This window comes from Mustela nivalis (assembly GCF_964662115.1).
Source record: "Mustela nivalis genome assembly, chromosome: 5".
Classification (NCBI taxonomy): domain Eukaryota; kingdom Metazoa; phylum Chordata; class Mammalia; order Carnivora; family Mustelidae; genus Mustela; species Mustela nivalis.
This window is the reverse complement of record NC_139024.1, coordinates 141,919,996-141,990,946: the sequence shown is the minus strand read 5'-3', so window position 1 is coordinate 141,990,946 and position 70,951 is coordinate 141,919,996. Positions and strand designations below refer to the sequence as shown.

The 70,951-nt window shown below is 45.6% G+C and overlaps 1 protein-coding gene and 2 long non-coding RNA genes across 9 annotated transcripts; 1 reads left to right on the top strand and 2 right to left on the bottom strand.

Moving 5' to 3' along the window:
• The first annotated feature begins 41,462 nt into the window (after positions 1-41,462).
• TFAP2A (transcription factor AP-2 alpha) lies at positions 41,463-64,466 on the top strand. Of its 7 annotated transcripts, none has more exons than XM_082730171.1 (8): positions 41,463-41,684; positions 50,845-50,902; positions 51,042-51,279; positions 54,388-54,439; positions 56,485-56,716; positions 58,621-58,739; positions 60,651-60,792; positions 62,716-64,466. In XM_082730171.1, exons 1-8 carry the CDS (start codon positions 41,612-41,614, stop codon positions 63,002-63,004), a joined length of 1,203 nt encoding a protein of 400 aa, XP_082586297.1. In that variant the 5' UTR covers positions 41,463-41,611; the 3' UTR covers positions 63,005-64,466. The 7 variants fall into 7 exon arrangements, with proteins under 7 accessions (XP_082586297.1, XP_082586294.1, XP_082586293.1 ...); XM_082730170.1 differs by lacking the exon at positions 41,463-41,684 and adding an exon at positions 47,237-47,386; XM_082730166.1 differs by lacking the exon at positions 41,463-41,684 and adding an exon at positions 47,813-48,587.
• Positions 45,145-46,149, bottom strand: LOC309864544. Its single transcript, XR_014311599.1, has 2 exons — positions 46,059-46,149; positions 45,145-45,825 (listed from the first exon to the last, which is right to left on the bottom strand). It is a non-coding gene; the product is annotated as an uncharacterized lncRNA (long non-coding RNA).
• On the bottom strand, positions 49,079-50,827 carry LOC309864545. Its single transcript, XR_014311600.1, has 2 exons — positions 49,827-50,827; positions 49,079-49,199 (listed from the first exon to the last, which is right to left on the bottom strand). It is a non-coding gene; the product is annotated as an uncharacterized lncRNA (long non-coding RNA).
• Positions 64,467-70,951: the final 6,485 nt, after the last annotated feature.

Genomic DNA, 70,951 nt, shown 5'->3' with positions numbered 1-70,951 from the left:
CTCTCTTTTTTCCCTTTGCTCATGTGTTTTGTTTCTTAAATTCTTCATATGAATGAAATCACATGGTATTTGTCTTTCTCCGACTGACTAATTTCCCTTAGCATTATTCTCTCTGGCTCCATCCATGTCATTGCAAACGGAAATAGCCCATTCTTTTTTTATGGCTGAGTAATATTCCATTGAATATAGATACAGTTCTTCTTTATCTGTTCATTTATCGATGGACACTTGGGCTATTTCCATATCTTGGCTATTGTAGATAATGCTGCTGTAACACTGGGGTGCATGTATTCCTTGAATCAGCATTTTTGTATTGTTTGTACTAAATACCTAGTAGTCCAATTGCTGGGCCACAGGGTAGTTCTATCTGTAGCTTTCTGAGGAACCGCCATACTGTTTCCCAGAGTGGCTGCACCAGCCTGCATTCCCACCAGCAGTGCTAGAGGGTTCTCAGGGTTGAACTTGGATTCTGTCTCTTGGTTAGCAATGTAATCTGGGGCAAGTTACTCCACTTCACTCTCAGCTCTTGCTTTTGCAAAATAGGGTTAATAATAGCCATCTCTTAGGGTTAATATAAATATTAAATGACACCACAAAGACATATTTTTAAAAACACTTAGTGAAAGGCTTGGCACACAGTAGTCACTCAATACAGGATAGCTTTTAGTACTCATTATTTAATTCAACAGGTATGTATTAAGTGCCTACTACATGCAATATGGCTATCTTCAAGGAGCTTACATTCTTTTTTTTTAAATTTTTTATTTTTTATAAACACATATTTTTATCCCCAGGGGTACAGGTCTGTGAATCACCAGGTTTACACATTTCACAGCACTCACCAAAGCACATACCCTCCCCAATGTCCATAATCCCACCCCCTTCTCCCAAACCCCCTCCCCCCAGCAACCCTCAGTTTGTTTTGTGAGATTAAGAGTCACTTATGGTTTGTCTCCCTCCCGATCCCATCTTGTTTCATTTATTCTTCTCCTACCCACTTAAGGCCCCATGTTGCATCACCACTTCCTCATATCAGGGAGATCATATGATAGTTGTCTTTCTCTGCTTGACTTATTTCGCTAAGCATGATACGCTCTAGTTCCATCAATGTTGTCGCAAATGGCAAGATTTCATTTCTTTTGATGGCTGCATAATATTACATTGTGTATATATACCACATCTTCTTTATCCATTCATCTGTTGATGGACATCTAGGTTCTTTCCATAGTTTGGCTATTGTGGACATTGCTGCTATAAACATTTGGGTGCACGTGCCCCTTTGGATCACTACGTTTGTATATTTAGGGTAAATGCCCAATAGTGCAATTGCTGGGTCATAGGGCAGTTCTATTTTCAACATTTTGAGGAACCTCCATGCTGTTTTCCAGAGTGGCTGCACCAGCTTGCATTCCCACCAACAGTGTAGGAGGGTTCCCCTTTCTCCGCATCCTCGCCAGCATCTGTCATTTCCTGACTTGTTGATTTTAGCCATTCTGACTGGTGTGAGGTGATATCTCATTGTGGTTTTGATTTGTATTTCCCTGATGCCGAGTGATGTGGAGCACTTTTTCATGTGTCTGTTGGCCATCTGGATGTCTTCTTTGCAGAAATGTCTGTTCATGTCCTCTGCCAATTTCTTGGTTGGATTATTTGTTCTTTGGGTGTTGAGTTTGCTAAGTTCTTTATAGATTCTGGACACTAGTCCTTTATCTGATATGTCATTTGCAAATATCTTCTCCCATTCTGTCAGTTGTCTTTTGATTTTGTTAACTGTTTCCCTTGCTGTGCAAAAGCTTTTGATCTTGATGAAATCCCAATAGTTCATTTTTTCCCTTGCTTCCCTTGCCTTTTGCGTTGTTCCTAGGAAGATGTTGCTGCGGCTGAGGTCGAAGAGGTTGCTGCCTGTGTTCTCCTCAAGGATTTTGATGGATTCCTTTCGCACATTGAGGTCCTTCATTCATTTTGAGTCTATTTTTGTGTGTGGTGTAAGGAAATGGTCCAATTTCATTTTTCTGCATGTGGCTGTCCAATTTTCCCAGCACCATTTATTGAAGAGGCTGTCTTTTGTCCATTGGACATTCTTTCCTGCTTTGTCAAAGATTAGTTGACCATAGAGTTGAGGGTCTATTTCTGGGCTCTCTATTCTGTTCCACTGATCTATGTGTCTGTTTTTGTGCCAGTACCATGCTGTCTTGATGATGACAGCTTTGTAATAGAGCTTGAAGTCCGGAATTGTGATGCCACCAACGTTGGCTTTCTTTTTCAATATCCCTTTGGCTATTCGAGGTCTTTTCTGGTTCCATATAAATTTTAGCATTATTTGTTCCATTTCTTTGAAAAAGATGGATGGTACTTTGATAGGAATTGCATTAAATGTGTAGATTGCTTTAGGTAGCATAGACATTTTCACAATATTTATTCTTCCAATCCAGGAGCATGGAACATTTTTCCATTTCTTTGTGTCTTCCTCTATTTCTTTCATGAGTACTTTATAGTTTTCTGAGTATAGATTCTGTGCCTCTTTGGTTAGGTTTATTCCTAGGTATCTTATGGTTTTGGGTGCAATTGTAAATGGGATTGACTCCTTAATTTCTCTTTCTTCTGTCTTGCTGTTGGTGTAGAGAAATGCAACTGATTTCTGTGCATTGATTTTATATCCTGACACTTTACTGAATTCCTGTATAAGTTCGAGCAGTTTTGGAGTGGAGTCTTTTGGGTTTTCCACATATAGTATCATATCATCTGCAAAGAGTGATAATTTGACTTCTTCTTTGCCGATTTGGATGCCTTTAATTTCCTTTTGTTGTCTGATTGCTGAGGCTAGGACCTCTAGTACTATGTTGAATAGCAGTGGTGATAATGGACATCCCTGCCGTGTTCCTGACCTTAGGGGAAAAGCTTTCAGTTTTTCTCCATTGAGAATGATATTTGCGGTGGGTTTTTCATAGATGGCTTTGATGATATTGAGGTATGTGCCCTCTATCCCTACACTTCGAAGAGTTTTGATCAGGAAGGGATGCTGTACTTTGTCAAATGCTTTTTCAGCATCTATTGAGAGTATCATATGGTTCTTGTTCTTTCTTTTATTGATGTGTTGTATCACATTGACTGATTTGCGGATGTTGAACCAACCTTGCAGCCCTGGAATAAATTCCACTTGGTCGTGGTGAATAATCTTTTTAATGTACTGTTGAATCCTATTGGCTAGTATTTTGTTGAGTATTTTTGCATCTGTGTTCATCAAGGATATTGGTCTATAGCTCTCTTTTTTTGGTGGGATCCTTGTCTGGTTTTGGGATCAAGGTGATGCTGGCCTCATAAAATGAGTTTGGAAGTTTTCCTTCCATTTCTTTTTTTTGGAACAGTTTCAGGAGAATAGGAATTAGTTCTTCTTTAAATGTTTGGTAGAATTCCCCCGGGAAGCCGTCTGGCCCTGGGCTTTTGTTTGTTTGGAGATTTTTAATGACTGTTTCAATCTCCTTACTGGTTATGGTCTGTTCAGGCTTTCTATTTCTTCCTTGTTCAGTTGTGGTAGTTTATAGGTTTCTAGGAATGCATCCATTTCTTCCAGATTGTCAAATTTATTGGCGTAGAGTTGCTCATAGTATGTTCTTATAATAGTTTGTATTTCTTTGGTGTTAGTTGTGATCTCTCCTCTTTCATTCATGATTTTATTTATTTGGGTCCTTTCTCTTTTCTTTTTGATAAGTCAGGCCAGGGGTTTATCAATTTTATTAATTCTTTCAAAGAACCAGCTCCTAGTTTCGTTGATTTGTTCTATTGTTTTTTTGGTTTCTATTTCATTGATTTCTGCTCTGATCTTTATGATTTCTCTTCTCCTGCTGGGCTTAGGGTTTCTTTCTTGTTCTTTCTCCAGCTCCTTTAGGTGTAGGGTTAGGTTGTGTACCTGAGACCTTTCTTGTTTCTTGAGAAAGGCTTGTACCGCTATATATTTTCCTCTCAGGACTGCCTTTGTTGTGTCCCACAGATTTTGAACCGTTGTATTTTCATTATCATTTGTTTCCATGATTTTTTTCAATTCTTCTTTAATTTCCCGGTTGACCCATTCATTCTTTAGAAGGATGCTGCTTAGTCTCCATGTATTTGGGTTCTTTTCAAACTTCCTTTTGTGGTTGAGTTCTAGCTTTAGAGCATTCTGGTCTGAAAATATGCAGGGAATGATCCCAATCTTTTGATACCGGTTGAGTCCTGATTTAGGACCGAGGATCTGATCTATTCTGGAGAATGTTCCATGTGCACTAGAGAAGAATGTGTATTCTGTTGCTTTGGGATGAAATGTTCTGAATATATCTGTGATGTCCATCTGGTCCAGTGTGTCGTTTAAGGCCTTTATTTCCTTGCTGATCTTTTGCTTGGATGATCTGTCCATTTCAGTGAGGGGAGTGTTAAGTCCCCTACTATTATTGTATTATTGTTGATGTGTTTCTTTGATTTTGTTATTAATTGGTTTATATAATTGGCTGCTCCCACGTTGGGGGCATAGATATTTAAAATTGTTAAATCTTCTTGTTGGACAGACCCTTTGAGTATGATATAGTGTCGTTCATCATCTCTTATTATAGACTTTGGCTTAGAATCTAATCGATCTGATATAAGGATTGCCACTCCTGCTTTCTTCTGATGTCCATTAGCATGGTAAATTCTTTTCCACCCCCTCACTTTAAATCTGGAGGTGTCTTCGGGCTTAAAATGAGTTTCTTGGAGGCAACATATAGATGGGTTTTGTTTTTTTATCCATTCTGATACCCTGTGTCTTTTGACATGGGCATTTAGCCCATTAACATTCAGGGTAACTATTGAGAGATATAAATTTAGTGCCATTGTATTGCCTGTAAGGTGACTGTTACTGTATTTGGTCTCTGTTCCTTTCTGATCTACCACTTGTAGGCTCTCTCTTTGCTTAGAGGACCCCTTTCAATATTTCCTGTAAAGCTGGTTTGGTGTTTGCAAATTCTTTCAGTTTTTGTTTGTCCTGGAAGCTTTTAATCTCTCCTTCTATTTTCAATGATAGCCTAGCTGGATATAGTATTCTTGGCTGCATGTTTTTCTCGTTTAGTGCTCTGAAAATATCATGCCAGCTCTTTCTGGCCTGCCAGGTCTCTGTGGATAAGTCAGCTGCCAATCTAATATTTTTACCATTGTATGTTGCAGACTTCTTTTCCCGGGCTGCTTTCAGGATTTTCTCTTTGTCACTGAGACTTATAAATTTTACTATTAGGTGACGGGGTGTGGGCCTATTTTGATTTTGAGGGGCGTTCTCTGAACCTCCTGAATTTTGATGTTCGTTCCCTTTGCCATATTGGGGAAATTCTCCCCAATAATTCTCTCCAGTATACCTTCTGCTCCCCTCTCTCTTTCTTCTTCTTCTGGAATCCCAATTATTCTAATGTTGTTTTGTCTTATGGTGTCACTTATCTCTCGAATTCTCCCCTCGTGGTCCAGTAGCTGTTTGTCCCTCTTTTGCTCAGCTTCTTTATTCTCTGTCATTTGATCTTCTATATCACTAATTCTTTCTTCTGCCTCATTTATCCTAGCAGTGAGAGCCTCCATTTTTTATTGCACCTCATTAATAGCTTTTTTGATTTGACCTTGGTTAGATTTTAGTTCTTTTATTTATCCAGAAAGGGCTTTTATATCTCTTGAGAGGGTTTCTCTAATATCTTCCATGCCTTTTTCGAGCCTGGCTAGAACCTTGAGAATTATCATTCTGAACTCTAAATCTGACATTTTACCAATGTCTGTATTGATTAGGTCCCTAGCCTTCGGTACTGCCTCTTGTTCTTTTTTTTGTGTTGAATTTTTCCGTCTTGTCATTTTGTCCAGATAAGAGTATATGAAGGGGCAAGTAAAATACTATAAGGGTGGCAACAACCCCAGGAAAATATGCTTTAACCAAATTAGAAGAGATCCAAAATCGTGAGGGGGGAGAAAGGGGATAAAAATAGGTTCAAAAAGGAAGAAAGAGAAAGAAAAGAAAAGAAAAGAATTAAAAAAAAAGAAAACACCTAAGAAAAATATAAAAAAGAAAAAATATATATATTAGATAAACTAGTAAAAAATCGTTAAAAAAGAAAAAGGTAACAGTTAAAAAAAAAATTTACCCGAAGGTGATTAAAAAAAACAAAAAATGAAAAAGAAAAAAATTAAATTAACTGCAAGACTAAAAAAAATCACAGGGAAAAAGCCATGAGTTCTCCTCCTCTGGAATTCTGCTGCTCTCCTTGGTATTGAAACCGCACTCCTTGGTAGGTGAACTTGGTCTCGGCTGGATTTCTTGTTGATCTTCTGGGGGAGGGGCCTGTTGTAGTGATTCTCAAGTGTCTTTGCCCCAGGCGGAATTACACCGCCCTTACCCGGGGCCGGGGTGAGTAATCCGCTCGGGTTTGCTTTCAGGGACTTTTGTTCCCTGAGCGCTTTCCGTAGAGTTCCGGAGGACGGAATACAAATGGCAGCCTCCTGGTCTCCGGCCCGGAGGAGCCGAGAGCCCAGGGCTGCACTCCTCAGTGCGCCCTCAGAGAACAGCGCCCAGTTACTCCCGTCTGCCTGACCTCCGGCCGCGCTCCGAGCTCACCGAGCCTGCGACCGGTTCAAGGTCACCCCGAGCTATGAGCTTACTGTCGGCTCTGTCTCTGTAGCCGGCTTTCCCGTTCCAATACCCGCAAGCTCTGCGACACTCAGACACCCCCGATCCGTCTGTGACCCTGCGGGACCGAGGCCACGCTGACCCCGCGTGGGCTTCGCCCGGTTTAGCCTCTGGAGCAATGTCCCTCAGCGGAACAGACTTTTAAAAATCCTGATTTTGTGCGCGGTTGCTCCGCCGCTTGCCGGGAGCCGGCCCCTCCCCCCCGGGGTCTATCTTCCCGTCGCTTTGGATTCACTTCTCCGCCGGTCCTACCTTTCAGAAAGTGGTTGTTTTTCTGTTTCCAGAATTGCTGTTCTTCTTCTCTTCGATCTGCCGATGGATTTTCAGGTGTTTGCAATCTTTAGATAAGCTATCTAGCTGATCTCCGGCTAGCTGAAGTAGTCTCGGCCTGCTACTTCTCCGCCATCTTGACTCCTCCCCCCAAGGAGCTTACATTCTAACAGGGGAAGAAAGACAATGAACTCATAAACAATAAATATATAGCACGCTAGAGAGTAGTAAATGCTATAGAGAAAAAAAACAAGGCAAAGAGAATTAACTGGATCTAATTAAGGCTTGGGACACATTTGCAAAAGACCCCACAGCCTACTTGTGGTAAAACATTATTATGATATTAATAACAGCTGTCATCTATTTATTTTGTTGTGTTCTCACCACAATGCTTAAAGTAAGGGTAAAATTATCCCCATTATGATGAGGAACCAGGCTCAGAAAGTTTAATTAATTTTGTCTCAAACAACTGCCAGGACCAGGAATCAGACTCCAAGATCCAGGCTCCTTTAGCATCTCCATGTGCTGCTGCTAAGATGGCAATCCTCCCCTCCCCCAATCATTGACTTGTTGGTTCTTACACAGAACACAGGGTGTCTGTTATATCCGGTGTGGTTTTTGCATGCTGTGCCAAAACACAGGAACAGCATGTGCCTCGGGCTCCTATCAAACCTCTAACAATGGGGCCATTTTAGTCATGAGGCTGTCTTTCTCTCTAAGGCAGTATATTCTTTGAGTCAACCTTTCTTAAAACATTAATGAAAATTTTATCAGTAAGAGTTCCATGATCAAGTAAATTCTGGAAATACTAGGATAACAACACGAAACAGTTTAGTTATTGTTTTTTGATTGGGGACCTTTCCTTTAATACGATGATATCACCATTAAGTTACAAAAGGGGGTTACAATGGGCAGCATTTCCAAAATCGACACGAGAGCTTTTTCAGGGCCCATCTGTCAGAGCTAGTGATCCGAAGATCACACTTTGAGAAACACGGCTGTCAGGAAATTCCATACCTGCAGATGTAGATACATTTTTTGAACTTAGCTTATGTTTTTTTTTTTTTAAGATTTTATTTATTTATTTATTATCAGAAAGAGCAGGCAGAGGGAGAGGGAGAAGGAAGCTCCCTGTTGAGCAGGGAGCCCAATGCCGGGCTCAATCCCTGGGATCATGACCTGAGCTGAAGGCAGATGCTTAACCGACTTAGCCACCCAGGTGCCCCTGGAACTTAGTTTAATCATGACTCTTCTTTATTCCACAAAGTCAATATATTTAATCAGTGAGGATGCTTTCCATTTTAGGGAATGGAACTTTAACTCAACTTGCTTAAACAGCAGGGGACTTTACTGATCCCTGAAATTCAGAGATCTACAGATAGGGCTACCTTCAAGTAAGGTTTGATCCAGCAGTTTGATCAAGCAATATAATCAAAGACACAACTTTTCCATGTTCCTCATTCTGCCTCTCATAGTGTCAGCTTCATTATCAGGCTACACCCAGGAGCAGGGATGCGCCCCAACCCATGCGCTCCAGGCTTTCCCTTCTTGGTAGCAAAATGGGTGCTGTAGTTCCAAACTTCTCATTTTCACTCTACAATATCCCAAGAAGAAAAAAGATTCTACCCTGGTATGTTATTTCCGGGAGCCTGTCTTTCTTATGGGTCCAGCTTGGGTCACTTGCCGATTCCTATACCAAATACTGTGATAAGAGGAATGAGATTTGCTGTGACACCCCTCCCCCAATTGGAATCCATCCCTGGAACTACAGGTAGGGGTCAATCCTACCCAGATTCCAAGACGGGGAAAGGGAGGGATACGTTCCCCATACCTACATACGAGAATCTCAACCATTTGTTAATCTTTGTCCCAACAGGAGTTCTTAAAAATCTTTTTATTTATTATTTATTTGACAAAGAGAGAGAGAGAGTACAAGCAATGTGAATGGCAGGCAGAGAGAGAGGGAGAAGCAGACTTCCTGCAGAACAGGGAGCCTGACATGGGGCTTGAGCCCAGGACTCTGGGATCATGACCTGAGCCAAAGGCAGATGCTTAACCAACTGAGCCAGCCAGGCGCCCCCATATAGTCTTTTTAACATGAACTTTATTTAGGAAACAGTATTTTACAACAAATAAGCACAAGTGTTTCCCTGAGTGCTTCATAAATACTAATTCTCATAAAATCCTTGTTCTATAGATGAGAAAATGAGCACAGAATGATTAGTTCTCTTGCCCACGGTCACACAGCTGGTAAGAAGCTGAATGTTAGAAAGTGTCAGAATCCAAATTTGGATACAGGTGGCTTGGCTCCAGGGTCCCTGCTTTTAACCTGCCCCTCGATTTCATCTTTGCGATTGCTTTTGCTAATACAGCTTTATTAGAGTGGGATGCTTCTAAGACTACTACCCCAGCAGATTATGAGCTTCTTGGTGGTAAGAAGCACCTCTATCTATAATAACAAAGATTTGGAGCGGAATATAGTGAACTGATTCTTTTTTTAAAATTTGAGCCCCAGTAAAGTTAACACACAGTGTGGCATCCATTTCTGGTGGACAGCATTGCGATTCGACCCTTCCTCACATCACCCAGGGCTCATCGCGACGAGTCTGCCTGAATCCCTTGCAACTTCGTGAACTGCTTATCAATTACCTTAGAACAGAAGACACTTTCCTCAAATATATTGTTTTGTTTATGAACAAATGGATAAGTATTATGAAACAGCGCCCAGGAATGCTCAAGAAATGCCTGTTAGTTGGACAAGTAGCGTTATTGTCCTGAAGACGCATCTTAGGGGACGCTCCGGGTGTCTGCTCTACTCACAGCTTCAGGCATATAGAATGTTCTCGGTCAGGGGACTCCTCCTGCACTTGCGCAAAAGCCACCAATCTACTCCTCAATTGCCTGTGATGCCACCTGGCCTGAAAGTTTAACCAATACCGGTGTTCCATAATGAGTGGCTCGCCAACAAGTCCATCGTTAACCAGCAAAATACTCCCCAGCCCATTCAACCAAACCACCCCACTTTTGGATGGGAAATACTCTGTAATGACAAATATTTCTAGCAGATCACGAGGAACTTATAAAATAGTGTTTGTACTATAACCTAAAATGATGCACAGTAAACTTTAAAAAAATAACTTTATTCTACTCCAAGAGCGTGTTGAAAATTATGAACATGCGTGTGAGGTAACCTATCAGCCATGAAGTGTGTTTGTCTTACAGCAATTTGAAAAAATTGATATATGCCTGTTTCAGCAATTGAGGCATGGGTTGGTTATTTCTACGTAAGCAGTCATGGGTACAACTTCTAGTCTAGCTATTAGGAAGTATAAATCAGAAATACAGAAAGATGTTCTGCCACACATTGTAGGGTGAACCAAAAAGCACACTATAAACTCAACTGACAAAGACTTTTTAAAAAACCAACAATATAGCATAATTAAAAATCAGTACCAAAATAAATGACCTTTCCCAACAATAGCTGGCCTGCTCAGGGTCCTGGAAACCTTGCTTCCAAAATTCCTTAGAGACTTAAGCAATCCCTAACCACCTCCCAATTTGAAAGTATATAATGGGCCACTTCTCATGACCCTCGTGCAGCACTTTCTGCCCATGGGTCCCGTCCCCATGCTTTAATAAAACCACCATTTTCTACCAAAGAAAAAAAAAATCAGTACCAACTTTGACCCACTTTAACTTCAACAATAGCTGTGGACACAAATATATCCAAGGAGGTCATGCACACAGGTGACCAAATGTCCTATTTTAGGCAAGTGAGTTCAATTTCTGGATTATCTCTCCTGTGAAGGCAAACAGAGAGGAGGGGAAGGAGGTGAGATCGGGTTTGTGGGCCTTACTCCGGCTCTGACATCTGGTCATTTACCAGATGAACCATCGCCCAAGGCTTCAACCTTCTCTTCAAGGGAGTAGAGAATCATGGGCCTCTCTCAGGGATCACACCCCCACGTGGTACCCAAGATCCAGCCACGGTTCTCAGGTTAGGTCATACCAAACCAGAGTTAAGAGCTGTCAATCATCTTGAGCGTGCCTAGGGGCTGCCTACAACTTACAGAAAAGGGCCAGAAGAACTTTTTAGACACATTCAGACGCACGGCAACTAAGATTCAGCAGTGGGAAAATCAATTTTTTTTTTAAACAAGTGCAGTTGTATATGAAAGACATTTTTGTAAACTACGATAAACAGACATTTTTGATGTTCCGTTCTTGATGCTGCGAAGGTTGGAGAAAAGGCGGCAAGAAGCAAAGGACAGGACACGAATCATCCGCTCAGAAAATGTAGAAACCACTTGATGGTGGCCTCCGTTACTCCCATAACACTGTCCTACTGCTTCCGGTTCCTACAAAATAATTCCCATTTGTTTCCCAGAATTGTTACCTTTTAATAGAACTCAATGTACCCATTTAAATAATATGAATATGAGTAGATATAATTAATAAAATACACAGTGAATATAAACACTTTCTAACTTTTTAATGGGTTCTAGATTCCAGCCACCTGAAAAATTCTATTTGACCAAATCGTTTGGGAAGTTTTGAGACCCTCATTTAGAGTTGCAAATCAAATTTTATCTTAAGATAAACCTTCGATTGGATGTTGCTAAACAATTTTTCTCAAAGACTTCGCCAATTGGTACTGCTCCCAAAAATGCACCGGTCTTAAAAATTTTTGCTGACCTGGAAAGAGGAAGGTCTCTACTCTTGGTTCAGTTTGCATTCATTTGATTACTACTAGGAACCAACATAGTGCCCTGTGCTTTTAAGGTTTTCTATCTCTTTTTCTTGACCCTAGAGATTTCTAGGAGTCTAATTTAAAATTCTCAACACGTGGCCACAAAAACAGATGTTCAAGAGTGTTCTGGGGGCATTGTTTGCTATAGAAACAAAAGCCAAAACAATTCAAAGGTCCACAAATAGGGAATGAGCTGTACAGATTATGGGGTATCTGTACTCAGGAGAGCTTGAAGTCATTTGAAAGATTGGGTTCATCCAACATACACGGGCGAGTAAAAAGATATTCAAAACAGATATGTGAAAATGTGTGCATAATGTATAACAAATACATATATCGTTTATGGTTTTAAAGTGTGGGGACACGTATTGCATGGAGCACTGGGTGTGGTGCATAAACAGTGAATCTTGGAACACTGAAAAAATAAAATAAAGTTAAAAAAATTTAAAAAATAATATAAAGGAAACTACCCTGCAGATTTCTGAACTATTTGAGTCTTGGAGTACCTGAGGGGTTCAGTGGGTTAAGCGTCTGCCTTTGGCTCAGGTCATGATCCCGGAGTCCTGGGATGGAGTACCACATTGAGCTCTCTGCTCAGTAAGGAGCCTCTCTCTCCCTCTGCCTGCTGTGCTCTCTCTCTCTCTCTGTGTCAAATAAATAAATGAAATCTTAAAATAATAAATAAATAGTTTGATTCTTGACAAAGAAAGGCAGTCATGAATGGAGTGTGCAATAAAAAGACAAAAGAGGTGGGGGTTGTCTTTTCCTGTAAAGCAAGTTGGTTTCGCCAAGCTGTCTTTCCACTAGAAAAAGTACTTGCCTTAGAACCTTGAGTATTACTCAAAAAATAACAGTGTGCATTTAACAGTTTTTATTTTATTTTATTTATTTCATTTCATTTATTTTATTTATTTATTTAGAGGTTTTTTTAAGATTTTATTTATTTATTTGACAGAGAGAGATCACAAGTAGGCAGAGAGGCAGGCAGAGAGAGAGGAGGAAGCAGGCTCCCTGCTGAGCAGAGAGCCCGATGTGGAACTCGATCCCAGGACCCTGAAATCATGACCTGAGCGGAAGGCAGCGCCTTAACCCACGGAGCCACCCAGGTGCCCCATAGAGTTTTTTTATTTTTTGAGAGAGAGAGCATGAGCGGGAGGGGCAGAAGAAGGGAGAATCTCAAGCAGACTCCCGCTGAGTGGGGAACCTGATTTCGGGGTTCAGTGTCAGGACCCTGAGATCACAACCTGAGCCGAATCCAACAGTCTGATGCTTAACTGATGGCAACCCCCCCACCCCCACTCCCTGTGTCCCAAAAGTTTATTTTAAAATAGAGCCTTTCCAATTTTACCCTTCAAACAAGTTCCCTGGAGAGCTTGTTAGGATGCAGATTCCAAATCAATAGGTCTGGGGAGGGCCCGGCTGGAGCTCCAGGGAGCCAGTGCTGCTGCTCTGCGGGACACTTGTGGGGTAACAAGGTTTTAAGAGGGCCGTTGCTCTTGTGGGATGTCCCTCGAGTCCAGGACATCAGTTTCTCTGGCCCTCCCTCAGAACAGAAGCATTCACCCATACAGGGGGCTCTCTCTCCCTAGAGACACAGCGTGCATGTCGTGGAAAATTGGCTGAGTTGCACCAAAATGCATTGGTTTGGCCGCGGACATGTTGCCTGTATCTGTCAGTGCATTTCGGTGCCAATAAACGCGTGCACGCGGGTCTCAGGTAAACATATTGATTTAAATGAACATTCACGGGTTGGGAAACAAACAAAAAAAAGGATTGCAGTGAAAACACATTGCATTAAGTATTTTACATAATCCCCACAAACAGATGCTGGAAAATGGATGTTTTAGTTTTAGTTGACAGCTCATTGAATTCATAGCCCTCTATTTGCTTCACTGAATATGTATGAGTTTGGATGAAAATGCGTTGCTTGGAAGAAATCAGTCAGGCTCTTCCCAGAGTCCAGTTGTAATGTCCTTCTTAATTTTATAGTGCCATACCATCTTTGCTCTTGTTTATGAATACATATTATTTTTGATGTTCCATGTTGCTTACTGTGGCAGTAAATAGAACAACTGTATCTGTTCCCTGAGTTTCTAATGGAGTGGATATAAAAATAGAACATTAAGGAATATAAATGTGACTAAAATCTACGTCAGGGTAACTAAAAGATTTTTTTTTTTTTTTTAAAATCTCAAGCCACTATTTTTTTTCTGAAATTTTCTACAGAAAAATACATTTGACATGTTGGACTAAACCTAGAACCAATTTTGACATCATAATACTGTACTTTAAGGGGAAATATTGGCAGTGCTTGGGGGGGCGCCTGGGTGGCTCAGTCATTAAGCGTCTGCCTTGGGCCCAGGGTGCTGGGATGGAGCCCCCCATCGGGCTCCCTGCTCAGTGGGAAGCCTGCCTCTCCCTCTCCCACTTCCCCTGCTTGTGTTCCCTCGCTCGCTGTGTCTCTCTCTGTCAAATAAATAAAATAAAATCTTAAAAAAGAGAAGAAACCCAACATTAGCAGTATTTGATCAACACATAAGTACAATAAAACTGCTCTGGAGACCAATGTCCTGAACTGAGGACAGAATTATAATTTGTATCAAATGAATGCCTTGAAATGAATGAACCTACATCAAAGGGAGGGCTCATAAACATGTTGCTAATTCCTGCTGCTACCTAAAGATGGACTGCTGGAGAGGGGGAGGGAGCCAGGAAGTTTTATTTATATTGTGACCATGTTCCGATACAGTATTTTTAGACCCTCAAATGGATCAAAGTATAGCACATGGTCAACCAGTTGTCTGGTGTGCAAAATTATTCTTAATTCGATGTGAGAATTAAGGGGGGGGGCGGTTGGGGTAAAAGTTACACGGATGCAGCTAGTTAAGATGTACCTATTTTATTCACCAAATCTAACTTGACAAGGAACTCTTAAGACTCAACAGGCTTCACCCAGAAGGGAGAGCATTAGTGCTTTAGGAAACAGGGGTGCCATTTTGTTGGGTCACTTACAAAATCCAATCCAGGTCTAAATTGCAGGCTCCGTGGCTGTGTGAACTCCAGCCTAACTTCTTACAATTTGACACTCAGAACACAGTCTCCTTCGATGATGCAGTCTACCTAAAAAAGGCATTGTATTTTCTCTTCTCAAGGTCTGTACTTGGCTCAGACTGGTTAAGCGTGAGCCTTTAGCTCAGCTCACGGTCTCCTTGAATAGAGCCCCAAATTGGGCTCCCTGTTCAGCAGGGTGTCTGTGCTTCTCCCTCTCCCTCTGCCCCGCCCCCTGCTCATGCTTTCTCTTTTTCTCAAATAAATAAAATATTTTAAAAAAATAGCCTTGGGGCGCCTGGGTGGCTCAGTGGGTTAAGCCACTGCCTTCAGCTCAGGTCATGATCTCAGGGTCCTGGGATCGAGTCCCACATCGGGCTCTCTGCTCAGCGGGGAGCCTGCTTCCTCCTCTCTCTCTCTGCCTACTTGTGATCTCTCTCTGTCAAATAAATAAATAAAATCTTAAAAAAAAAAAATAAATAAAAAAATAAAAAAATAGCCTTGATGGATTATTTCGAGGGGACGCATTCTAAAGTATATCAGGGTAATGTATCATGGTTTCTACAACGGACCTTCAAATGACTTAGAAAAATTATAAATCTCTCTCACACATGCATATGCATAAACACATACACATATCATCTATTATCTGTGTATCTATCTCACATCATCTGTCTATCTGTCTGAGAAAAAAGCAAAAATGGTAAGGTAATAAGAATTGTTAAATCTAGATGAGGGATATTTGTGTGCTTGTATACCATTTTCCAGCTTTTCTGATGATTTCAGTTTACTTTTTTAAAAAGTTGGGGGGAAAATTGCCTTGTTTGGATATGAGGACAAAAAAGAAAGTGCTAAATCTAGAGTCTGAGAAAAGTTTGAGGGGTGCCTGGGTGGCTCAGTGGGTTAAAGCTTCTGCCTTCGGCTCAGGTCATGATCCCAGGGTCCTGGGGTCCAGCCCCGCGTCGGGCTCTCTCCTCAGCAAGGAGCCTGCTTTCTCCTCTCTCTCTCTGCCTGCCTCTCTGCCTAATTGTGATCTCTATCTGTGTCAAATAAATAAATAAAATCTTAAAAAAAGAAAAAAGTTTGAGGGGTGCCTGGGTGGCTCAGTGGGTTGAAGCTTCTGCCTTTGGCTCAGGCCATGATCCCAGGGTCCCGGGATCGAGCCCCACATCGGGCTTTCTGCTCAGCAGGGAACCTAACCCCCCAATCTCTGCCTGCCTCTCTGCCTACTTGTGATCTGCGTGTCAAATAAATAAATAAAATCTTTAAAAGAAAAAAAAAAAAGAAAAGTTTGAGACTCCTGGGAGGAAAAAATCTTGTCTTGATTTTGATTCACCCCATCTGTTGTCCATGGGCATACATTTTACCCTATTAAAAGGCATCCTCCTTGTCCCCCAAGCTCTCTTGGACAGTAGAATTCCACTCTGGTATTAAAGAAGCAATCTGAAACTATTCAAAACCAAGAAAGAACAAACCTTAATCGCCCCAGACATTGAACAATAGAAGAGCTTTAAGTGCTTGGCGGTCTTCATGCTGTTTATATAGGAACCTATAAAAGATAATATACCTTCAAGTTTTTAAGAAGTAATGCTTTGGGGAAAGAATAATTGGGTGTTTACTTCATCCTCTGGGGATAAACAGAGTTTTTCTTTCTCAGATACATTCCCAAGGCTAATTTCAGAGACTTTGGGGGTGATACAAACATGGTGTAGACGTAAAGACAGACTTCTAAGGATTAAAGGCCCAAGAAGTTGAGTAATTTTAACTCAAAGGCCTATAAGTAAAGTCCAAAATCAGGGGCCATCCTAACCCCAGGGAAGTAGTTTATTTGGAGGACTGACATAAGAAGACCTAGGTGAGTTGAGAGGAAAATACAGAATTAAAAAAAAAAATAGATAGATGAAGCATTGTTATTCTTATTTTCTATTTCCCAAGATGTCAGCCCCACTATTTGATCCATTTGTTGCCAGGATTTTTTATTTTATCTTATATTATGACTATTATTTTAAGTATTAAATTTTTTTAAAGATTTTACTTATTCATTTGAGAGAGAGAGAATGTGTGTGGGGAGGAGCAGAAGGAGAGAATCCCAAGCGGACTCCATGCTGGGCGGGGAGCCCAACACAGGATTCGATTCCAGGTCCTCGAGATCATGACCTGAGCTGAAAGCAAAAGTCAGATGCTTAACCAACTGTGCCTTCCAGATGCCCCTACTTTATTCCTTTTTTTAGTTGAAGTAATCTCTACACCCAACATGAGGCCTGAGCAAGTCAGCCAAACACCCCAACTTCCCTATTTTAGAATGAGCCCCTCCCCCCTTAACTTTGATGATGATAAGCTCTAGTTCAGGCCAGAACATGCTTCAAGGACTCCGGCAGTGCCATCTTTCCATATGTCTTGAGTGTCTTGTCCTGTTGGCTCTCAATCCTGCCTGCACAATCAGGCTTCACCACAGTTCCAATCCCACAGATTCCGACTGCGTTGGTCCAGTGGGGGACTTCACCTTTAATTCTCTTTTTTGTTTCATCAATACTATATAAAACTCTCCTAAAGATTCCCATGTGCACCCCGGGTCTAGAATCCCTGGATTAGGCACTTTTCTTGTGCCCTGACCTCATGGAAAGAAGTACGAACTTTGAGGGAACACAGCCATTCCCTCTCTGGGATTTTCAAATCACATGACCACCAAAGCCTAAAGAGAATTCTAGAATGTCAGTTCTCTTAGGAGAGCCTATGAATGGATCACTCCTCTCTCCCAAACTCTCTGGGTGTTGAGGGGCCCATGAAGCAGAATATGCCAGTTTTTAGCAGAACGGATTATAACCATGCCCCCAAACCTCTGATACAATGTGCTTTCCCAAAAGAAGTAACGTATGTTTTCTCAAGATTTTTTAGTGTGTGCTTCACGATTGAAGAAAGATCTAAATTAAGGAATAAAGCAATAATCTTAGATATCACTTCAAATTCCCCTTTTGGTCCCCTTCCTCCTTCAAGACATTTGATAGAGTGAGTGTTGAGACCTAACAATTTCAGACATTTACTTATTCTTTGGTTTATGTGTGTTTTCCCTCATGGTGTTTTCTGTAAAATTCCTGTTAGGATCATTCTTCCTTTATAGTTTACACAGTCACTGGTTTAGGAATGTCTCCTTTGTTCATTCATTCATTCATTTCGTTCATTCAAAAAGACTTTTTAGGGGTGCCTGGGTGGCTCAGTGGGTTAAAGCCTCTGCCTTCAGCTCAGGTCATGATCTCAGGGTCCTGGGATCGAGTCCCACATCGGGCTCTCTGCTCATCGGGCTCTCCCTCTGCCTCCCTCTCTGCCTACTTGTGATCTCTGTTTGTCAAATAAATAAATAAAACCTTTAATAATAATAATAAAAAGACTTTTTAGGGGTGCTTGTGGCTCAGTCATTAAACCTCTGCTTTCAGCTCATGTCATGATCCCAGGATCCTGGGATTGATCCTCCCTCCCCAGCAGGAGGCCAGCTTCTCCTTCTCCCACTCGCCCTGCTTCTGCTCCCCCTCTCGCTGTGTCTCCTCTGTCAAATAAATAAATAGAATATTTAAAAAAAGAAATACTAAGTATCTCAACACCCTCTACTCTTTGGGTGAATATTTCTGTGCACTTTGTAGTGGATAGAAAAGAGTTCCATTGACTAATGGAAGCTCTAAGCCACTGCCCACTGCTAGAGGACACCTTTATTACTAATTCTACATCTTTTTTTTTTGGACAAATAATTGATATAATATTAGTCTAAACTATACAATATAATACAGCAGTATTTGTATGTATTATAAAATGATCACCACAATAAATCTGGTTAATGTCTATCACCATATGTAGTTACAAATGTTTTCTCACTGGGATGAGAACTTTTAAGATCTAGTCTCTTAGCAACTTTCAAATACACAATACAGTGTTATTAACTATAGTCACCAGGCTGTACATTATATTCCCAGAACTTATTTGTTTTATAACTAGGAATCTGTAAGTTTTGACTACATAGATTTTTTTTAAAGATTTTATTTATTTATGAGAGAGAGAATAGGGGCAGAGGGACAGGGAAGCAGACTCCCCACTGAGCAGGGAGCCCAATGCAGGACTCGATCCCAGGACCCTGGGACCATGACCTGAGCCGAAGGCAGGCACTTAACTGACTGAGCCACCCAGGTGCCCTAACTATATAGATTGTTAAACCTGTTCCCCAGTGACAATGGATATTCCTCTAGGAATGGAATACAGTTCTTTTTTTTTTTTTTTTTAAGCACTGCTAGCTTTCTTCCTCTAAGCTTCTTGGCTCAGTCAGAGAGGTTTCTCTTAAAGGAATGTCTTTCTTTCTCTCTCTTTCTTCTTTCTCTTTCTTTCTTTCTTCTTTTCTAAAGATTTATTTATTTATGAGAGAGAGAGCAAGCACGAGTATGGGGAGGGCAGAGCGAGAGGATCCCAGCAGACTTCCCACACAGGCAGAGCTAGACTGGGGCTCCATCTCACTACTAGTGAGATCATGACCTGAGCCGAAATCATGAGAGGGACACTTAACCCACTGAGCCACCCAGGTGCCCCAAGGGAATGTCTTTCTTTCTATCTCAGGGCCTTAGGCTGATGGTCTTCCCCATGAACCCAGAGATAACCTTGCTCTGTGACACCATGCTGTGTTGCTGGCTCCAACCATACGCCATGCTCTCTTTTAGTGGGGACGGCAGCATGCTAACTGTCCCTTGTCAGCTTCTCTGGGATTCTATGCCTTGTCATTTCAGCTCCGTTTTCATGTGCCCTACCTTCAATCAGATCTTAAGATTTATCTCCAAATTGCGGAATGAGAGGGTTTATCTTGTGTTAAAAGAATTTCAAGCATTGGCAAGCAAAGGGGGTAAAGGGCCAGTCCGGGCAATGAGCTGATGCTTTGGGCAAACCCCTCAAGGTCCTGAAATCTTCCTCTTAGAGCAAGAAAAATGTCAACATTCTAATGCGTTCAACTGATCTGGGCATTCCATGCAGGTTACCTGATTCCAAAATTCGAACGTGTATTTTTCATTTGTAAATGTGATGGCATAGATGTCAGAGCACAGGTATATCATAAAGGAAAAGATGAAAGTGCTAAAGAACAATGATTTTATTTCCCCCCACTGAGTTGGTATTTCTCTCTGTTCTTGCAAACTCTTATCAAACCTCATCTCGGCTGAGATACACGTGTGCTAGCCAGATAGTCATATGGGGGGGGGGGGGAGTCAACTGAAACCAGACTCCAGCTCTTTTCTTCCCAGTGGGCATAATGAAAACACAGTCATATTTCTCCCAGTCTTTTCTTCCATTAAAGGGATTTCATCTCTCCTCTCCACTTTATTCCTTCTGGGAATACTCTAGCTAACAAAGTAGGTTCAATGTAAAAATCTCAAAGTCAAGTGTTTCTTTTTTTCTTTTCTTTTCTTTTTTTTACTGAGCTATAATTGACCTATAACATTGTGTAAGTTTGAGGAGTGCAATGCATTGGTTTGAGACATTTGTCTATTGCAATATCAATCCTACATAGCTTTGATGGACACCTTTTTGCATTCAACTTTTTCTTATAGAAGAAATGAACATCCTAGAAAATTCAAAAGGTACAAAATGGTTAGGTGCAAAAATGATCTCCGTTCTTGGATTTTCTTTCAGTTAGTTCAGGTCTTTGCAAAGACAACATTGTTGCTAGGTACTTTTGTATTTCTAGATAGTCTAACTGTTTCCAAGCAGATACATATACATGTTATTTATGCCCCTTCTTCTTACAACAGTACCCCAAGTTAGTTGGGGCAGCTCATTGCTATCCAGCTGAAAAACTGCATTTAACAGCCTTTCTTTTAGCCAGTAATGTTGACCATGTAACTCAGTTCTAGATACTGGAATGGAAGCCCAGGTGTATGTCAGACTTCTTACAAGATTTCTTTCTGCGGGCTGGATGGTGTCCTTGATGACTAGATCTTGAAGCAACCCACTCAGAATGGCAGATCAATGCAATTAGAGAAAGCTGAGTGGCTCAGGTGTTTAAGAGACCACCTTTGGCTCAGTCCATGATTTCCAGGTCCTGGGATTGAGCCCTGCATCTGGCTCCCAGCTCCCTGGGGAATCTCCTTCTCCCTCTCCTTCTGTTCTCCCACTGCTTGTGCGCTCTCTCTCTCTCTAAGTGAATAAATGAAGTCTTAAAAAAAAAAAAAGCTCATCCTGACGTTCATCAAATCCTGTAAGCTATGACCTGCCTACATCTGGATTTCCTCCTATTGGCAAGAGAAGTCACTTAAACCTTTATTATGAGGTTATTATTTGAAGCAAAATACAATTCTTTTTTTCCTAAAGATTTTATTTATTTATTTGAGAGAGAGAGAGAGCGCGCGCACAAAGGGAGCAGGAGAGGAAGAAGCAGGCTCCCCTCTGAGCAGGGAACCCGATACAGGACTCGATCACAGGACCGTGCGACCCAAGATGGGGACCTGAACCAAAGGCAGATGCTCAACTGACTGAACCACCCAGACGCCCCAAAATACAATTCCTGACAGAGGTGTACTTGACTTTTTCTTTGAACACTATGATCTTGGAGATTCATCCATTTCAGTGCAGAGAAGTGCCTCCGCCTGGTAACATAATAATATTCCTTTATGTAACTATACTATAAGTTACTTAAAGCATCTCACTTACAATTTAGATTGTTTCCAATCTTTGTTATAGGAAAAAAATGATACACCATTATCTACCCATCATGGTACATACTCCAAAAGCTAAGACTTTCCATCTAGGTCTTCCTGATCAGAGCTTACTTTTGTCATGTTCAGAGTGGATCCTGAAAGTAGGAAAGATCAAATCTTTCATGTTAGAATACTTATGTATTTCTTTTAGTGGGATTAAACTAAGAACAAAATCATCCAATTTTACACTCATTAGAAAGAGAAAAATGAGCAAGACACACCATATAAGGTATGAATAAATTAAATCCAACAAATGAGCTTTGAGAAAATTCCAGTAGATGGCAGTATTGGCCAACTTTTTTTCTTAACGTTCGTTTTCAAGAAGCTAATGAAACTTTGGGCAAGTTAGATTCTTTCTTTCTTTCTTTCTTTCTTTCTTTCCTTCTTTCTTTTTAAAATATTTTATTTATTTATTTGACAGAGATCACAAGTAAGCAGAGAGGCAGGCAGAGAGAGGAGGAAGCAGACTCCCTGGGATCAAGACCTGAGCCTAAGGCAGAAGCTTCAACCCACTGCGCCACCCAGACGCTCAAGTTAGATTATTTCTTAAATCTATAAATAAAAATTGAGTTAACTATATGGTGACTAACATAACATAAAATAAGATTTGAATTGAATTAAATAAGAAAGTAGTTAAAAATAAGAAAAACCTTTAAGTCTTAATGACATAAACAAAAATACTAGAGTAAGTGAGATAGGAAATAACTTTTTTTAAGTTTATTTATTTTTAGGTATTCTTTACACTCAACGTGGGTCTTAAACTCATGACCCTATGATCAAGAGTTGCGTTCCCTTTTGACTGAGCCAGCCAGAGGCCCCGGGAAATAACATTTTTGAGTACTAAGAAGTGTTAAGGGCTTTGTAATGGACCGAAATATACTTGCCCATCCCCTAATCCATGTGTTGAAGTTCTTACCCCAATGTGACTGCATTTGGAGATAGGGCCTGTAGGCAGATAATTAAGACTAAGTGAGGCATAAAGATGGGCCCTAATCCACTAGGACTTGTGTCCCTAGAAGAAGGGGAAGAGACACCAGAGGTCTCTCTCTCTGTAGGAGCATAGAGGAAAGGCCACTGGAGGATGTATCAAGAAGGTATCAGTATAAAGGCCAGGTCAGAGCTCTCATCAGAAATCAACCGTGGCGTAGGTGCCTGGGTGGCTCAGTTGGTTAAGTGTCTGTCTTCAGCTCAGATCATGTTCCTGGGGTCCCAGGATTACGTCCCACATCAGGAGTCCCTGCTCAGTGGGGAGTCTGCTTCTTTCTCTGACCCTCCTCCCTCTCCTGCTCTCTCTCTCTCTTAAAAAAGGAAGAAAAAAAGAAAGAAAGAAAGAAAGAGAAATCAACTTTGAAACACCTTGATCTTAGACTTCCATCCTCCAGAATTATGAGAAAATAAATTTTTGTTATTTAAGCCACACAGACTGTAGTGGTTTGTTTTTTGTTTTTGTTTTTGTTTTTTCTGCAGACTGTGTCCTACCCCCTAGTCTCTAGAATTTTTTATGGCGGCAAGAGCATACCAATACATCCTTACTCAGCATCACCTTTTTATTTTTTGTTTTTATTAGTTGTATGCATTTTATTTATTTTTATTTTTTATTCATTTAAATCCAGTTAGTCAACATACAACACATCATTAGTTTTTTTTTTTTTTTTTTTTTAAGGTTTATTTCTATATTTGTCCAAGCAAGCAAGCAAGGAGAGTAGGAGTGGCAGGTAGAGGAAAAAGCAGGCACCCTGCTGAGCAAGGAGCTAGACACGGGACTCGGGATTCATCCCATGACCCAGGGGAAAGGACCCAAGCCAAAGGCAGTTGCTTAACTGAACGAGCCACTCAGGTGTCCCAGTACAACATTGGTTTTTGGTGTAGTGTTCAATGACTCATTAACTGCACATAACACCCAGTGATTATCTTTTTCAGGTTCTTACCACTTTGAGGTAGGAATTATTCTACCTCTTTACCAGTGAGAACACTGAGAGATGAGTAAATAGCTTAGCAATAGCCACGATGTAGTGAATCTGGCTAAAACCAGAGGCCTTTCTGATCGGAATGTCTCTGCGCTTTCTACCGCAGGCAGTGACTTCTCTGTGACTACAGCCAGGGGTCTACCTTCGGCGCAAATTGTCAGCAGCATCTGACAGAGCAGTTCACTCCCTCTTCAGAAAATGTGGTTCCCAGAGTGCACGCGCGATGGCGTTCCTCTTCCTTCTTTGGTGGTTCCTTCTCAGGTGTGCTTTACTGTGCCCCGCACCTCCTTGACACTACACGTTGGAGAACCCCAGAGCTCGGTCTCGGGCCTCTTCCTGTTTATCTGAAAGCACTGCCCAGGTGATCTCAAGCAGGCTCCTGGTAATTGCTCCAGCCTCCGAACTGGTTTTCCTGCTTCCACACTTGTCTCCCTATGGTGACACAGCAGTCAAGGCATCCCCGTTAAAACATGAGTCAGATCGTGTTGTTCTTTGGCACAAACCCCTTCAAAGACTCTTCTCTACCTCAAAAGGAAAAGCTAAGGTCATTAGAGTGTCTCAGAAGGCCCTTTGCCAGGAGCACCTCCAGCTCCTAGGCCTCCAACATTTCGCAATTTCTCTCTGGTCTGATCAGTTACTACTCTTTCCTTTGTCCAGCCTCTCCAACCACATAAGGCAGTCACGTTTCTGCCTCAGGGCCTTTGCACTTGCTGATTTCCCTGGTGATGCAGATGTAACCTTATCCTTGGGGGCATCCCTATCTAAAATGCATATCATGCACTCTCCCAGTACTTCCTAACTCCCTTTCTTCATTTAGATTTCCTTTAGCCCATACCGTTGCCTAGCATACTATATATTTTAGTTATTTATCTGGTTTATTGTCCAGTTTCTCTCTTTAGAAATAAATTCCACAAAGGCAAAGATTTCCGTCCTTTATTTTCACTGTCCTACCCCCACAATCTATAATAGGGCATGGTACACGAAGATACTCAATGAGTATATGCTGAATAATTGAAAGGACCAGACCATGTTGCCCCACCCAGAGGTAATTGCTAAGAACAAGAAAGGTCATAGTACGAAGAATCCCAACAGCTGTCTACATCTCACACAGAGACAACAAGAAAAAATTTGATGTGAGCCACTAACATGAAGGATTATACAGAATTAAAAAAAAAAAAAAAAAAACCCAAACTTCCAGATATTGAAAATCCTTAATATTGCAATAAGCTCTAAAGAAAAACAACCAAGTATCTGAGGACATTGGAAAATAGAATAGTTTCCAAATTTACTGATATTTCCCTTTACTCTGTGTAAAGGCAAGAGGAAGAATTGACTAGCTTCTCTTCCAGGCCCGCGCACCCAGAACTGTGTGGATAGGGATAAATGTAGTCTTTTTTTTTTTTTAAGATTTTATTTATTATTCATGAGAGAGAGAGAGAGGAGTAGGCAGGGGGAGAAGCAGGCTCTCCGCAGAGCAGGGAGCCTGATGCAGGACTCGACCGCAGGACCCCAGGATCACGACCTGAGCCAAAGCCAAACACCTAACCAAGTGAGCTGCCCAGGCTCCCATGAGATAAATGTATTCTTTATCTGATCTTTGTGCATTTAAACATTCAAATGTAGAATTCTTGCACGCATAGAGGATTTGACAGACAACAAATAGCTTCGTAAGCTAAATCTGATTTTATTTTTTTATTCACGATTATTTTTTAAGTTTATTTAAACAATCTTCACACCCAGAATGGGGCTTGAACTCACGACCCTGAGATCAAGAGCCACATGCTCTACCAACTGAGCCAGCCAGGTGTCCTGACTATTTCTGTTTTTATAAAAAACGCAACAGCAGAATTGCCTATAGAGATTATTATACATCATACATTCATAGGCTTTCATAAATCAGTTCCCTTGAGGAAATGTCATAATTTTTATTGTGTCCCTGAGTATTATTGGCATGTGTTTATACAGCTCTCTTCAGTGGAGCTAATAATTGTGGGATGAAGTAGCAGAACTTACCTGGATTTTCTAAGTTAGGATGCAGAGAGAGATATCACAGGCAAAAATGTTTTGCCTAGGGCGCCTGGGTGAATCAGTGGGTTAAGCCACTGCCTTTGGCTCAGGTCCTGGGGTCTCAAGGTCCTGGGATGGAGTCCCACGTCGGGCTCTCTGCTCAGCAGGGGACCTGCTTCCTTTCCTCTCTCTCTGCCTGCCTCTCTGCCTACTTGTGATCTCTCTCTGTCAAATAAATAAATAAAATCTTAAAAAAAAATGTTTTGCCTAGTAACAGATAATCTAAAATGGGACTGAGGGGCGCCTGGGTGACAGTGGGTTAAAGCCTCTGCCTTCAAGCTCAGGTCATGATCTCGGGATCCTGGGATCAAGTCCCACATCAGGTTCTCTGCTCAGCAGGAAGCCGGCTCCCCTCACTCCTCTGCTGCCTCTCTGCCTACTTGTGATCTCTGTCTGTCAAATAAATAAATAAAATCTTGAAAAAAAATACAGGACCACCTCACGGGGCACCTGGGTGACTCAGTAAGTTAAGGATCTGACTCTTGATCTCAGTTCAGTTCTTTTTTTTTTTTTTTAGAAAAATTTTACTTATTTGACAGAGAGAGCACAAGCAGGGGGAGCAGCAGAGGGACAGAGAGAAGCAAGTTGCCTGCTGAGCAGGGAGCCTGATGCAGGACTGGATCCCAGGACCTGAGCCTAAGGCAGACGCGTAACCCGCTGAGTCACCCAGGTACTCCTCAGCTCTGTTCTTGATCTCCGGGTCCTGGGATTGAGCCCTGCATTAGGCTCCACGCTGGGCACAGAGCCTCCTTAAAAAACAAACAAACGAGGGGTGCCTGGGTGGCTCAGTGGGTTAAAGCCTCTGCCTTCGGCTCAGGTCATGATCTCAGGGTCCTGGGATTGAGCCCCGCATCGGGCTCTCTGCTTAGCAGGGAGCCTGCTTCCCCCTCTCTCTCTGCTTGCCTCTCTGCCTACTTGCAATCTCTGTCTGTCAAATAAATAAATAAAATCTTTAAAAGCAAAAAAGCAAACAAATAAATAAAATGAAACAGGACCAACTTTCATGTGTTCTGAACTGCTTAACCTCACTTTCCTCTGAAGGGGACTGAATGCGTTAGATGATGTTTCTCAGTTGTACGTTTCCCTTCCAGAAAAGAGATCTCTAGGCTGCTGTTTGGGAACTCAGCTGACAGACACGTGAATCTGACTCAAGGGGCTTTTAGATCTGGAAGGAGCCTCAGAGATCATCTTACTTTCCAAGTCAGGAGATGTGACCTCAAGACATGGAGCCACTTGCCCAATGACATACAGGTAGCTTGTGACAAGGGTGACATTAGAGTCCCATTCTTTCATCGCCAGTCTGAGTCCCTTTCCCTCATTCCATGCTGCTCAGAAAACCCCCACATTCCTACCCACTGCAAACTGAGCATGGCCCCACCTGTGAGAGTAGCCCTTTTTAGAAGGCTAGGTACTCTATTTTTAAACAGGTCCTACGGCTTTGGGAAACAATGGGCATAGCACAGGAATGGGGCTGGCATTTGAGAAGCATTACAAAAATGACAAAGCCCTCGCAATAATGAGTGGACTGCAATCAGACCCAGCACTTGGCTCCTCCACCAAACTGAACTTGGGCTCTGAAGGTCATTACCTCGCGCCTGTCCCTCTGCCCATTGCTCCAAGGACACATAGTACACCGGTGGCTCTCAGAAGATTCTTCTGGTTAAAATTGCTAATAATGTCTATAAATATCATTGGTTTCTTGGTACAGAGGGAGAAGTGGAATAACACTATTTAGATAAGAACACATGAATATTGGGACGCCTGGGTTGCTCAGTCAGTTAAGCATCTGTCTTCGGCTCAGGTCATGATCCCAGGGTCCTGGGCTCGAGCCCCACATTCAGGTCCCTGCTCAGTGGGGAGCCTGCTTCTCCCTCTGCCTGCTGCCCTCCCCGTTTGTGCTCTCTGTCTGACAACTAAATAAATTAAATCTTTTTAAAAAATGAATATTTCCTACACCCTAAGTCTGTTTTCTATTCAGTTATATATTAAGCCACCTGGTAATGGAGAGAATGTTTGAAAATCTGCCTACGTTTAACCTGAAATGTTACATTTAATGCCTTTGGGGCTTTGGATTTTTTAAATTTCACATTGTAATAGATGGTAATCCGGCTAAAAGTAATACCTCCCTAATATATATGCACTTGTTGAAGTCAGGGTACACGTGCATATAATTCACATAGCAAGACATGTGCTTTACTAATATGCCAGTAATGCTTAGGAAACACAAGAATGGAAGACCAGAATCAAGCTCCTCCAAGCAACCGAGGGTAGAATAATTTACCGCATTGTTTTGTGAGGCATAGTATGCTAGCACATGAATATTCTAGCGCTAATATATGATATTCAAAGGAGGGCTCATAAATCTGAGTATGACTTAGAACCCTGTGCCCTAGGGATGTAGCAACTGCATTAATGTTTCATGTGTGCGAAGAAGAAGACACAAAAAAAGTCAAAGGGCTTCACAGTACATCACATGGTGATGTGTACATTAATGGTGAACATGAAAACCAAAGCCGAAAGTAAAAAAAAAAAAAAAAAAAAGAAGGCCAGATTCTTTAAAAGAAAAACAGATTTGAGTACAGGAGTTTTCAAACACTTTGGTCATTAAAGCTAAGCAATTGGTAAGAAACAATCAGCAAACCTTGGGGCACCTGGGTGGCTCAGTCAGTTGAGCATCTGACTCTTGATTTCAGTTTATGTCATGATCTTGGGGTCCTGAGTGGGCCCTGGTCGGGGTTCAGTGATGCGTGTGCTTAAGATTCTCTCTCTCCCTCTTTCTCTGGCCCTCCCCCTGCTCATGGTTGCTTTCTCTCTTTCTCAAAAATAAATAAATAAATCTTAAAAAAAAATTAAAAAAAGAAAGGAAACAATTGGGAAACCTTGATATCCTGGTATCATTTTAATGATTCACATATTCAAGGTAAGTGGTAATGAAGTTTATACCACTAATAATTACTTGGAAGAGGATAGTAGTTTAAATGGCAATTGTACACATTATGATAGTTTAGGGATTTTGTCTGAATTGAAAGAAAAATTTCCTTATCTTTAGGCTTAATCTTATCCAGGTAAATAAGAAAGTTTCGACTTGTAGGTTCTCTGCCCCAGTCTTGGTTTTATATATGCAAATTAATAGACTGCTTTAGTTTGAAGGCAGAAGTGAAAGGAATAACATTCTGAAATTATATCATCACACATTTTACTATGTTAAGATATACATACCCACTAGAGAATCCTACTTAGAAAACATCCCTATACAATATTAGCAGAATTCCATGAACTCCCAGGATTTCCATGTGCATTGTCCAAGGAATCCCATTTAAAATAAGTGTGCCTGCTTTCTAAAAAAAATAAAAATAAAAAAAAAATCAGGGTATCAGGATGATGACTAAATCAAATGTCTTCTACTCTAAATTAAATGTCTTCTATTCACATACATATTAAGTCCTGAGGTAGGACAGCAATGGGGTTAGTTAATTTAGCAGTTTAACAAGATCATCAAAGACTGGAAGTATTTCAGTCTTTCCACTCAGCTGTTCCTTGCAGGTGGGAGCTTCCTTCATGGTCACAAAGTGGCTGCAGCAGCTCCAGACATCACATTCCTTCTACCCTCAGATGGTAATAACCAAAACCTAGAAGGAAAAATAAAGACATAACCTCATCTTCTGTTCCTTTCTAAGAGTGGGGAAAACTATCCCAGATGCCCCACTGCAATCAGATTTCCTCTTAAAAGGCTGAAAATTGCATCATGTGTTCATTCCAAAACTAACTGCCAGAGAAGTGAACAAAATGATCATCACTGGGTTAGACAGGTGATTCTCAATCCAGGTTGCACACTAGCATCACTTGGAGAGTTTTCAAAAACAGTAAAGCTCTAGACCAAGTAACCAGAATCTCTGGTGGGAGACTGAGAGTCAGTATTTTTATAGCGCTTCTCAGAAAATTCTGATTAACAGTGAGCAGTGATTACATCTGTTAGAATGGTTAATATCAAAAAGACAGGCAATAACAAGTGTTGACAAGGATGTGAAGAAAAGGGAATCTTCGTGCACTATTGATGGGAATGTAACTTGGCAGAACCATCATGGAAAACAGTATAGTGGTGCTTCAAAAAATTAAAAATAGAACTACCATAGGATCCAGCAATACTTCTGAGTATTTAGCCAAAGAAAAATTACCCTAGCTCAAAAAGATATATGAACCCCTATGTTCATTACAGCATTAAAAAAAAAAAAAAGATTTTATTTATTTATTTGACAGACAGAGACCACAAGTAGGCAGAGAGGTAGGCAGAGGGAGAGGGGGACGCAGGCTCCCTGCTGAGCAGAGAGCCTGATGCGGGACTCGATCCCAGGACCCTGAGATCATGACCTGAGCCGCCGAAGGCAGAGGCTTAACCCACTGAGCCACCCAGGTGCCCCTACAGCATTTTCTACAATAGCGAAGATATGGAAACAGCCTCGTGTTCATCAGTTGATGAATGGATTTTTTAAAAACTGTGGTACGTATATATGTATACACCCACACACAGGAATATTATTCAGCTGCAAAGAGGAGGAAATCTTGCCATTTGTGACAACATGGATGGACCTTAAGAACAGGCGCTAAGTGAAATAAATCAAGGAAAGACAAATACCATAGAATCCCACTTACATGTGGAATCTGAAAAAAAATAATAAATAAACTGGGTTCCTAGATACAGAGAACAGATTGGTGGTTGTCAGAGTGAAGCTGAGGGTTAGGAAAATGGGTGAAGGGGTCAAAAGTTACAAAATTCCACTTATAAAAGCAATAAGTCATGGTGATATAATGTACAGCATGGCAACTGGGGTTAGTTAATACTGTATTGCTTCCTTGAAAATTGCTAACAGAGTAGAACTTAAAAGTTGTCATTGCAAGAAAAAAAATTGTAATTATGCATGGTGGTGACATTAGCTAGGCTCATTGTGGTCATCACTTCACAATACATACAAATATCAAACCATTATAATGTACAGCTGAAACTAATCTATGTCATTTGCACCTCCATAACAATAATAATAAAACAAAAACTTCTGAATAATAAAAAAAAAAGAAGGCAGTGAAAGTGAGTAGCCTAATTCTTAGATGAACCAAGATTCATCCCCTTGGGTAAGGGAGGGACGCAGCCTTTCCTGAAACACGTGGTGGCCTGATAACTAAGTAAAATCAGGGTTCTGTTATGAAGGAAATGGGGAGGGAATCGTTTTGTGAAGTCTACCATGGGTTTGCATAGAAGATTTATGAACAGCTAAAGCTGTAGAAGCACCTGTTCCTAATACGTACTATAAACTGTGAAGATGATTTTCAGTTTTCAAATCACAAGCAGTCGGCTTCATAATTGTTGGTCATTAAAGAAAATGAATTCTTCCTTGTCTCCTTAGGCTTGGAGCTACTCAGACATTGAGAAGCAGGTTTGTCAAGATGACAGAGGGCCAAGGTAATGGATTCCAGTGATGAAACAGGAAATTCATTCATGAGTTTTGGGCACATCTCCAAGTTAACTACCTAGCCAGAAATGGAATCACTAGGTTTTCCTACTTCTGTTTTATTATCCTCAATAAGAATGACCAAACATGAGGCTAGACGGGACCTTAAAGAAAATCTGGCTCCCATCGCACCCCGTCCTGCCAACCAGCCACCCATGTGAATTTTTTAAAAAGCAAAGGCATAAAGAAGTTATGCAATTCCTAGAGATTACATCAGAAGTCTGCTGCAAAAGTGAGATCTTTTCTCCACCTTTCTCCAGCCCTGTCTTTGGTGCTTCTTCCTAAAATGATTTCAGCGTTTCTCTGATGGTAGTTCTGTATATCAAAATTGAATGCTGTCTAGGAGATGCTAAATAACCCTTAGTGTTATTTAGCCTTAACACTCAGTTTTCTAAAGGAACACATGGGGGCAGCAAATGTTTAGGAAAAACGTCCAGATCTAACATGTAGGAGATTGTGTGTGTGTGTGTGTGTGTGTATTTGGAAAATGTTTGGAAAAGAGATTTTCAGAGACAGTGGTAGTCACGGTGATTCAATTTTGCTTCCAAATGTGCCACCGCTAAGAGACGATCAAAAGCACTCTTTTTATAAATGGAATGCCTTCTTCAGAATGTTTGTTAATATTAAAGAATTTATTAAAGAAGTTAACAAGATTTTATGTCACATGAACTTATTAGTTGAACTTGCTGGTGAAGATTTCCTTCAGCTGTTATTATAACCCATTTTCATTGTTATGATTACTTATGAATCAACATTGTCTTTTGGTAGATACTTCAATTTTTTACTTTCCTACTCATTTAATGTTTTCTTCTTATTTTTGCTTGTTTCTTGTCACTCTCTAATAATTCTTCCCAAATAGTCTAGAAGGATTATAATAATCTAGAAGGATTAGTCCTGCTTTCCTGCCACCACTTATTACTAGAAGTGGGCTGCTAATACTAGAATTGTGTATTCTAAAATATCAAGCAAGTGTCTAGACAATGATGAGACATTGATGAGACAGGGAACTGCAGGCATAGTTGGACTAGAAGTGTTTTACATTTTCTGGTTTTCTTGTAGCTTTCAGTAGAGGTTGACTGTTTGGTGGGAAACAGTCACCAGTGCAACATCAACATTAAATCCAAGAGCCGTCTCTCTAGCACCACCAGAATCAAAGCCTTGGTCATTTCTATCAACACTGAACATTCTCCATTGCAATTAACAATGGGTACATAGGTCATATTTAATCTCAACTCCTTTAAAGAGGGTTCGATACTTAGGTTTACAAAAATTTAGTTAAAAGGGTATTGGAATCAGGCCTTTAATCCCGAGCACAGTCTAGGACACAGTGTCATGGACTAACTCAATGGGGGAACAGGTGTGGCAAGGGAAAGGCCACCAGCCTGGACACCTAGTCCTGACTCCCTGGGCTACCAACAAGCTGAATGGTGTTGGGCTCAGAACCTGTACCAGTACTAAGCTCAGAACACACTTTGTGGTGAAGGGCATTATAATGATTCTTTCTCCCTTGAAATAAAACTAGGGAAAGCATCTTGAATTCCCACTCTTTGGGAGGTTTGAGCCAGGCTGCTGTTGAAAATCACATCAGATTGTTCCTAGCTAGTGTTGGCATTGAGATACACCAGGGCCAAGGAAATCCTACTGTTTAAAGAATTTTTGCTTTGTTAGTTTCTCTTTCTAGCAGGACATGAAAAATTTTTAAAAAATGCTAAAAATCTTGTCAATATCCTGGGAGGTGGGGTTGTGTGTAAATATTTGAACACAATAAGAATATGTAAACTGGATATGTATTTTTTTTATGTTTTACTTAATCTGAATTTTATATAAAGGTGTTTGTGCGCTCCAACAATGAAAGGAGAGAATATGTATTTAAACAGTTTTTAAGTTTTATCCTTTATTCATACACTTGAGAGTTTCCTCTAGGTGTAGTTTTAAAATTAGAAAAAAAAAATTGGGGTCCCTTGGTGGCTCAGTCAGTTAAGTGTCTGCCTTCAGCTCAGGTCCTGATCCCCTGTCCTGGGTTCCAGCCCTGGATTCTCCTCCCTGCTGGGGGCAGGTGGGGGGACTGCTTCTCCCTCTCCCACTACCCCTGCTTGTGTTCTCTCTTTCTCTCTCCTACAAAAAAAATAATAAAATAAAATAAATATCTTTTTTAAAAAGAAAATTTAAAAAAATTTAAGGTAACTGGAAATTAAAATCAGTCAACTGCTATTGTCTGTTCAAAAAAGTGTCTCAGACGATTTTTCCTTCAAAAGTTCCTGAAGCAAATGAAAATGAGTTTTTCAAAATGAGAAATCAAATATTTAAACTGAAGACCGCAGTTAACTTAGTATCCCATAACTTTGGTATTTGAAATAGTAATTCTCATAGAGATGGGAGGTCAAGTCAGAAAGGGAACTGTGTGTATAAATTGTCAGGTTCTGGTGTTTGTTTGCAATCGCTTCCCAAGAAAAAACTTCCTTTCCATTTTCCTCAGCACTGCACTTCAAAGGACAATTGTATAATTCTTATATCCACAACATAAGGGCTGAAATTATCCAATTAGGAAGGTTGTACCATTTACATTGTAAGATTTAGAAAAAATACACTTTGAGTTTGGAAACAGATGAAGAGATGTGTGCCGTGTCGATTTTCTAAAAACCTCACATGCTTGATCTGGCCTTGTTCAATTATCAACTTAAATTTCCAATGCAACTTGCCATGTAGAAATAAATACAGTAGAACACAATACCATTTGAACAATGCCTCCCTCCAAGTTTCCAGAGCCGTTTTAAGCATCCTTTTATTTGGGGGGAGAAAAAAAAAACCTTCCAAAAATATATTTTTCTTTAGACTCAAGAAGCAAGACACACACATCTTTGATTTTGGAACATGTAATTGGAAATCCAGACATAGCTGGCCTGTTCCTTGGAGATCCCTGATAGTCTTGCACGGCCTCAAAACGCAGGGCAGAGAACCCCCACTGAGGGCAAGTCTTCCCGCAGCGCGTGAAAAGCAGCAAGGCTCCATTATTAGGAAATTGCATGAGATCCCAACATGGAAGTCGGACAGGTTTTCATGGCAACCGAAGTTTGCTCTTTTAAAGTCTGTGGTCGCGTGAAAAAAAGCAGTGGAGAATCTGGCGTGTGCCAGATTGACCCACCATCAGGAGCTTCCTTGAGGAAGGCAGAAAGGCCAAGCCCCGATCTACACTTTTTGGAAAATAAGGCCTTACCTCGTGTTTCTAAATTAAAGGGGCAAATCCTTGAGAAAAGCTCAGAGCGCGCAGCGCAGCCGGTTCTGCCACTAGGCAGCTACGACAAACTGAAAGTAACCGGAGCCTCGCCGGAGTCCAGCCACGACGGCCGACCCCTCCCGGCAGCGGGAAATGGGCGAGCGTTGAAGCGCCCGCACAAAGGGAACCGGGACCGAGCGCTCGGACAGCCCCGGCTTTGCATGCGAAAAGTTTTGAGGCTTCCTTCCCAGACTTTCAGGAGACCTGCCTCAATTTAGGAGACTCTCTGTCTCCACCAGACTTTCAATTCTGAAAGGGAGGGAGCCCGATCGGCTCCCCCCACCCCACCCCCCGCCGCGGCCCGCCCGGGTTTGGCGCCAGAACGCCCTCCGGACCGAGGCCCGTGCGCAGCGGGGACCGTCCGCCCGGCGGGGGCGCCCAACTCCCGGCTCGGCGCCCCCTCCTCCCGCCGCCGCCGCCGCCTTCGCCACACACTCCCTCCGCCCCCGGCCCCCGCACCCCGGAGAAGACCCGTTCGGCAGCCGAAAGTTGGCAGGGGGGTGCCGGGAGCGCGGCTCGCCCCGGCCCCCGCGCAAGCCTCCGCGCCGCCTGGGAGCACTCCCACCTGTTTGCCCAGATGCCGCCCTAAGGATAGACACTGGGAGCCGGGATGGTGACCAGGCCCCGACCGGGGCGCGGCAGGGCACCCGGGAGCGCACCTTTTTCTAGATTGCGTGGCCCGAGGGGCAGCTGCGTGGGAAGCCCCGAGGGCAGGGCGCGCTCCCCGCGGTGCCAGCCGCCACCGCGACCCAGCCGCGCCGGCCGCCCGCCGCAGGGAAAGGCGTCGAGCCGCTCCGCCCAGCCAACCTAGCGCCCTTTAGGTACAGATCCGGCAAGCTTGCCCTAGGAACCGGGCCCGGGGTGTCTGAGGGGGAGAGGCGACTGGGTGCGCAACCGATCAGCAAACATAACCCGACCGATTTGGGGGCAAGTTGGAGAGGAGGGAGACTGCACGCCCGCAGTGCCGGAAGAAGTCGGAGAATGGGGGAGAGTTGTGAACGGACTTCAGATTCCCGGGACAGGTCCCAGACACGTGGCCTGGGCGAGTGAGACAGAGGTGCCTAGCAGGGTTCCAGGAGTTGCGGGTGGGGGAGGGGCGACGGGGAGAGAAAGAGTAGAGAAAGAAAGACTCAGAAAGAAAAAGAAGCCCAGAGCTCAGAGATTGAGTAAAAAGTTCCATCTGACCCCAAGTCAAACCCAGGTGTCGTTCTAAAGTGTAACCCGCGAAAGCGGCCGACGCCACCTGGAGAGGAGGGGAAACGTTGAGTTTATAGGGGGTTGTTTAGCAGTGACGTCGCACTTGTTCCTAAGTTGGTTTATTCTAATGGTGGGAAGTTGCTGGAAGACTGACACGTCTCCGCACCTACAGCCGAGACAAGCCCTGTGTTGCCAAAGGATGGACAGGTAAAACCCGGGGGTCGCAGTTTTTCGCTAAGACAAAGATGAATAGCGGCGGCTTGCAAACGCCGCCTGGGTTAGAGGCGTACAGAGTTCCCCAGGGGAGTGGTTTGCAAATTTGAGCGCGCACCAGCATGGCTGGGAGGGCTGTTTCCAATACTGATTGCTGGGCCTCACCTTCAGAGTTTTCAGCAGAGCTAAAGTGGTGCCTAAGAATTTGCATTTCTGTTAAGTTTCCATATGACGCTCGCCCGGCTGTCCTCTAGAGCACCCTTTGAGAACCACTGCCCTAAGCCATTAGTTCTCAAATTTGGCTGCACAGTGCAGTCAGCTGGGATACTTTTAAAAATATTTATACTTGGGTCCTAATCTCCAAAATTCTCATTCCTTTGATTTGGGTGCCACTCAGGTATCAGGATCTTCACATTCTTTAGGTGATTCTACTATCGAGCAAAGGTTGGACACAACTGCCCTAAGTCACTTATTGTCCCAAGATGACACAATAACTTGTGTGCGGGGAGAGGGGACAAGGACCTTCCCCCATCCTGTTCTTGGCGATTCAGCCAGCATTAGATCTAGCGCCCCAGTCTTGGGAAAGACAAGTCCCCCGCCTTACAGATATTTTGCACAGTGCTGCAAGCATGACGTGGATTCTCTGTTTTCAACTATATAGTAATTACAGAGGACGAAACAATTCCCCTGAGGTTTTAAAAATACAAATGATAATTTCTCATTGATAATTCTGCATGCCCCAGCTCAAGAATATCCCATTAGGAGCCAAAGTGATCTCTCTGGGTTAGTGATTGCAAGCGTCCTGGAGCCCAAGAATCTCAAATCTAGGCTAGATCACAGGCACTTGGATACAAATTCACCAGATGCTGTTGTGGTACATTAATTTGATTGCAGGGGAAATTGCACCCTTGACTAGGAGAGTGGGGGTAGGGGAGCGGTACTGGATTTGAGGATCACCTATGCCACGCCTAAACTCTGGTTGTGTTATGAAGTCTTGAATTACTGACAGCTAAACTAGAAAAGTCTTCACAATGGAAAGGAAATGGGGAGGGTGGGAAAGCCAGCTCTCTGTGCCCTTCCAAGGGTGACACAAGGGGCAGAGACACCTGTGCCCCAAAGGAAACCCCCAGAGGTACTCTGCCGGGCGTAGGTTTGATCGACGGAAGAATTTCTCATTTCACTCTAGACAAGCCAAGGGATGAAGATAACCCAAAGAGACTGGACACTCACGGGGATTGCTTATAACTTCCCAATAATTTTGCACCCATCCCCCAACTTTCAGACCATTTGGTCTGTATTGCCAGAGCGGCCTTAACCAGGTGGGTGGGGGGCACCATGGGAGTTAAAGGGAACAAGACCCTCCGCCACTGGTTAGGAATTACTGAAGACTGCTAGTGAACCCTGCAGTGCCCCCACAGGGAAGGAGATCAAGAGGGACCTCGCAGTTTCCAAGAATTCACTTTTCTCTCCTCTCTGCTCATCTGTGGGGGGTGGGGTGGGGGTCGAGGATCTTTGAAGACCCTAGAAAAGTAGGCATCCCGTGGGAGAGCTGCAAATGAGTGGATTCCAAAGACGGAGAGAGTGATCGGGCACTCTGCCCTACCAGTCCTGGACCGGGCTCCGCATCACACCCCGGAGCCAGAGCTGGGGCTGCCCTCAGTCTTTCCTCGCCTGGAGGGACGCTGCCTGTCCAAGAGATTTACTCTGGAAGAGTTGGGCGAATTCCCCTTTCCTTTGCTGTCCCCGCATCCTCCGCCCCACGCGCGCATGCACACACACACACACACACACACACACTCCTCGCGGTTCTTCGCTAGGGTTTCCCTCTGGGGCAGATTACTTTATGACAGGGTGTGATAAGTGGTGATTTTGTTCCTCTTTTGATGGCAGGATTGCTTTGTAAACAGAAGCGCAAACTCGTTCCGATAGTGGTTCCGCACCAGCGAGCGGCGGCAGCCCTGGCACAGCGGGCGGCGGAGGCTGCGGCTGCACCTGTCGCCTGGGGCCTGGTGGAACACGGGCCACGCGTGGAGGGGGTCACGGTCCTCTGACCTCTAGGGCACCTTTAAGTTTTTGGCCTCTGGGCCTCCTGCCTTTGCTCCCCTCGGGCCTTCTGTACCCAATGCTCCAAGAACTCCCAGTTCAGTGTGCCTGCCTGGGAGGCACCTATGTGAGCGCAGCTCCGGGAAGCGGTGTGTCCCTTCTGCACTCTCCCTGGGCAACTTCGGTTAGAGGTCTGGCTTCCTCTGCGGTTACTGGTAACCCTAATCCTTTGCTCTAATCCAGTTGGAGAGTTGAGAGGGCTTTTGTGTGCTGAAGGAATCGCTGGAGGGTCCTGGCGTGGCAAATCACCCCATAGCTCCCCTCACTTTTCCCGCAGAAGAGTCAAACCTTTTCCCTTCCCTGCTCTGATCCTAGGGTCCATTTTACCACTGAGAGGGGCCCAAGAATGACCAAAGTTGAAGGTTCTCTCAGGTCCAAGGGCCAGAAAGATGAACTTCTACAGGGGAAGAAGCTCCAGGTGCAGTGAGCCGTCATCCAATCTGTCGCAATAATTCCAGACTCCTCTAAGGGAAAAGCAAGCTGAGGCCACCACAGGTGTGAAATTCCGAGTTAACCCATTGCTCAGACTTAAGTTTAAATTTCCAAGTGCCTTAAGGAGCCTCCAGTGGGTGGGCTGGGGGACACTGGGGAGGGGCACTTGATGCGGAGTGAAAAAACGAAAAGGTGAGGTAAGTCCAGAAAGTTCTGGGGTGGGGAGGAATGCAGTTGGAGCACAGCTCTACCCTAAGAGAGCGATTGCTCCCGCTGTAACTTTGGGGCTCCTGGAGCTGGGAGGCGGGTTACAGGATATGAAAAATTCCACCCGGATACCTCTGGGCACCGGGGTCCGCAGAGAGCCTGAGAAGAGATGAAGCTGGGAGATTGGTGCCAGCTGAAACCAAGTTTTCCAGCCTCTCCCCGCAGCTTTGGCCACCTGCACTGAGCAGCGCACAGAAAAGTTTGTGGTTGGGTCGAGAAGTCCCAGGACCTGTTAGCTGCGGAACCTGCTTTTCGGAGGCAGGGTTGTTGGGAGAGGGGAGGAGGAGGACTGCTGATGTCTTTTCCCTTGACCCAGCAAGAAAAAAAGAAACAAGAAAAAAAAAAAAGTCTCACTTTTCTCTGATTCGCAGGAGGCCTGAGGCCACAGTTCTGGAGACTGCTAGGTGCTGACGTGGGTCACCAAGTGCAGCCAGTGGTCTTGGGACTGCCCTGGTACTGGGTGCATCTGACCCGAGTCTGGGTGCTGGGTGAAGTTGGGAGGTGCCACCCCGCCTGCCCCCCAAGGCTCCCATCTGGAGGCAGAGTCAGGCTGGTGCTGGCCTCGGGAGGAGGTCGAGAGGGGAAAGGCTTGGAGTCAGGAATGGGTATCTGGGGAACAAGGGGGAAGGCCCACACATGAAGAAGAGGGTTCTATGGAAGGAGTCGCTGGAGGCGCCGTTGCCCACAGTGTCTGCATGCAGTGTGCCAATGGGGGGCCAATGGAGTTGACAGCATCTTGAACTGAACCAGTCTCAGGTACTCTGAGGGTGGGGGATGGGCGGAGTAGACGGTCCTTGACCAGGCTTCGCGGCTTTCCTTGAGAGCGCAACGTGGGCTAGTGCTGTGCTAAGCGCTTTCCTCTAGTGAATTCTCACAACAAATTACCCATTCTACAAATGAGTAAAACTGAGGTTCAAACGAGCTCAGTAACTTCGCTCAGCCTGTAAATGTAAATGGCTGCGCGGAGTCTGGACCCCGAGTGATCGTTCTCCAAAGCGAAATGCTTGCTCCCGGCTGCTTCCGGAGTCTTCCTTCTCAGTCCCCTCCCCACCCGGACCCCAGCCCCAGTCATCCGAACAGAAACCCTCATGCAAGGCCTAGGCTACATCGATTTCAAATCTCGTCCATCCATCCAGCCCAGCGGAGCAGCGTGGCTTCGCGCTTAACCGCGCTGGGAAGCGTTGTCTTCTCTTTCCCGCACACGCCTTGCCACCCCCTGCCCCTAAAAGGTACCAGAGTCGGAGACGGTCCTCTTTGCGTCCCACCCCAGCCCCAGCCCACGCTCGCCGGTCCTTCCCGAGCTCGGCCGGGCCCCGCCAGCGGGTCTCAGGTCCCTCCAGCTCTTGCGCCACCGGTGCGCGCGAGCAGTGCGGCCGCCGGGGCCGGGAACGGTGTTCATTTTGTAAGAGAGCACAGCGCCCCCCGCCGGAATCTCCGGGACGCGCCTCCCGCGTCTGTCTGGGGACTTTAAAGAATTCGACACTCACCGACCTGCTCTGACAGTGTGGAGAAAGCCGGGAAAGTGAAGTGAAGATACTCCGGGTTAAAAAGACCTTAATTTTAATTATTTAAAGTTCTCGCAAGGTGGGGGGGGGGGAGCACCCACAAACACACACCAAACTTGTTGAGCAAGGTACTAAGGCAGGTCCAAGAAAGTTTCAAATCCAGAAGAGAATAGGCACAGGGATGAGAGTCCCTCAGCCCAGGGACGACTCAAATGCCTAGGCGACACGGGGACGCCTTGAGAGTCACCAACCACACCGTCTCTGTGCATGCCAGGAGGGTACAAGGCCAGTGGGGCAGGTATGGAGGCTCGAGCTCAGAGCTAGAAAGGGGCAGTTTGAGTATGGGGACAAGTCTTCACTCCTCAGCTTCTGAGCTGACCTCTTACACATTTTGCCTGACGTGTCGTGGTCGATTTGAAGCTGCTTCTTTGTTCCTCTTAGTCCCCGCGACGGCAGCCAGCCGGGGAGGGTAAACGGCCCTGCCTCAGAGCCTGTCCCGGAGGTTACAGGCCCAAGCCCCGGATTCTCCCATCTCGTCGCTGCCGGGATGGAGCGGGCAGGGTCTCGGAGGAGCGCGGCCCGAGGCTAAGCTCCTCACCCGGGCCTCCCTCCCAACCAGGTGTGGTTCCTGATGCGGAGGTGAGCTCCTCGGGAGCCCCAAATCCTGTGGCTTCCTTTAAATCTCCCTTCTAATTAGAAGCAGCGGTGAAATCACTTGAGTGATTTTATCTGTCATGGGAAAGCAAACCCCAGCCCAAACCTCAGTTGCCCATCCCAGAACCACCAACGCCCCCATTCTACTTTAAAGACTTATTATTGGAAAAGATAAAGAGCAGGGAACTCCTAGAGGAGTGGGGGAGGGGACCACCTTAAATAGAAGTGTAAGTGTATGAGTGTGCAAGAGTGTGTGTTTGTGTGTCTGCGGTGGGAGGAGACTGAACTAGAAGCCAGAAGTGAAACAGAATCGCGAACGTTTCCACCTACTGGGAAACATTTTGATCTGGGATTGGACGCTGAACCCCCTGGGGGTTGCGGACTCCGATCCGCGAGGGCCCGGACTGTCCTCAATCTCCCGAGCTAGTGGGGGGGCCCCGGCCTAGGGTCTGGCCGAACCGCAAGCGTACAGGTGTGCCGGACCTATTGGATCGGGCCCAATCTCCGGGCCTTGCTCTTTTCCCCTCCCCACCTCCAATTCTCCCCACCTCGGGGTGGAGACTCCCAGCCCCAAAGTTCCAAGGGGGGGGGGGGAGTCTGGGGAAGAGCGCATAGATGCCCCCATTGCTTGAGTGCGAAAACACACCCACTCACACTCGCATCGAGCCCTGCACACCCCAGCAAAGCAGTCTGCCTCTGTTCCCCGGTCAGAAACTGACCGGGAAAGCGGGTTGGGGCTGTTGGGAAAAGCTGGAGCTGATGGCGAGATTGCCGCGGCTATAAATCCATCACTTCCCAGGTCAGCTCTGCGAGGCGCTGGGACGAGAGCTGGCGGAGTGAATTCCTGGGCTAGCGCGCATGCGTCGGCAGGTAGCAACCCAGCTCTTTATGACCAGGTGAGATGTTGGTGAGCAGGTAAAAAAGGAGGATTTGTCTAAGCGATTCCAGGGAGCGGGCCCGGCCGAGCCCTACAGCCCATGCCCGGCGGGGATCCATCGCCTGGAGCGCCGAGCCGCGATGTCCATACTTGCCAAAATGGGGGACTGGCAGGTACGGGGGTTTGCCTTGGCTGGGGCTGAAGTGGGCGGGGGTGGAGGGGGGGAGGGGGCCGGGAAGGGGGAGGCGGAGAGGAAGAGCCTTGGCCCTGGGCAGGAGAGTCGTAAGCGAGGCACGCCTGGCAGCGCCCAGGAGAGTTCCCAGGAGAGAAAGGGCAGAAAAAACACGCGCTGCCGGCGGGCCCGGAGCGGAGCAAAGTCCGGCACACGCTCCACAGGTGGCCCCGGGGGTCACTTGTGGTTTGCGCTGCGGCCTTTAACGCCCCCCCTCCCCACCCGGTGGAAACAAGGGAGGATGACTAATTCGGGAGGGGGAAGGGCGCGGGGCGGGGGTTGCAGTGCGTGGTAAGGAAGGTTCACTACTCTGTACGCCTTCGTTCTTGCCCTAGACCCCAGGGCGACGCATGAGGTGGGGTTCTGGTGCACCTGTCTCTTTTTCTGTCTCCAATTTGGGGGGCCTAGTGGGTGTGGAGAATGGAAAGGGGTCCGGATGGACGGGGCGCGCCCGCGAGAATATTCTTTGGGGAAATACTTAAAAAAAAAGAGTTTGTACAAAGTTTAGCCTCTCTCTCGGTCCGAGTTGTGAAGCCAGTTTTCGCCTCTTGGACTACAGATTGGGGTGACTGGATAAGGGGTGAATGATGGGTGATAAGGGAGGTCCAAAATTTGCAGAAACCGAAGTTTGCCAAACTCGACCGGCTAGGCCTCGGGTACCTCAAGGCCAAATGGGCCCTTGATCCTGCCCTCCTTGAGTCCTGACCCAACCCGGGCCACAGGAACATTCTTCTGGCTCTCTCCTAACTTCCAGACATTCCCCCTGTGGAAACCAGGGCAGCTCCGCACAGGCTGGTGAGGGTACCAGACACTCTCCTCTTTGGCGGATTTCATCATGGGAACCGTGGGACCCTATATCCCTACCCCCACTCCCACCGAATCTCCTGGCCAAGGAGGCCTGGTTAGGGCAAGATTCTGTGTGCAGAAAAGGCTGCAGGGTGATTTGAACCGAAGGTGGGGAACTCCCCAGAGAGAAGTCAAGGCTCTGCCCTTTTCAGGGGCGAGTTCTTTTTCTTTTTCTTGTTTCAGATTCATACCATTAGAAATAAAGTTCAGAAGTTTTGTCTTTTCTATATTCTTTGGAGTTGGGGGAAAGGAAATAGTCTTGCGATTTTTACTTCTCTCCTTCTATTTATTATTTTTATTAACCCTGAGCTCTTTTATACCTCTCCTCCCAATTAAATCTCACGAAAATGCAATTTCATCCCCCAAATTAGACTGACTTTGTGGTTTAAGGATGCAAGACCCACACCAAACACAAATGTTGGGAATCCACACCTTTCCCTCCCTTGCTCCAGTGGGCCTCAGGGCCCTTCTTCCTTCTTTTCTCTGGAGGGTGTAGACTGGGGAAGGTCTTGGGGTGAGGTCCTTGCAGTTTTCTCCACAAAACCGGTAGACCTCCCAGCCGAACTCCTCGGGTCTGAGAAGGCACCAGTAGCGGAGGATCATCCTGGGTCTGAGCCTCCAGAGGGCCTACCATTCGGGTGCAGTGAGAATATGGCCCAAAGGGGAAAGGAGTGAACCCTGGGCCTGGCTCCTGCGGGCTCACAGTTTGGCAAGTGGTGGGAAGCCTGCCTCTCGGGTGGGGCACGTGGATTTAGGGCCTGGAGGGGCTGGATCCTTCAGGCTTGGCCTTTTGCGCCCTCGGGTCCCACTGAGTGGTGAGGACCAGAGAAGAATCATTCAGACCCCTTGCTGTCTCTTTGTTTCTGCCAGTGTCTCCGTCTCACACTGATACTCATTTTTCCCTCCAACGGCCTCTTCACGCCCCCACTTCAGGCCTGGACCCCCCACCTCTAGCCCCAGGCCTGGCGCTATTGCCCTGGGGTGCTGGTGGGGACAGAGCATTGACATGCAATGAAGAGACTTGTCGTGGTAATGACGTTCCTATAAATGCGGCTCCGCTGGCTCCAGGATCTACTGGGGCGCTCGCCTGGGCCTTTCTTGAAGGCCCAGAACTCCAGCGGTGGCGCAGAGCCCGCAGGCCCTAATCTGCACCTCAAAGGCACCCTCGGCGGGAATACAACAACAGTTTAGCAAGCCCTAGAGGGTGCGGAGCCAGAAATCTGCTGGGCGCCGGTCAGCAACGGGGGATGGGTGGAGAAGATAAAGGGCCTTGAATGCCTTCCCCAGCCCACAATCTGAAAGAAAGCGAAACTTGAAGTTTCCTTAAGCACTGTGCGGCCACGTCCGAGGGTGTAAAAATCCCACGCTCGCAGGTTTAGGATTTGGCCTACAGCTCATGCTTGCTGGGAAGGTGTAAATGCTCGCGGCGGCCCATCTCCCGACTTCAATCCATTGCGCTGGGCGGCGGGCCCTGGGGCAGCCCCTCAGGGTGAGTGGTGCGAGTGCTGGAAGTTGACCGTTTTCCGGGTGGAGCGTGGCGCTTAACCTCGGGCTGTGTTCAGCCAGAGAACTGTGATAGTGTGCAGGTGGGGAAAAGGAGTGCAGGGCAGGGCCGGAGGAGGGTGTCCCTCCTGCTCTAAATCCCCCTTCCAGCTCGAGCCATTTCTCTAACTTTTGGGAGGGCCTCTGGCCTACTCTGCCTGGCTTGGGGAATTTGCTGCAGCCATCCGGAAGGAGAAATTGCCCTCAGCAAATGGGTGGGGGGGTGGGGTAGGGAGGTAGGTGGTCGTCCGTCCTCCAGCCTTCCTTCCACCTGTTAAGAAAATCTTGGATTTGCAACACCCTTTACCCCCTCTGCAAGGACACGCTTTGGAGACCTTGGGAGGCCTGGAGATTTGCAAAAGACAGGCCTAGGTGGAATCAGAAGTCGTTCCTAGAGCAACTCTGAGGCAGACCTACTGTTGATGAATTTGCAGTATTCAAGAGAGAGAAAGACACACAAAAACTTTTTTATGGAGGGCAAATGAGAAGTTTGACCAGAAAAATTAATTACTCCGTATTTCAAAGGATTACATCACGTCTTTCTTTTTAATTTCTTCTTTAAAACAATTCGCCAAAACAGAAGGAAAACATCTATAAAGCCCCGCTGGGGCGAGCCAGTCCCTGTGTGGAGCGGGGAAAGCCTGGACTGGCCAACCTGGACCAGGGGGTGGCCCCGGGGCCTCGGGTTCCGCGTCAGCCGGGCACTGCGCCGCAAGCGCGCCCGCTTTAGTAACATCACCAAATCATGAAGGAACTCTCCCTGCTTTAATTAAAAAGGGGGATCTTGGGAAAACTGGAGCAGATTAGCACAGCGAAGAGTTGGTTCCTAGCGATTTATTTTGATGCATGCATGACACGAAGCACACATGTCAGTATTTCCGCACAACTCCAGGAGCGACTGTGAGTCTCCGTAGGAGTTCTGTATTTTGTCCACATCGCACCTACGAAACCCTTAGCCCCAACACCACGTTGAATTATCAGTCAGCCCTAGCTTCATACAAATGAGAGGAAAATCACTTAACCCCTGGAGCTGTCAACTAACCTCTTCGGGGTACAATTTTTATTTTATACGCAGCAATTAAAGGATCGCAAACCCCAGCCGAGCGACTGGAGCTGTTTGGCAAAATTCTCAACCTGGGGGTGGGGGGGGGGTATGGGGGGGTAAGCGCAAAGCCAATAAAACTCCCAAGGCGCTGCGGCCCGAGATGGTGGCTGCCGCGAGCGGAGGCGATCTCTTGTTGGGCAGAAATCCTGGAGTGACTTTGCCGGTCTTGGTTTGATGATTATATTTAATTGCGAAAGGGATAATAATTTCTAATAAAATTGGACGGGGCCGAAAGGACAGCGCGGTTAGCGCAGGCAGGGGTGAGGGAGAGGTGGTGAAAGACGAGCCCCAGGCGCAGCCTCTTGGACCCTGCACGGTGCCGGGTTTTTGCGGAAGGCATCTCCCTCGAGAAGGAGACGGAGAGGAAGAGGAGAGGGGCGGAATGGCGCGGCGGCGGGGACCGGGGCGCGCGGCTGGTCTCAGGGGAGATTCCCTGGGCTCACGGGCAGGCGTGCGCTCTAGGAGCAAATTCGCCGCTCGGAGAGGCCTTTATACCTGGGTCGGAGCGGCCGGCCGCAGATTGCGGTGCTGGCGAGCAATTGGACTATTGTTGATATGCTAATGAGGCGATTAGGCTGTTGGTAAAGAGCTGGAAAAGGGAAAAGTTTCTACCATTAGAGGGAGATCTCCGAGCGCACACGGGAGCTCTTTCCCTTCTCGCCTCCTCCCTCCTCCTCACCCTCCTCCTCCTCGCCCTCCTCCTCCTCCTTTTTGCCCTCCTCCTCCTCCTCCTCGCCCTCGCCCTCCTCCTCCTCCTCCTCGACCTCCTCCTCCTCCTCCTCCTCCTGCGCTCACCGCCGGCAGCCGACACTTTGCGCTTACCCAGAGAGTAGCTCCACTTGGGTGCGAGGCGGAGAAGGGGGCAAATCCGTTCACGCCGATCCATGAAAATGCTTTGGAAACTGACGGATAATATCAAGTACGAGGACTGCGAGGTAAGCGCGGTGCTGGCTATCCTTGCGGCCGCAGGCTCCGAGCTCTACCTTCCCGCTCCTCCTCCTTTCCTCGCAGCCAGCTGCGAAATGCGGGTGGGACAAACTTTCCCCAGCGCAGCGCCCGCCTCTCCAATTCGCCCGAAGAACTCAAGGGAGAAGCTGGAGAGGAAGGATGTGGATGCTGTCTTCTTTCATTTTCCTCCTTGGAAGCTCGTGTCCCACTTTCCCCCCTTCTATTTTCCGGCCAGTTTGGGCACTGCTGAAGAGTGGAAAGAGGAACATGGGTTTTTGAGGCAGTTGCTGGCAATTGGGCACGCGTCTGTGCACCCTGCGTGTGTCTTGAGCGAGATTCTGGGAGCCCGAGTCACCAGAAAGAGAAAGGAAAGAGAAAATCCCGTTTCTCTCCTTACGTCCTCTCCGATCTTTCATATTCCTTCTTTTATTTATTCATTTTTCCCTCCTTCCTTCCTATCTTCCTCCTCCCCCTTTCTAAAAAGGAAGGGTCTTTTCTGTTTGGAGAAGGCACCCGCACACTTCGCTCTGACCTGTGTTGCACCTCCCAGTTATCGGGTTCAGTCTGGAAGCGCCCCTCTCCCAAATTGCTGCGGGGCTCGCCCTGGGTATCTGTGTTGCTGAAGAAGTTCTAAGCACCTTCTCCCTCTAAGGGATACTTTGAGAGCATCCCTGGGGCGAAGGTGGGAGGGCTGCACCGCGTGGAGCCGCCTAGTTGCCGGGTCCTCAAGCTGCGGGCCCTGAAGCTGCCGGGCAGTCGGCTGAGTGACCGTGGGAATCCTGACCCGGCTGCACTCGACCTCCGGTGTGCGGAGCCCGCGGCGCCGGTGGAACGCGCCTCTTTGGAGCCCATTTTAAAACCCAGGGTCTCCCGAGCTCGGCTTATTGGAGCAGCCGGGGAAGCCCTAACACCACTGGCCCGCCCGCGGGAGGCGCTGGGAACCGGCCTGGCTGCCGCGGCCCCGAACTCCTTCACAACCCCCGCTGAAATAAGCGGAGGAGTCACAGGAGGGGGAGGGGGCCGAGGCCGATGATTACCTAAATAGGTGATAGTCCCAGCTTTCGCTATTTTTTTTTTTCTTCTCTGTTCCTTTCTTTCTCTTTGGCATTTGGAGCTGGAAATGTCTGGAGCAGAGGTCTGTGTGGGCGCAGCAGCGTGGGTCTCGTCTTCACTTGAAATCAGAACCCGGGTTTGTGTGAACGGTGTGTCACTGGTTCCCTTCCCCCTCTCCTCTCCGTCGACTATTTTAAAATCTTTCTCCTTTCCCGGGCTCTTCCTTTTCTCCTTCCCCTCACCCCATGGGGCGCAGGGTGACATCCCGCGGGGACGGGCTCATCTCTGGGGGCTCCTGCTGTGCGCCGTGCGGGGCGCAGAGACCCCGGGGCACACTAGCCGCTTTGTTTTCAGGCCCGAGGCGGGGGGGGGGGGTGCTCTGCGAACTGGTCCGAGTTTGCTCCCCAGTCTCCGCAGGTGAATCGTCCCCGCCAGGGCTCTGGCCCGAGGCTCGAGCGTTTCACCTTCGCGGAGGCCGAAACCCAGCTCTGGGTGCCAAGCCCTCGGCGTGCGGGGTTCGAACCTCGGCACGGCGCTGGGCGCCTTTGAGACCTAGGTGGGAGGCAAAGAACTGGAGGGACCCTGTGGGGGCGCGTGTGAATGTGTGTGTAAGTGAGGCAACGAGAGAGAGAGAGAGAGAGAGAGAGAACAGTGAGGGATGTTTCAACAACTTTGAATGCGGTGGGCGAGCGCCGGAGCAGGGATTTCGGGTTTCCGAGCCGGCTCAGGGCTGTCTAATTATGTCGGGGCTCTGCAGGGACACGCAGGAGGCGAGGTGCCGCTTGTTCTGACAAACCAGCGGGCGGACTGGCAGCGGCGGCAGCCTTGCCGCGCTGGGAGAGAGCGAGCCATGTCAGCGGATGGGGGTGGGGGGGGGCGTCGGGCGGGAGTGGCCCAGCCAGTCGGACGGGTTTGCGCCGGGAGCCGGGAGCCCGTGCCAGCGGCGCCCGGGCTGGGCCGCTTAGCGTCTCTGCGCGCCCCGGACCGCGTCCCGGCTCTCCCTCCCCTAGCTCCTGCCCGGGAGAGCTGAGGGCGGGCGGCAGCTGCCGCAGAGCGAACGGCCGGGGCTGTCCGAGGGAAGCTCGAGCGGCGGCCGAGGCGAGGGCCGGTGGAGCGGGCGGGCTGGCCGGTCCCGGGCGGGGCGCCGGGCCATGGAAGAGCGGCGCGGCGGCGGGCAGACGAATCCCGAGTCCCAGGCCCGGCTGCGGAGCGGAGGAGCCCGCGGCCGGAGAGGGCCGGGCAGCACCTCCCGCGCCGAGAGCCCGATGAATGCTCGGACGCGGTCCCCGGCAGCTCCTGCCCGCGACGCGCGGCCCCCACGGTATCCCGAGGTCTGCCCCAGCCTTTTAGGTCTGATTGTCCTCGCTCGCTTCCTCTCCCCCTCCCCCTCCCCCTCGGCCTCCCCCTCCGTGCGCTCCGGCTCGGCCCCCTCCCCCTCCTTCCCTCCCTCCCTCTTTCCCTCCCTTCCTCCTCTCGGGCTCTCCCTCCTTCCCTCCCTCCCCGCTCCCCACTCTGGGCTCCACTCTCTCACCCACACTTTCTTTCTCACACACGCACGCAGACACATTCTCCCTCTCTGCGCTCTCTCCCTCGATTTCCCTCGCTCCCTCTTTCTCTTTCACTTTTGCATGCCCTGCAACCTTTTAAAATGTTGCCCCTTCCCTGTGATTCGCCAGACGCCGCGCCGCGGCCCCCCGCGCGCTCGCCCGCTCCCTCTCTCGCCCGCTTTTTGTCTCTCGCGCTCCCTCTCCCCACCTCCGATTTGCTACACTGAGGCTCCCGTCAATGGACTGCATTGAGAGCCGGCTCCGGCGCGAGTTGCCTCTCCGCTTCACGCTCGATTTCCAGGCATTCTTCCCTTATTAAGTATTCGTGTAATATTAATAGTCATGAATATCTGCTATTAGGAGGCTCCAGGAACGCTGCCCAGCGCGGTTATTAGAAGCTCAAGCGAAGCCGCCGCTAAGAAAAGAGGGGAGACACGGATTAAGGAACACGCACATACACACAGACACACACACACTTTTTTTCTTTTTCCTTTTTTTTTGGGGGTTTTTCATTTTTTTAAGGAACTTTGAATCATAACCGATCACGGCAGGATAGAGACCGTGGGTTCGACCAGCTGAAGGCGCCGCTCGAATCGGTGGTTCAAGTTCGGATGGACCAGAGCGGGGCTCCAGCGCTCGGGGGAGTGTCTGCGCCGTGACTGGAGTCCTGGGTGGCGCGGGGCTCTCGGCGCCTTTTGTGTGGGGCGCGCTCGGGCGGCGGGGCAGCCGGGCTCTCCAGGCTTGCTTGTTTTTTTCCACCCTGACTCGTTACCCCAGACTCTTCGCAGATGTTAGTTCACAGTTTTTCAGCTATGGTGAGTCCCATCCCCACCCCCATCCCTGTTTCCTTAGGAATTCTCTTCTGGAAACCTGGTGCTGCGGAGCTGCCCCAACCTCGGGTCTCGCGCTCAGGTTTCCTTCAGGGCACCCCTTTTTCCATTTGCATTTCGCTCTTTCCTTCTTTTCTCTCGCTTTTTTCATTCTTTAATCGAATGCATTACCCCCCCGCCCCCGCTCGACCTCTCCCGGCGCGCAGACCTACCTCGCCGCTACTTCCCCAGGCGTGTTCCTAACCACGTTCATCCTTATTTCTTTGCGTCTTCACTTGTTCCGAGGTGTTCTCAACGTTTGATGCTTAATCCATATGCAGGAAAAACGCTGCCCGGTGTGTCCCCTGCCCTCGGGGCCGGGGCTGAACCTCCCTGGGCTCGCACCCCCTGGAATCAACTCTGTTCGCTTTTTTGGCAAGCGAATTGCAATAGAGGAACATAAAGTCTGGCGTTTCTTCTGCCCTTTGGGGCTGGGGTGCAAGGGGCGGGAGCCTCCGCGCCGGGTTGCACCTCTCTCTTTTAAACCCAATAAGGCTGAATCTTTCTATTTTAAACGTTGACTGGACGTCCCCCCTCTCCCCATCCATATTGTAAATCGACCCTATTGAGAAAAATGCTCCTAACTGAGAAAGCGGAAAAGACAGAACCCCATCTTGCAGTTAAAACCTTCTTTAAGCTGGTAATTTAAAGGTGTGCTTTCGTTACAGCCCCTCTACGAAATGTTTCTATTTAAATAGTCATGAAAATGGTAATAGTCTTTGAAGGTGTATGATTTTTGCCCCCTCCAAATAAATGGAACAGGGTAAACAATAACGCAGTGGCAGGCAGGTTCAAATCCGGGGGAAAAAGAAAAGGCCGCTTCTACTGTTAAATATTTAGCAGGAATTTTAATTTTGCTTAAGGGAGGTTTCATGCTGCAGCTTAACGGGCTGTATTCTGGAAGGCCTTTTTCTATCACTTCCCCCCCCCCCCCCACTTTGAAACAAACGCCTAAACAGAGCCTCTTATGCTCCCACATTTGCACGATCTAATTCTCTGCGTTTTTGGAAGAAGCCCATTTCACTTCGGGGGTACCGAAATGAACAACTTAGAGCTCATTTCTTTCGGCGGCCTGCGGACGGGAATGAACGGTTTCCCACGCAGTCTTGCGGAGTGGATTTAGAGTGGACAGATGTAACTCGACGCCTGATTTCTTGTTCTTTCCCCCCTTCTTCTTCTTCTCTCTCTCAGGACCGCCACGACGGCACCAGCAACGGGACGGCGCGGTTGCCCCAGCTGGGCACTGTAGGTCAATCTCCCTACACGAGCGCCCCGCCGCTGTCCCACACCCCCAATGCCGACTTCCAGCCCCCCTACTTCCCCCCGCCCTACCAGCCTATCTACCCCCAGTCGCAAGATCCTTACTCCCACGTCAACGACCCCTACAGCCTGAACCCCTTGCACGCCCAGCCGCAGCCGCAGCACCCGGGCTGGCCCGGCCAGAGGCAGAGCCAGGAGTCTGGGCTCCTGCACACGCACCGGGGGCTGCCCCACCAGCTTTCGGGCCTGGATCCTCGCAGGGACTACCGGCGGCACGAAGACCTCCTGCACGGCCCACACGGGCTTAGCTCAGGACTCGGAGACCTCCCGATCCACTCCTTACCTCACGCCATCGAGGACGTCCCGGTAAGAGGCCGCGCGGGCGGCGCGAGGGAGAACGCAGCCCCTGCTCACCCACCCCCAGAGAAGATTAATCAGGACATACAGACTGTGGCCCGGGGTTTCCCTCGGTGGCATTTACTTCTTCAAAATTCCATTTTATTTTTTGGGCGGACACTTGGAGAACCCACATAAACGACCGAATTAAAAAATTAAAAAGTAGTTGAGAGTTATAGCCCTAGAACAATGGTTCCTGGCGCTCCTTCAAACAATGCCTGCATTACCATTTCCACCGACACAGAAATAAATCAGATGAATGTCACCATTAACAATATCTGCCCCTCTCCAGGACAGTAAACTGTTTCGATTGGGAGAGGATCTAATTCCACCGCTGCGTCTGGCGTGCGGGATTTATCCCTGTCCTGGAAAAGATGTTCAATTCAAGCAAAAGAACTCATTAAATACCCTAGGAGTTTAAAATAAAGTGTGAACAACATATTAAGAAAATTATTTCTACCGGATTTCATAAGCACTAGTGATGTCTAAAAGTTCTGTGTGTAGCTTACCCTGATTAAAGAATAGTTAAGTAGCAAATCGGAGCAGAGGGACATTAAAATGAAGCCTCCTTCTTCTCCTAGGGGTGCTAAGTGCTGACCTCATAAATCATTAGCTGGGTTCCCAACTCCTATCAGAACCTGCTACACCCTATATTAAATTAAATGTTTTGAGACTATTGGGCAATACATTATTTGAGTTCTAATCCAGTTATCGATAAATGCAGTTTAAAACGATTTCTGAATAAGCATAGTATTAGCACATTTACTGTTTACAGTGTAAACCAGGCTATTGATAATTTGAAAATACTTTCTGAAATTAAATTTAAACCAGCATCTCTGTTTCAGTTCTACGTATTTATGGTTTCCTCACAACCCTCCTGAAATGGAATTAGAATGAGCCAATAATTTTATTAAAGCTGTAAAGGCTCTGTTAATGCTGCTTTTCTTTGGAGAGGAAATGTATCTGGATGTGATTTTTACTAAAATGCTATTTCAAATTAGTGCATCAAATATTGCAGCAATATGTCCGTTGACAGTTTAATGATTACTGCATTAGATTGCAAAGAAAATGGTCAGATGAACTTACCTGCTTGCTTGGTGAATTTAAAACATTATTTAAGTTACATAGGAAAATAGAAAATTTATTACAGCTCTCATTTGGCCCAGTTAATCACTGAAATTTGTTGGTTATATTCAGCAGCCTTGCATGGAAAGAAGGAAAGCAGGCAATTGATCCATTGTGGGGTTTAGAAAGCATTGTGTGTATGTCTGTGTTCATAAATGTTTTTGGAAACTGACATTAAACTGCATTTCTTGGGAAGTAAAATAAGATGAGCAGTTGTTGAGAAAAAGCAATTAAAAAACAAACCTGGAAGTTGTGATCATTTCAGTTCCCCTTCCCAAAGAGTCTCTGAATCCTTTTTCTAACCTGCTCTTTGGACATATTTGAATTGCAAAATGCACTGCAGCCCTTTGGAATTACTGTGAATTAGAATTGCTCTACTTTGCAAAAATTCCAAAGTGGCTGGTGTGAATTCTTAACACCTGTATAGTCACTTTTTGTGGTGAAATTAGTCAGTAGGAGAAATTAACCAAAAGATAAATAAAAACAAGGAAACCCAGTTGTTGCTCTTCCCCACCCTCCCCCACCTATTAAGAAAAAAATTCTTTCAAAGGAATTTGGGTCAGGAAAAGGGTTGTTTTCAATTTTCCCATTGCTGCAACAGTTAACCTTTAATAAGAATGACTGCTAAATATTTAAGAAAATCAAATTGATGGTGAAAATTATTTAATCATTAATATCTCAGTGGGGTTTTAAACTTAACAGTCTTCCCTGTATGGACAAGGTCTAGAAATAACACAAATAAAAGTATTATGCCACACTACATTTACTTTATGGGTTTAGGGTGCGTGCATAAAGGGATCATATTTCCCCATATAGTTAAAACACAAGAACTGCAGCAGTAGTCATTTCTGAACATTTCTCAATTTAATTATACTTAAATCCAGAAGCACTTTAGGCAAGTTACAAATGAGAGCATTGAGTATAATAAAACCTGTAATAAAGCAACTTAGTACCATCCACCCGGAATCATTGCGATCAGGCACAATTAACAGGAGCATAAATCCAAGACAGAATGGAAAATGTTCGAATCAGTATTATTGTTGGACAAAGACTAGAGAAGGAAGTAATAGTTTTTTAAATGGTAATGCCTGTGTTTGGTAACGATTGCGAAATCTTCTATCTCAGCAGCCCTGGTGCTAATTTGTAAACACAGCCAGACATTATATTGCCTGTCAGTTTCTGCATTAGAAAACATGATTTCATTTTACTTTCTAATCACGTTTTGACTCTAGCACACACATATACCCATCCATCTGTAAAGGAAAAAAAGGGAGGGGGGAGAGAGAGAGAAAGAAAAAGAAACCCACACCAACAAACCCGCTGCTGGACAACAGGGGGAAAAAACACCCTCAGAGGTTTTTGCTTTTGTTTTAATCGTTTTCATATTTGTTTCTCATACCTAGTTTAGGCTATAATCGTCTTTAAAAATAATTTTAATTTTCCATAAGTGAAGGTGTGTATCACACCTTTGCTTTTTATCACATTACCTAAAATGCTTACAACACTCCCCTGTTACTCCCGCCTCTGTCATTTCTATTGTGTTTCCCTGGCTTTTGCTGCTAGAACACTGGAACCACTAAAGTCCGAAGCCGCTGAGGCGCCAAACTAAAGCTAGGTGCATTTTTAAAGGTTAAACTGACTTTGTGAGAAAGATTAGGTGCTCCAAAACTTGGTTTAATTTCCAAAGAAAGTTTTATTCCCCACCCCCATCTCCTTCAAACATGGATTATTTGCTGGGGGAGGAGAAATTGGCTGTGGGTGTGCAGTGAAACCTCTTGAGTTCCAAAGCCTCAAATTCCAATAAGCCAAGAAGAGATGTTTATATATAAATGTCACTATACAGGAGGGGGAAATTTTGATTCTACACCTTCCCCTCCCCCCATCTTGCACAGAATATTCATTTCCTTTTGTTTTGATTACACACTTACATCCATGTGTATCCTTTTGTTGCAGCATGTAGAAGACCCGGGTATTAACATCCCAGATCAAACTGTAATTAAGAAAGGTAAGCCATTTCCTTCTACATTCCAGGCATGTCCTTACAGGCATACTGCTATTTAAAAGAACTCTCAGAGCTGTATTTATTTTTTTCAAATAGGATTTCCTAAAGGCTCAGAATTAGCAAATAGATGGCATAGAACAGCCATGCTTTAAATGATCGGCTTTCAGTATGTTAGTAATGGCAACAGGCTAGCTTTGTTCATGATTTGACCATTTAATTTAGTTTAATGATATCTAGACAGACACATGAAATGTCTAATAGTTGAACTGATTTGGAAGTGGCATTTCAATTTTGAAATGGTTTAATAGTTTAGTTAATCCATTGTGTAAGTGGCCATGAGTATTAAGAAGTGTATAATGCTAAAATAGTGCAAATAATTCAACATCACTATGAGAGTTGTGTCGTTTGTACCACTCCTTAGCAGAGGAAGAAAAAAAAAACTTTCATGTTCTTCAATTTAATTTCTCATTAGCTGTTTAAGGGTTTTTAAACTTTGTGAATTAGGTTAACAAAAATTTGGCTTTTGGTTAAAATTAGCATCTTGAAGATGTCAGGATTATTAGCATAATTGTTCAGAGCAGAAATTGTTTTTAAAAAGTGTCAAGTGATTTGGATGGATTTGTAATTTGTATTGTGTTTAGTGAGTAGAAATAAAGTTTACTGGATTAAATGCTATTCACAGCAGCTTTTTTTTTGTTGTTGTTATAGTAGCAATGTTACATTGCAGAATTCTAGGCACCACCAGAGGACGATGCTATATAAAACTGTTCTCATTTCTAACCCCAATCAGTATATTGTTAGCTAGTTTAAAGTTTCATTTTTGCATCTGTGAAGTCTTTGTCACGTCAAATTAGATGTGCAAGGGATAAATCTTAAGAGATGCTCTTTCCAAGTCGACATGATAATTGGCTCTTTTATTAGTAATCTCTCAAGAGTTCGTTTAACTCCTATTGTCTCTATTAGCCTCCCCAGAGCTATTAATGTCACAAGTGATCTATCCAAAACCTAGAGCCCCCCACCTCCCCATACATCTAGAATATCCCCATTAAGGAGGGAGGAGTACTGAGGAGAATGTATGCATATTGTTATATATGTCTCCTTGTGGAATTTTAAAATACAAACGCATACAGGACGTAAATGGTGGTGAATGCATCTGAATTATACTGGTATGGAGAAATGTAACATGGTAGTACACTTTTTCCTGGTCTTGAATTTTTTTCTATGGTGGGGCCGACAAGGAAGAGCTTATGATTTTGCCTATTAAGAATATATCCTCTCCACTTGCCAATGAAGACACTCAAGCAGACAAGGATATTAACTCTTTGCTCAACAGAAGGGCATTGATAGAGCCTATGGTAGGCCTGTTTATCCTTTCTTCTCTCCCAGTTCAAAATGGGACTGTGGAATGCATTTCTAAACGGTCCTTTTTAAAACTAAACATAGGAAAGGGCCTATTTATCAAAAGGATGGGGCACTTGCTGTGTGTGTGACCAGAGAATCCACCACCTCCCAGCTTGGTGCCTTAGCTGCAGTGTTCACATACAGGCCACTTCAGCCATCGAAACTCTCTGCTGATCTTTCTAACAATTTCTCCCCAACACTGAACTCCCCACCCCACAAAACCTCCAAAGTACACGGAGCTTGGTCTCGGTGTGCAAGCGTAATCCCCTCCCCTGCACCCTATACCCGTACGGCAGCACCTCTCCTCGGATGAGAGCCCTGAGGGTCACAGCTTCACTACCATTTCTAGACAGCACCCTGACGGCTAACAGCAAAGGGTCGAGGCAGAAGCACAGTCCAAGCTGGTGGGGCGAGGTGGGGGCGCCTCCCGGCCGCCGGGCGGGGTGCGCCGAGGGGATGAGGCTTGCTCCCCAGAACGGGAGTACAGCAGGGAATAAGGCAGAAGGTGGGGGAAAGGAACCACAGGATTTTTCAGGGCTGGAAGGAAAGTGGGGGTTGCGGCGCAAGCCGGGGCGAGAGCCGGGGTCGGGGAGGACTTGGGAGGGACCCCCGACGCCCACACGCAGCTTCCCCGTCTGTCTCCGCAGGCCCCGTGTCCCTGTCCAAGTCCAACAGCAACGCCGTCTCCGCCATCCCCATAAACAAGGACAACCTCTTCGGCGGCGTCGTGAACCCCAACGAAGTCTTCTGTTCAGTTCCGGGTCGTCTCTCGCTCCTCAGCTCCACCTCGAAGTACAAGGTCACGGTGGCGGAAGTACAGCGGCGCCTCTCACCGCCGGAGTGTCTCAACGCTTCGCTGCTGGGCGGAGTGCTGCGGAGGTGAGGCCCGGCACCGCCCTTTCCGCCCCGCCCCGCGGCCCGGGGAAACACTGCGCCTGCGCTTGGGCGACGACGCAGACGGGCCTCGCGCCGTGGCCCTCCCTTCGCGGGAAAGGAAAGGGGCGGGGAGAAGGGCGTAAAACGGGGTGGGTGGGAGCTAGGGGCGGGATGAGGCGGCGCGCGCCTGCGCTCTCCGCAGCCTTCTCGCGCGCTCGAGCTTCTGGTGCGCGCTCGGTTTCGTCGCTGCGGCGCGCTCCCCAGGCCCTCCGCCCCCAACCCAACTCCTCGCGCGCACGCGCAGCTCACTGCACCGCGGGTTCAGTCCCGGCTGCTACAGCGGCGGGGCGCCGTGCAGCCGCCTTTTCCCTTCCCGCGTATACCTTGCACGCCCTGGAAAACTTCCTCTCAGGCGCCTTACTTTGCCTTACGTCCGTGTAGGGTCTCCGAAGGTAACCCACCGTCCCTCGAAGAGGGTTTTAAGTAGAAGACATTGGCTTTCTTTTGAGTCCCAGCCCCCTCCCCCCCCCCCACCCCGCGTCACCGTCACCTCTGGCCAGACGGCGACTCCCGGTGCCTAAGGCGCTCACGTTAGTGGTTCCCAGGTACTGCGGCCGCGACGTGCTCCAGGCAGCACGCAGGACACGTGTACGTGCATTCTGTGTAGTTGTTACCCACCAGTGCGTGTTACATACGTGGCTGGGGATACACGTCTCAGCCCTGCGAGGTCGCAATGGTTCGTTTCCTAGATAAGATTGGATAAGGGTCTGCGAGGTGAAGCACCTTCCCTCAGGGCAGGTTTCTCCCTGCTTTGGGCTTCGCCTTCTTAGGGTTCCACCCAGCTTTGTGAGTGGTGGGTGTTGGCCTGAACTTTCCCAGGTGATCTTTTGTTTCCTTTTCCTTTTTTTTTTTTTTAAAGTAGACCAAGAACTTAAGTTTGCCGTTTATTTATTTATTCATCATTGGACCCATAGTCCCGCTCTGGTGGGCATGCTCCACACAAAGCGTATTAAACCACTTTTGGAAGGTTTCAGACATCCGCTTTTCCAGTGTTTTCTTCCTCTTCCTCCTTCACAGTCATTTTGGCTTCCTTTTGTAATCTTTCTCTGACAGATCTGAAACCTCTGCTTTTTCCTCCCCTTCCCCCAGCCCCAGTATTGGAGACTGTTTACCTAGGGGAGTATAATCTAATCCACACAATTAAAGAGCACTTGAGTAGGGAATAAAATCTGAAATTAATTAATTTGCTGTTTTATTTAAACAATTTATCTTAACCACTTTCTGATTACGGGAGTCTATTTAGACATCTATTTATAAGAACCACCTCCATTGTCTCTGAAATCAGTGAAATTTTTAAAGGCCGATACGGGCTTTTGACATTTCCAGTTAGGCTACTGACATGGCATGTAAACAGTTGGTAAAATGAATTTCCCATTGGGGTTAAAGCCAGAACAGGAAACGTGAGAGTGATGATAACTTTGGTTACTCTGAACAGCCTAACAGTGATTCTTGCAAAGACAATTTAAAGACCCTATTGGGAATTGTGTGATTGTAACAACAGGGAAAATACACAGTAATCAGTTGAACTCAAAAATACCTCAAACCCCAGAGATGAGAACCGTGTTTGTTTGTTTGTGGTTCTTCTTTAGAGAGTTGCGGAATCAAAACCTTCCAACCTGCCACCAGGGCTGCAGGAATAACGGAACACAGGGGGTGTTTTACAGTTTAGCCTTTGTCTCCCATGATCTTTCCCTGCCATTCCTTCCTTTCTCCTCCCTTAAGTATCTCGGGGCTATGATTCTCAATTTTAAAAAGCACATGTTAGGAGGTTGTTAAAGTGACTATAATGTGACTCAGAGCCACCCAGTGTTTTCTAAATCCCTTTCTTGCGTGTATTTGTGAAACAGGGCGAAGTCTAAAAATGGAGGAAGATCTTTAAGAGAAAAACTGGACAAAATAGGATTAAATCTGCCAGCAGGGAGACGTAAAGCTGCCAATGTCACCCTGCTCACGTCACTAGTGGAGGGTAAGCGAGTCCACTTGCTAACAAGAAGGGAACTGTCTTCTGGGAAAATGGGTAATACTCTGTGGCCAGATGTTTGGTTGTATTTTGTGTCAGTTGGTCAGTTTCTTTTTCTTTTTTTTTTTTTTCCTGGCGAATATAGCTGGAAGGGAACAGAATCCTGGCATGTCAAAAAACTATTTGCACTTACTCCTGTCCTCCTTTCTTCTTCCCCTTTGCCATAAAATTCCACCTCCCTGAACCCAATTCTGACCTAAACAACGTGAAAATTTAAGAACTGCATATTCTCTCCAAGTTCCTGTCTCCTCCACAGAGCTCAGCAGTAAATCACTTAAGCTATTCTGACATCTGCGTTTGAGAAATGCGTGACCATTACTTCCTGAATTAATTTGGGAATCTTTGACCTGCATCCTGATTTAAGACCGTCCTGAAAGCTCAGGGTTATATGCCCTTTTAGGTTTTTGTTTTCCAAACATATGCTCCCTTATCTCTTACTTAATGGTGCTTCTCTAGTGGAGGGGAAGAAAAGTGAGCAATCTTAGATTTTGAATTGTTGGGCTAGGCAAGAAAAAAGAAAAACAAGCCTTGCTGAAAGTTCCTCATGGCCGTTTTTAACACACACACACACACACACACACACAAAGCTTCCAACCCCTTTAAAACAAAAGCTACCCCTGTTCTCACTCTGTGCTCTAGATACACTGTCATCAGAATCTACTCACATTCCTACTTCCTCTGGATTCCTTTTAAGTTCTTCTGATAGTAAATTGGCTTAAGTTTAGATGTGTTAGAAGGAATGTCTAAGCTGTCTTGCGTTTTCCTTTGTGTTGTGTTGGAAATGTCTCCTGCCATTGGAAAAAGAAAGACACTTAAATGATCAGGTAGATATCAAAACTACCATTTATATTTAAAGAAGGCATTTTGTCTTCTTTACACCTTACAGTTGAGGAGATAGATCACAGTGGAGTTTGGGTTCCAGCTTTATAAAGAACTGTAGTAAAGTTTAAAATCATGCACTTGAGGAGGACTCCCAGGAGGCAATCTGTGAACAGCGTTAAAGATGATAACTGTTAAACAATAAGCAGTTCTTCGGGGCCAGAAGCTCAACAACAGTAGCTTTGCATTAAAAATACCATGAGTACATACAGAACCCACTATGCATACCCCAAAAGAATTAAGCGCAAAGGAAATGGTCGAAGTGGCTTTGGGTGTAGTGTGAGAGTGTGCATGAGTTTGGGGGTTGAGTCCTGTTCCAGGGAGGCAGTTTCTGGAGAACTGTTATTGTTTGTGATCCGCTCCATTTTATGGAAACAAGCTCTGCAGAGAGGGCTTTGATGCTCTAATTGGCGCATGCGTTCTTCCGGAGCTGGAGCTAATGGCAGGAAGCCCTGCAGTAAAAACCAACTGGTTCAGGAAATTAAAACCAAAGATTCGAAAATCAACAACACAGACAGACTCAGTGGAGTGACCCTCAAATCCTCTTGGTTAATCGGTTTGGATGAACAGATAATTATATGCGATCAAGTTAAAATGTAAACCTTTAGTTGTTCCCCTTGCAGAAAAACTCAGCGAGTAATTATGAATATCATTTATGAATGTGTTGATAGGTGTGAGGTTGGAATCCAAGGAACATTTTAAAAGAGAAGTTGGGGAAATGTCATCAGGGATCAGGGTGGGTGGGGGATGGGATATGCATTTTCAAGTCCTCTTGGCTTGACTGGGACAAGTGGCCATTTTTCCTGATAAATTCATCTGCCAGATCCTACAGAGAAGGAAATAAAATGCCTGAAACGAGAAAACAAGTAGTTTGTGTTTTCTTAAACATCTGGGTTAAGAAAATAAGAGTGCTGGAAGGAAAATCTGACCTCAACTCTTCTCATTCTCTTGCGCTCACCTCCCCTCTCCTCCTGCCAGGAGAAGCAGTCCACCTAGCCCGGGACTTCGGGTACGTGTGTGAAACTGAATTTCCTGCCAAAGCAGTAGCTGAATTTCTCAACCGACAACATTCCGATCCCAATGAGCAAGTGACAAGAAAAAACATGCTTCTGGCTACAAAGTAAGGCATTTACCTTACCTCTCCGGGGTCTGTGTCTTACTGTCAAGAGAAACAACCAGAATTGTTTCTGGTCACACTTTTCTCCTCTCTTCCTTTGGTCTTAATCAGTTTTGTTGTCATAAATAATTGAAGTTACCAACACAGTCTTAGAATCCATACTCAACCTTAAAGGGGAAATGTAAGTGGGATTCTTGGTGTGCTCCTAATCTTATCCACTCTTCTGCTCCCCCTTTTCAGTTAAAACAAAAAAAAGTGTGTATGGGGGTGGAGTATGGTAGGGGTTTGATGGAAGCTGAGTGTGGATTGGTGACTGTGTCGTTTTAGAAAGACCAGCATTGAGTCTGTAAATGGGTAAGACAGGCTCGCTTGTATCAGTTTTTGTCTCCCATCAATATGTGCTCCGAGAGCAAGGATTAAGCAGTGGCCTGCAAAATGTGGAAGCCAGAAGTTGTCCTAGTTTCAGCCTTAATCCCTTATCCCATTTCTTGCCTTTCTTTCGCCTCCCTCCTGGAAAGTCTCTCTCTCTCTCTCTCTCTCTCTCTCTCTCTCTCTCTCTCGCACAGGCACACAAACACACACACAGCCCACAAGTTTTAGCCTACAGGTGAGATGTCAAATAGGTTTCAAAATGGCCCAAGTTATATTCCCGTCAGTGCTTGGGCTGAATAGGCTTCTCCAGGTGGTGTGTGAAAAGAAAATGACTGTTTTGATATGTTTTCTGGAAATTAAAAGGCTTGTTTGGAAGCCCTTAATTATCAAAGTTGATGTCACAGGAGGGCTTGGAACCAGAGGGCAGAGGCTGTGAGGCCTCCGTTGGGGCAGTGTCTAGCCTGGGGACATCAGCTGGCCTTGGAGAAGGCAGCCTGCCAAGTGCTCCCCCATTCTCCCTCTTCCCCACCTGCCTCATACCAGTACCCCCATCCCCTCCAGACTGCTGGTGCCCCAGGAAGACCCCACCTAGGCCTTGCTTCCCAGATTCACAGCTTCCGGTGTACAGGCCTCCGCTGTCTGTATTTCCGACTTCTCAAGACCCTTTCTGAGATTTCAACTTTTTCTCTTCCCTTAGCTTCCTAAGCACACCTGTGTTCACAATTTTTCCTTGGAATGGGGAAATTGAAATTGAAGCATCTATTTCTTCTCAAAAATCAGTCTGAGGGGCACCTGGGTGGCTCAGTTGGGTAAGCGTCCCACTTTGGATTTTATCTCAGGTTACGATCTCAGGGTCTTGAGATCTATCCCTGCCTCTCAGACTGGGGCTTGGAGCCTGCTTGAGCTCCCTTTGTCCCTCTTCCTCCCCAGCACTCTGTCTGTCTGTCTCTCTGAGCTGGCTGTCAATATCAGTCTGCATTGTCCCCAAGTAACCGATTTTTTGTGCATTTATTTAAAGGCAAAACAATCCCAAGAAAAGTTTGCCTTTCTGTCTGCATCCAGCCTTATTTGTAGGATTTCATCCAACCAACTGAGGTCTCTCTAGAACAGAGCAGGAAGCAGGTCTCTCTGATATTTTGAACAGGACAACTGATGGCTGCATGCTATTGGCTATTGGGAAATGCTTTTGTTTCTGACTCCTCATTCCTCTCCTCCTCCTTTGTTTCTCTTCTAAACATGTGCAATGTTTCTCTGTGTCAGGGGTGTTTGGTGTGAGTGAGAAAGAAGGGGGCTAGTCGTTAGGCTTAGCTGGGGAGCGAGAGAGGGAGAATTTGTGAAGGTAGGAAGGGCCACATTCAGTGGACATGGAGGGGTGACTGGGTCTTCCGTCTTGTGCCCTCCCCCCCAAGTCTGTCTCTGGGGCGTTGGGTCAGGTCAGGGTTCTGCAGGGAGAAAGGTTTTCTTTTTGCTGCTCACGTTGCCCACAGGGGAGCCTCAACTCTCTCTCTTCCCGCTCCCCAACCCCCCTTTCTCTCTGCTTCACTTGTGCTGCAGACAGATATGCAAAGAGTTCACTGACCTGCTGGCTCAGGACCGATCTCCCCTGGGGAACTCGCGGCCGAACCCCATCCTGGAGCCTGGCATCCAGAGCTGCTTGACCCACTTCAACCTCATCTCCCACGGCTTCGGCAGCCCAGCGGTGTGCGCCGCGGTCACAGCCCTGCAGAACTATCTCACCGAGGCCCTCAAGGCCATGGACAAAATGTACCTCAGCAACAACCCCAACAGCCACACGGACAACAGCGCCAAAAGCAGTGACAAAGAGGAGAAACACAGAAAGTGAGGCTGTCCTCCCTGCCCTGCCTCTCCTGCCTCACCAGTCCGGCGAGCCCACCCACCCAGTCGTCTCCAGTCCCCTACCGCCACGGGCAGGTGACAGCTCTGGGACCAGCGCCCTGCCCCGCCCTTGCCCCCCTCCCCACTGCTGCTATTGCTGATGCTGCCGCCACCACCTTCAGTCCCCCAGACGCTGGGGGGACTCTCAGCCGTCAGCGGGACAGCACCTGCTGACTGGGCCCCCAGCCTCGAAATCCCTCGTCGGCACCAACTCCCCTTTGCCCTCCTGTGGAGCCTAAGAGAACAGAACAGGCCGTGGAGCCAGCAAAGAAAAGTTCTGTCCAAGTTTGTGAACGATTTTTTAAAAAACAAAAAACCCAACAACTCAACAACAACCACCACCACAAAAAAGCTAAAAACATTTTTTTCTAAAAAAAAAATAAAATAAATAATAATAATAATAACATAAAAATTAAAAAAAATACTATATGCGCTTCATGGGACTGAATCACCACCTTCCCTTACATACTTCAGATTGTAGCCATACTTTAAAAAAAAAAAGGCGTAAAGGAAAATGACATTTTTATCAGTATTGTGAATAAACTTGAACACAAATACACGAAGTTCCATGTCATGTCTTCAGTTGTAGAAGTTTTTTCCTCTCCAAGGTAAAGCGACCAACTTGAACTTTCTCTGGCAACACGATTCACAGTTATATAAGGGAATCCGTGTTCACGTCTCTGTATATATTTATTTATGTGTAATTTAATGGGAATTGTAAATATGGTGAGTCTGTTTTAAGCCTCTCTCTTTTTTTTTTTTTTTTTAATTTATCTGGTGATCTCGTTTACCTCTTGTTTAGTGGGTTTTGAATCTTCCCTATTAGTTCTTCATGTGGTTCATGGTACTTATTTAGAAATTCAAGGTTTGGGGGATTTTTTCCCCCCCTCTGGGATTCATGAATTTAGCCCTGTTGTAGCATGTTAAAGACGACAATGAAACAGCTGAACAGAATTTTAAAAAGTAAAATAAAATTTTATATATAATTAGTATTACATTTAGCATTTCATTGAACTGAAAGAAAAAAGTTGATATCAGACCCTGGAACGATTTTTTAAACTTGAGTGGTTTGATAACCCTTCTATGTATTGTGGGGAGAAAAAAAAAAAGTTTATTTTATTTCACTATCCTCCCTTGAAAAGCATCATTTGAGCAATAAATGAGTATTGTCTTTAAACCAAGGGTAAGGGATTCCCCCCACCCCCACACTCTGTCTCTCTCTTTCTCGCTCTCTCTTTTTGTTCAAAGAACTTCAAACATTTGGGACCACCTGGTATTCTGTATTTTCACTGGCCATTTTGGAAGCAGTTCGAGTTGTATTGTATTGAGTTGTGCTGGCGTAGTTTCCATGCCTGTCAATGTATCATAGTCCTTTGTTGCCCAGATAAATAAATATTTGATACGCTTTATGTCGATTTTTTTTTATTCAGTGGCTGTCTTTACCCAGGCGTATTTTTGTTCTTGGCAGTATTTTTTATTCAGTATGGTTACAGTAATTGAGTTTAACTCTCCCTTGACAATTGCTCCTTGCAATAAGCAGCTGAACCCACTGTTTCCCTCAAGTATAATAAAAACTTACTTTCAACTTGGAGTTCAGAGCAGGGTATCATTTCGATATTCCACGGAGTCTGTATTCAGACAAATGACACAATAAAACCCAATGTATTCTTTTGGATAAAATATTGTTTGTACTGCTAAAGGAATGACATACTATCTTTTCCTTACTAGAAACATTAATTTTATTATTAAAAATAAAGTTTTTATTTTATTTATGTTGATCCTTTAGGTTTTCATTTGTGTTCTGGAAACCACAATATAAAACCTTCAGAACCAAATGTTAAGGATGACAAGGAAGATGAAGAACAGAACAGAAGACCCTCCCCTGCCCCCCCCATCCCCATAACTACTTTGGAACCTGTCTTAGAGGATAACTGAAATTTGAATTGTTAGTTCATTAGCACAAAGGAAATACCCACTTAAACCTTTACTTGTTAGCTCAGGCTTCTCTGTGCCTAAGACATGTAAATGAGCAAAATCTAGCTCTGGTATTCTGGAAAGAGAAAAGGAATAGTGGCAGAAATGCATGAAGAGAGAAAGAGAGAGTACCTTGTCTCTCATTTATTTTAGTATTTTCTTTAGGGATGAGTTCACCACTATGCTCTTCTTAGGATCTCCTGAGATAGCAGAGGTGAGTGGGGAATTATGTGGATTCCCAGAATCTTTCTGCCTGCCCTCCCTAAATGTTGACCCACCCTTTTCTATCACGAAGGGGCTCCTCCTAGGACCTTTTAGAAATACAAACCCACCGTGCTCTGAGGTGGGATGGAGAGCATGGGGGAGGGCTGTGCGTCCTGCCTCCCAGACCTTTCCTATCTGTTTTCTACAGTAACGGGGCTGTGTGCTCAGCTTTTAGAGCAGGAAGGACTTCCTGTACGTAAAAATGGCGAATTTAGTGCTTTTATAAAGTCTGATTTGGAAAGACCTTGCTTTGGAAGTGAGGGAGATTTTAAATGGTTTTTAAGAAGACAATGGGGGTAGTTAACTGGAAGGTTTATAGGAAAGGTCATAGAAAAAGTGTCTAGGTATACACACTGGAGGAAATTTAGCATTTGTTCATCCAGTTTGACATTCCGAAGGACTAAGGAAGCAAAGCATTAGACAGTGTCCATTTTGCAGCCTTTTGCTTTCTAATCTCCTTATGGGAGGCTGTGTGAAATCAATCTCGACAGAGGAACGAGAGTTGGTGGAGTCTAAATTCTATTTTCCAAAGCCAGAGAATTCACAACAATGGTGGGTTTAAAAAAAAAAATTTTTTTTTTTCAAATGGAAACTGTATCCTTAGAAAGCCACGCGGCAACTGTTTTTTAAAGCGGTTATTTATTATTTCCTAGAGAGACTGGTTAACTGGAACCGTAGATGTAACAAAATAATGAGGCGAATGAACCCTAACTGTACATACTCTTGACAGAAATGAAATGCACACAGCATCGTAGCAGGTGAAGTGAAGCATTGTCTATCAGGGCTGTTTTTCTTGGCTGCATCTCAGATTGTGTGGGGGATCCTAACCTCAGGCACAATAGCATTCATAAACAGCCATACATTGCTGCTCTTTCTCCAACGACACATAAATACTCATTTTAAAACGAAAACAATCTTATTAAATACCATTCATTCATATCTGGATTTACAGATGCCTGTTATGTTGGAAAACCTGAACCCAATATAATCCTTGCATCCTGAGAAAGATAGAAAGGAAATAGTGGGTTAGAACATTACAAGGTCATAATAAACAATGGTTTCCAAATGCACAGAATTAGTTATTTTTATTCTGTAGTTGGACATTTTGAGAAGTAGGATACTGTGACTTTTTTTCTTTCTTTTTAAACAAAAATTTAAAAGAAGTTATATATTTTAAGGGGTAGGGAGGAGTAGAGGGGTTATTATTAGAAATTTTTATGGGACTAATTGAAGACTATATAGATTTTTTACTTTGTCTATTGTGACCAATGTGTATTTTTTAAATCACATGGTGATTCTTGACAGGTCACATGTTTATATACTAACAACCGTGATTCTCTTTGGATTAACTCAAATTAGGATACATACTTGAATTATAAGGATACTTGCTAGGCTATGCTAATTACCACACCCAATTTTTATAAAAACACAATGCTCCTTTATTACCCCTTCTATTCTCCAACACCCTTGAAAAATCACAATCCAATCCATTCCTCCCTAAAATCGAATATTAATATAATTTGAGTTCTTGATGGAACTACCATCAGGACTGCAATGCCCCGCAGCTGAAATAATATTTAAAATAGAAGGGATTTGACATTTGAGAAGTCAGTGGCTTGAAATACCCAGTTGTACTTAGCTAATTCAGTCCTTAACCTCTGGTTTCAAATAAATCAATTACAGTCGATTCCACTTCAGTTCAGAAGTGCACAGGGTTTTAGTTAATTGAATACATTTTATTCACTTGCTAGGAATATTCATTTATCAAAATTCCAAATTTAATGTACATTTCTTTACAACTCAGGTTATATTAGGCTGCACAGTCAGATCAAATTTGCCCTGGTTTCCCCAAATCCTGCTAAAAATCTGAATTCTACCAGTCTTTCTGAAACAGGGTCTCCCCATTTCTTTCTCAATCAAAAAGTAAATTCATCCTAATTTAATGGCAGGCAGGAGAGCTACTTTCCCCCACGAAGAAAAAAAGTCCTATGTGGTCATCAACCTTGTGTTAAGTTTAAATAGGTTAAGAACAGAGCTGGATTAATTAAGTTTTAAAAAAGTATTGACCTGAAATTTAAAAAAAAAAAATTACGCATGGTTTTCATTAGAGCTTAACTTTGTTGCAGCTGACGGGTAAGACAGCATTTTGTGGTCTTAAAGCCGCAGGCTCCTTTTCTTAACCCTCTCTCTTCCTCTGCCTCCTCCCTCCGGCTTTTGGAGAAGTGGTTGGACAAACAGTGAAATTGTTAACTGAAAGCAGTGTGGTTAAATGTGCCCAAATGAAGTTGTGCTTTAAACAGATATTGATGTATGCAGTGTTTTATATTTATTGTTTGTAGCATCCTGCTGGCAGCAGTTTACTGTTTGGAAAGGAAAGGGGTTAATTAGCGTCATTATCAATCACTAATGCTTGCCTAACGTGTCCAAAGAATAATCAAGTTAGAGGACGGCATGAAGCCAACAGCTGCTTCATCCCAGTTACAGATCTCCTAAACCACTCAGTTATAGGGTTGGGGGGGTGGGAGGGAGGAGAAGTGAGGGGAAGAATCCTCATTGCTTGGCTAAAAGGGCCATAAAAACCGGGTCAACTCGCTGGAGATCCAAGAGGCGGGAAAGTACGACATAAATAACCAGCGTTTTCATTCTCTGAGTTACAGGTGCAGAGATGTCAGCGGTCCTGAGGCCAGAGGACTGAAATTTGTTCTTTAATGTGCTTGATTATCCAAGTTGGGCATTTGAAGAAACACATCTATGTTTCCCCATCGCTTAGTGTCATATGGTAAAAAAGAAATCTAAAATGCAAGGAGAGAAAATACGCCCCCCCCCCCCCCCGCACCACAGACAAATCCAAGTCAACTGTTCGCCTCACCCAACCACCCATCCGAGAAGAATGAAACCACACAACACACCAGGTAACAGCAGTTCTCACACCCCTGCATCACCTCTTAGGATGCTCAGGGGTATTTTTCCTTGTGAATGTCAATGAACAATTCTTTTCTATACTAGCCATCTCAGTTTCCAACAGTTACTACTTACTACTCTTAAGGATACTGTCCTCCTTGTGAATACTCTGTGGGAGAGAAACTGAAGAAGTTTGACCCTGTTATGGGTTCCTCTCAGATGCCTGTCTGTAGATACGTTATTTGCCAAATTAACCCTGAGTTAGAACTGAAAATCCCATTAATGATCAGAATTTACTCAACTGTGTTTCTGAAGGCAGGGATCAATTAGTCCGAGGTGGAGTATTTATAAACAGAGAGCAGTTGTATGATTGAACATGACATTGATTTCTTTCTACCAAAGCAGTAGCCCAAACTCATCTGTGCCCACGTGGATATAGATGAGAAACATTCTCAATCAAATCACCAACACAATTTAATTCTCCCTCCAAAGAACTAACTGGGGTTTCCCACTGAGGACAGCAGGATGGTTATCCAGAGTGGGAAGAGAGAAGGATATTGGGAGGGAAGCCTAAGATATTCATGTATATGAGAGGTTCCTGGGTCTGAAAAATAATATTCTGCCCCTTAGGATCATGACTGCAAAAGCACAGGAGGGAATGAAGGAAATTTGAGGTTGAACCCCCGGGGTGGGGGCGGAATACAACTAACTTTAAATGTTATTCATGTGTAAAACTGTGTTGTTTCTTTCTTTTTTTTTTTTTAAGATTTTATTTATTTGATAGAGAGAGAGATCACAAGTAGGCAGAGAGGCAGGCAGAGAGAGAGGAGGAAGCAGGCTCCCCGCTGAGCAGAGAGCCCGATGTGGGGCTCGATCCCAGGACCCTGGGATCATGACCTGAGCTGAAGGCAGAGGCTTTCACCCACTGAGCCACCCAGGCGCCCCAACTGTGTTGTTTCTTTTTCATCTTTGATGCCTGAAAAGAACAGCACAGCCAATTTTATTTTCACACAGAGATGTATTTCTCAACAACAAAAAAAACGTAACACTTAGGATATTACTGGAGAGATCTATGTTAGAGGAGAAGCAAGTGCAGGTGAGAACAACTTGCAATAGTGGAGACACTTAATGGTATTTATAACGTGGACCTTCCTTCTTTCCTTCCTTCCTTCCTCTCTCCCCTCTTCCTTCCTTTTCTCTCTGTTTCTCAGTTTTTAATGTGAAACCGAGTCTGATCATCTTTGGGGAAACTCCACAGAATTACTTTGACTTTCCATACTAACTTCCTGGTAGAGGTGGGAATATTTTCAACAGCAGCACCAGGTGTTTTTTGTTGTTGTTCTTTGTTTTTGTTTTTGTTTTTTTTTGCGGCCCAGTTCTATGCTCTGCTTTCGCTGCTGGTGATTTTTCTATGGAAATTAAGATATACACTAAATTCCAGTTACAATCCTAAACCCAAGCCTCAAACAGAAGTGGAGTCTCCTGGTCCAGCCTCTCTCTGCACCACCATGCCCTGCTGTCCCATTATCCACCCTAAATCTCAAATTTTGCAAGTCAGGAAGCCTGGGCCCCTGTTTCTGCCCCTAAGCTCTCTCTTGAATAGTTCTCGTTCATCACCCTTTTAGAATCTAGCCTCTCCTGGGGAAATATACACATCTATGTACACAGATTTATTTATATTTTTATTTGAACTGTTTGGTCAAACTAAATTTAGCTAATATAGCTTAAAAGATTTTTTTTTTTTCCTAAGGCGCTGAGTTAATGCTAGGATCAAATTTCCGTCTGCTTTGTCAGCTACCAAATCCTATTTCAGAATTCCCCCCCACCCCCGTCTTTTTTGGAGCCCCCAAGTCTGGGCTGTGCCTTTGTCCACAGCATGGAGTCGGTCCCCAGCGCCAGATCTCAGCTCCGGGCTCCAGGACCCCAGCCTAGGAGGAAGCGGCAGGATCCGCACCCCCACCACGCACCCCGCGGGATCCACCCAGATCCCGGCCGCCGGCCTGGGCGCCGCCCTAGCTAAATTCGCCCCCGAATCCCGTCGTGTGCCTCTTTGGATCGGAAGCAAAGTGCAACTTGATTTTGAAAGTCTGGCGTTAGAGGTGGGAGGCGGGAGTGGTGACTGTGGAACCGGAGACAGAGGTTCGAGACCAGCCTGGGGTTGGATGGAGGCGGGGTTGGGGACCGTAGGTCGCCGGGAGGGCAGCCCCGGGATGGGGTGTGGGCGGCCTCGGCGGCGGCCACCGACCCTTGCGACTAGGTTAGACCCAATTAAGCTGCTGTAAAACCCTGAGAAAGAGTTTTGGGACCTGCCTGAGCCTCCTGCCTCCCTGCGCGCGCTCACCGGTGCAGTGAGAGCGAGCCGGGAGGCTCCGGGTCAGAGTTTTAAGGGCCCTTTTCACAGGAGCGGTGCTTTAATTAATGATCGGAGGCAGGATCTTGGAAACTTTCTGCCTCCACGACTCCCAGGGCGGCGCGGAGTTTTTGCATCCCTGGCCCGGGTCTCTAAGCAGCTAAGGCTGCGTGGGACTTCCACCCCAGGCACCTCCACCCTTCCTTTCTGACCAGGCCTCCCCAAGCTTCTTTCCACAACTCAACCCATCTCACCAAACACCTCACTGTCGGACACCTCTCCCGAGGCCTTGCCTTCATCTAGACACACCCGGACGCGGAGAACCTGTGTCGCGCGCTCAGCGCCTCCTGCCCTCCCGCGACATTGACCATTAGCCACCTGAATCTTTAAAGAGTCATTAAGACC

Coding starts and splice junctions, on each gene's coding strand:
- TFAP2A (XM_082730165.1), top strand. CDS start 48,389: ATGGAAGAGCGGCGCGGCGGCGGGCAGACGAATCCCGAGTCCCAGGCC. Junction 54,440..56,484: donor TCAAACTGTAATTAAGAAAG/GTAAGCCATTTC, acceptor CTGTCTCCGCAG/GCCCCGTGTCCCTGTCCAAG. Junction 58,740..60,650: donor GCTCACGTCACTAGTGGAGG/GTAAGCGAGTCC, acceptor TCCTCCTGCCAG/GAGAAGCAGTCCACCTAGCC.